The sequence below is a fragment of the Alligator mississippiensis genome, chromosome 1, assembly GCF_030867095.1.
Source record: "Alligator mississippiensis isolate rAllMis1 chromosome 1, rAllMis1, whole genome shotgun sequence".
Classification (NCBI taxonomy): domain Eukaryota; kingdom Metazoa; phylum Chordata; order Crocodylia; family Alligatoridae; genus Alligator; species Alligator mississippiensis.
Genome location: NC_081824.1, coordinates 485,980,881 through 486,051,365, shown reverse-complemented (window position 1 = coordinate 486,051,365; position 70,485 = coordinate 485,980,881). Strand labels below are relative to the sequence as shown.

The 70,485-nt window shown below is 53.0% G+C and overlaps 1 protein-coding gene and 1 long non-coding RNA gene across 3 annotated transcripts; both read right to left on the bottom strand.

Annotated features, from left to right (window-relative positions):
• Positions 1–46,271: 46,271 nt before the first annotated feature.
• Positions 46,272–57,044, bottom strand: LOC102564261 (zinc finger protein 665). The gene is made up of 7 exons (XM_059725451.1): positions 56,956–57,044; positions 55,538–56,242; positions 55,232–55,442; positions 53,867–54,039; positions 52,697–52,823; positions 51,971–52,090; positions 46,272–49,394 (listed from the first exon to the last, which is right to left on the bottom strand). The coding sequence occupies exons 2-7, from the start codon at positions 55,898–55,900 to the stop codon at positions 47,158–47,160; spliced, it is 3,231 nt and encodes a 1,076-aa protein (XP_059581434.1). The 5' UTR covers positions 55,901–56,242; positions 56,956–57,044; the 3' UTR covers positions 46,272–47,157.
• Positions 57,045–64,338: 7,294 nt separating this feature from the next.
• LOC109283484 (uncharacterized) lies at positions 64,339–69,609 on the bottom strand. Of its 2 annotated transcripts, XR_009461433.1 has the most exons (5): positions 69,338–69,609; positions 68,835–68,950; positions 65,381–65,490; positions 65,088–65,163; positions 64,339–64,907 (listed from the first exon to the last, which is right to left on the bottom strand). It is a non-coding gene; the product is annotated as an uncharacterized LOC109283484 (long non-coding RNA). The 2 variants fall into 2 exon arrangements; XR_009461432.1 differs by having other exon boundaries at positions 68,835–69,609.
• Between the last annotated feature and the right edge of the window lie 876 nt (positions 69,610–70,485).

Here is a 70,485-nt window from a genome sequence, read left to right as displayed (position 1 = left end):
TTGAGATCCCCGTACAATCCCATTTTATTGCCTATTTTGTCCCTTGCCAGCTGCATCTCACATTGTGCCTTGGCCTTCCTCATGTTCTCCTTGAACACCTCTGCCATGCTCTTACGCTGTGCTCTGGCACTAGGGCCCAGCTTCCACGTGTAGAAGATTCCTTGCTGAGTGCCGACTCCTTTGCAGAGGTTGCTGCCTGTCCAGGCTGGCCTCCTCTCACAACTCCCTTTTCTTTGCCTCATTGGGATAGCTTGCCCTTGCATCCTTCAGACAGTCTCCTTAAACTACCACCCACTTTCCTGGCCTCCTTTTCTCCTCACACTTACCTCCCAAGGGATCCTGCCTGCCAGTGCATGGGTTTGGTTTGGTCTGGTGAAGTCTGAAGTCCAAAGTCTTTATGCTGCTGGTCCCGGGAGGAATTTCCTTTAGCCCCTGTCAGCTGATGCTGAATCTGATGGTGTTCAACGCCAATAAATGCAAGGTTCTCCACCTTGGGAAAAAAAACCCGCAGCATCCTTATAGGCTCGGCCGTGCTATGTTGGCTAACACTATGCAAGAAAGAGACTTGGGGGTCATCATTGACCACAAGATGAACATGAGCCTGCAATGCGATGCGGTGGCTAGTAAAGCGACCAAAACGCTGCCTTGCATCCATAGATGCTACTCAAGCAAATCCCGGGACATCATTCTCCCCCTGTACTCGGCCTTAGTGAGGCCGCAGCTGGAGTACTGCGTCCAGTTTTGGGCTCCACAATTCAAAAAGGATGTGGAGAAGCTTGAGAGAGTCCAGAGAAGAGCCATACACGTGATCAGAGGTCAGGGAAGCAGACCCTACGATGACAGGCTGAGAGCCCTGGGACTCTTTAGCCTGGCAAAGCGCAGGCTCAGGGGTGATCTGATGGCCACCTACAAGTTTATCAGGGGTGACCACCAGTATCTGGGGGAACGTTTGTTCACCAGAGCGCCCCAAGGGATGACGAGGTCAAATGGTCACAAACTACTTCAAGATCGTTTCAGGCTGGACATAAGGAAGAAATTCTTTACTGTCTGAGCCCCCAAGGTCTGGAACAGCCTGCCACCGGAGGTGGTTCAAGTGCCTTCATTGAACACCTTCAAGATGAAACTGGAGTCTTATGAAGTCCTTCCAGATGTTGCTGGAGTCCTTTGAACAGGGACAGGAACCCCCGTGGGAAAGTCCATCTGGGGTCCTGACACCCAAGAATTCATCCTGAGGCCGTGGGGTTGATCCACCCGCGCAGGTCCCCTCCTCTGTCCCTCCACTGTCAGGTACTTCCCTGAGGGGATGGTCACAGCAAAGTCAGCAGCACTTGAGGGGGACACCTCCCACGTACTTCCCGCGGGGAAGGACATGAGTGGAAGTCCCAGTGGTGTTAAAAGTTCCAGCCCTGAGACAGCTTTAGTCCTCAGCTCTAAGCACCAATTCCTCTCCAGGGGTACTGCTCAGGGCTGATGAGAAGCTGGAGTTCGTTGGGATGATCAAACCCCCAAATGCTATAGTGAAAGTCTTTGAAAAAATTATCAAGGCTCACATTTGCAGGAGCCCAGCAGGAAAAATTATGCTGAGGGGAAACCAGCATGGGTTCGTAGCAGGTAGATCATGCCTGACTAATCCAATCTCTTTTTATGACCAGGTTACAAAACGCCTGGACGCAGGAGTAGGGGTTGACGTTGTATACTTAGACTTCAGGAAGGCCTTCGATACAGAATCCCACCCCATACTGGTGAACAAGTTAAGAGGCTGTGACTTGGATGACTACACAGTCCAGTGGGTGGCGAATTGGCTAGAGGGTCGCACCCAGAGAGTCGTGGTGGATGGGTCGGTATTGACCTGGAAGGATGTGGGCAGTGGGGTCCCGCAGGGCTTGGTCCTTGGACCGATACTCTTCAATGTCTTCATCAGCGACTTGGACGAGGGAGTGAATTGTACTCTGTCCAAGTTTGTGGCTGACACAAAACTGTGGGGAGAAGTGGACACACCGGAGGGCAGGGAACAGCTGCAAGCAGACCTGGACAGGTTGAACAAGTGGGCAGAAAACAACAGAATGCAGTTCAACAAGGAGAAATGCAAAGTGCTGCACCTAGGGAGGAAAAATGTCCAGCACAGCTACAGCCTAGGGAATGACCTGCTTGGTGGCACGGAAGCGGAAAGGGATGTTGGAGTCCTAGTGGACTCCAAGATGAACATGAGTCGGCAGTGTGACAAAGCCATCAGAAAAGCCAATGGCACTTTATCGTGCAGCAGCAGAAGCATGATGAATAGATCCAAGGAGGTGATACTTCCCCTCTATCGGGCACTGGTCAGACCACAGTTGGAATACTGCGTGCAATTTTGGGTGCCGCACTTCAAGAGGGATGTGGATAACCTGGAGAGGGTCCGGAGAAGAGCCACTCGTATGGTTAAGGGCCTGCAGGCCAAGCCCTATGAGGAGAGACTAGGGCACCTGGACCTCTTCAGCCTCCGCAAGAGAAGGTTGAGAGGTGACCTTGTGGCTGCCTATAAGTTCATCACGGGGGCACAGAAGGGAATTGGTGAAGTTTTATTCACCAAGGCGTCCCCGGGGGTTACAAGAAATAATGGCCACAAGCTAGCAGAGAGCAGATTTAGACTAGACATTAGGAAGAACTTCTTCACAGTTCGAGTGGCCAAGGTCTGGAACGGGCTCCCAAGGGAGGTGGTGCTCTCCCCTACCCTGGGGGTCTTCAAGAGGAGGTTGGATAGGCATCTAGCTGGGATCATCTAAACCCAGCACTCTTTCCTGCCTATGCAGGGGGGTCGGACTCGATGATCTGTTGAGGTCCCTTCCGAGCCTAGCATCTATGAATCTATGAAAATGGCTCTTTCCCTTCCTTCACTATTGATGGCAATCTGTGTTTCCAGGGAGTGCAATTCTGCATTTTTGATTCCCATTTTATGATAGCTGATGAAGGTTTTGCTGTATCCTCATCTAGTCTATACACTTGCCCTGCCAATGTCCATGTGGGGGGGAACGGGACACTGGAGCAGGAGCCAAAAATGAGAGAGAAAGAACATGGAAAATTTCAAACCACCTGGGTCCTTTTCTTGTGTCCTCCGCCTTTGCTTCTGATGTAAACTGTGTCTGACCTGGATAGCAAGCAGGGCATCAATTATTCTGGGGTGACGTTGGGGACTTCGGGGGTCCCATGGCAGGAGGTCCGCTTGAGAGCACTGTCAGCACTGCTTGGCTGAGATCTTCAAGGGACCTAAGGAGGGTTTGGAGCCAGTCCAGAGGTAGATGAGGGCTCCGAACCATAACCCCATGAGGTTTCCCTGAGCACCCCACCCCGTTCAGGCAATGCCATTGTTGCCTTTTGCAGAGCAGGCTAATGCAAACCCAGGCTCGCAGTCTGCCAGCATCTGTAAAAGGGACTGTGTGTTTAGCAACTGCACTTAGGGCTACTCCGCCATTTTAGAGCCACATTAGATCTTAGATCAGAGTTTAGAGCCAGATGAGAGTTCAGCATTTAGAGCTACTCCTTGGTCACCTGTCTCATCCCGTCTGGTAATTCAGATCTGGGTGATCTGATGGCCACCTATAAGTTTATCAGGGGTGACCACCAGTATCTGGGGGAACGTTTGTTCACCAGAACACCCCAGGGGATGATGACTAGGTTGAACGGTCATAAACTACTACAAGACCGTTTCAGGCTGGACATAAGGAAGAATTTCTTTACTGTCCGAGCCCCCAAGGTCTGGAACAGCCTGCCACCGGAGGTGGTTCAAGTGCCTACATTGAACACCTTCAAGAGCAAACTGGATGCTTATCTTGCTGGGATCCTATGACCCCAGCTGACTCGCTGCCCTTTGGGCAGGAGGCGGGACTCGATGATCTTCCGAGGTCCCTTCCAGCCCTAATGTCTATGAAATCTATGAAATATATGAAGAAAGGAACCAGAGCTTCCTTTAGCTAACAGCTAACACTCACACATGGGGTCAGATCATCTTTTCACTTCCAGACTGTCCCAGTGATGTTGCATTGTCAGATTCATTCAAACTGATGGGTTCAATTGTACATCTTCTCCAGCTTGTTTCTAGGGAGATGCCACCTCTCCTGACAGGAAAGTACCTGAGCCCCTTCCCTCACCTGAGATGATACATGCTGTCCCCTATCAAAGGTAGGGGCAGGAAATGAAATGAAGACATAAGATGAATGTTTCCCACAAGAAAACAGGAGATCCTTAGATGCTAAAGTGTCTGTGGACAGATGGCCAAGACACATGCAGGCCAGAACTTTTCTGTGAGGCATGGGTTTACAGAAATTCGAGGTGCCGTCTGAAGTCCCTGCACTCTTGGAAGAAGAATTTTGCAGGAAGAAACTGCAACGCTGGCCCACATCAGGCCAGAACCACTAATGCTCCTCTTCCTGCCCTTGGGGCACAGAGGGACTCTCTCTGGTCACTGTAGCCCATAGGAAACATGCAGATAAAGTCTGAGAAGAGCTACGGTAAGAAGCCAAGGGACAGAGGCCACTTTGCTTTCTGCCCTGCTCGAAAATAAGGCAACCTGGTCGAGATAAATTGTGGGGAGGCGGTGGAGGGGGTGTGGAAGAGGAACTGGCGGATGCACGCAAGTCTGGTGGGCCAGGAACTAGAGACAGTTTGGACTGGGACCTCCGTCAAGAAAAGAGGAAGAACTCACCTGTTCATCCCGAACTCTTGACAACCACGGCTCACAAACTGCTTTAAAAAGTATGATGGAGGTTGTTTCTAAGATAGAGATTAAGAACTTCCTGTTTGATGTGCAGGAAACATGTTCACTGCTTCAACCTCCCAATACATAAGTGCCTCCGGGTTTAATTCATCTTTCTAGTCTCCCATTCCCCCTGTAACAGCTCCTTTATGCTGCCCCTTACACTTCACTACATGCCATTTTCTCCCCACATGTGGCCACCCCAGTCATCCCAGGATGAGAGGCAGTTGGACCAGGAAGACAGGGAAAGCCAAGAAAATGCGGGTGCACGGAGGAGCTCCTGGAGATGATTACATAGGACTAGCTCTTCTTCAAGTGATCCAGAGATTTCCATTTTCCAGACCCACGTCAAGGAAGAGATTTCTAGAAAACCTGAAAGCTGGCCAAATGTCAGGCTTGGGCTCTCTGAACCACCAGCCACTTGCACGTCCTCAAATCCCAAACACAATCCAACAGTGACTTGTTTTCTTGAAATGCCACATCAGCCCATAAGGGCAAGAAAATATTCCTGCCACTTCAGAGCCCTTAACATGCAATAACTGTCCTATAGGCATGGACTGCCGTCAAGGTCAGGTGTTGTCTGCTTGTGGAGGAATGAAGGCCCCAAGTGGGGAAGTGCTGTGAGCATGTGCGGACAAGCAAGCTCAAGCTGGCTCTAACCCAGTGATTTCCCAACCCATTCGCCACAGTGGGCCACACTTGCAGCTCTCAGTGTGTTAGGTGGGCTACAGACAGACAACAGACTTCCATTGTGTGACAGCTGAAAAGTGTGCCTGTGCGATAAAGGTGCTTGCTGAAGGCTCTATGAAGATTATATCAAGTGTTTTTCTGTATTTGTTTAGCTATTAAGTTATATGTAGTTGCTAAAAGCCTAATTAAAGTTTAAGACGTAGTGAGGCCTCGTATAAAGTAAGGCCTAGTAAATTTAGCAAAGCCTAGAAGTAGTAAGGCCCTGTGGTGCAGTTAAAATTACCTTATCAAAGGAATGCAAGGCTTGTACTGCTAATTGGTCAGTCTAAGGACAGTTGAAGTAAAAGAAATCTGAGTGGTCGTTCATTATCAGTATCATTCAGAAGCTTTAAATGAGCTGGAATATCTGGAAACCATTCAGAAGGAAGAGACAGCTCTGTAAAAGAATTAGTGAGCTGTTGCCTGGATCAGTGGGCCCATGGACCTCGAAGAGCCCAAGGACTGCATCCCAGGGTCCTTTCCAGTACCCCTTTGGACAGCGTCGTTCAGGGACGCCTGACTTCACTGAACTTTGAGGAAAAGAAGCTTGCTGTGTATCAGGCATCAGAGGGGACTGCCGATAAGTTGCCGATGTGAATTGATTTTGTCTGTCATTGTTTGTCTTGTTACTACGCGTAGTTGTGTTTTTGTTAAGTCAATAAATCTTTCTTACCTTTCTACCCCCAACCATACTCTCAATCCCGAACTCTCCACAGGCAGCTGTGACATAAATTGGTGTCACAAACAGGATTGAGAGGCTCTGGTCCAGAAAGAAAGGTCGGAATGGAGGGAGTTGTGTGGGCCCCGTTCGTAGCTTTTCTTAAGGAGGTGATGGGGATGGAGAATCCCGGGTGGGATAAGGATAGGTTGAGACCTGCCTGGAGTGACCTGGGAACCGTACCCGGTCATTGGGCTAGGTTTGCTGCTACTGCCTGGCATAAGCCCAAGAAGGGGTGCCTGTCATGGCTGCTGGCAACATGCCTGTGGTTAGGGGCCAAAGAGAATGCCCAGCTCTGGGAAGAGGTCACCTGGCTGAGTAAGCAGTTAAAAGAATAGAGAAATTCCAACAGCGTGGTGTGCAAGGTCGTGCAAGCTACACAGAGCTGCTTGGAAACATTAAAACAGAAGAAAGGGAAAATTATGGTCCCGCGCTTGGCTGCTCCTCTCCAGAAGAAAGTGCAGTTAGCGCAGGCTATGAAACGATCCTCCCACAAGTGTCTGTATAGAGATAAACCAAAAGTTAAGCTCTGGGTAGATCAAAGGGAAGAGATTGATGGAGAGGAGGAGATTTATGATGAGCCTGGTGCTGAAACACCCTGGTATGTTCCTGCCTAGAGGGAGGAACCTAGCCAGGCCTTCCCCGCCCTGAGGGAGAAACTCAGCCAACTCATTCAAGGCCACAAAGAGAGAATCCCCGAACAGAGCTGCACTCCTTCACCTGTGCAAAGATTAAAAATATTCAAAAGCAGCATGAATTCAAGCCAGGAGAACAGTAATAGACTGGCTAGTTCAAATGTATAATGAAGGGGCATTTGCAATTTCAGTGAATAGAGCCAAAGCTGCAAAAATGGTTCTGCGCCCTGAGCTCCAGTTAAATCAGTTTGCAAGAAGTGATGAAAATGTTACTTTGTTTTCTGCTGTGCTCCAAACCACTGCAGCCAGTTATAGTAATATAGAAGAAGAGCTTAACCCTGCCTCTTGGGCATGGGGCCAATTTAAAATAGGCTGTCCGCTGCTTGTATCTGTTATCACTAACTGAAATCATTCATACAGTGGTTTGGACTCTCACGCCAGATGCAGAAGTCATGACAGCACTGCTGTGGAGGAAGTTTTGCCGGCAACCACCGACAGAGTGCACCTTGGCCTTGTTGACCTTTAAGCCAGATGTGGTGAATCACCCAGTGAGAGATGCGATCCAGCAATTAGTGCAGCTTCTACCCATTTTGCAGAAGCCAAGGCATAGCAAGCCGATGAAAACTGCCAAGGCCATGGCAGTGGCCTCAGTGAAAGATAAACCCCCTGGCCCCTCCAAATTGTTGAGAAAAGCCGGGAAAGACCAGCCCAAGACTCTGAAGGCAAAAATGTGGAAAAACTTGTTAGCTGCCTGTTTCAATGAAGTGCAGATCAATAGACTGCCCATCAATGTCTTGCAAGGGCTAAGAGCTAAACACCGTACCAAAAGGGCAAGACCAAAAGCAGAGCCTTTTGTGCCACCAACAGTGTCACCGGAGAGATTCTCTGCTCTGAGAGCAAAACTGTCAACATTTTCCCAGGCACATGCAGGGCCACCAGCCTTTACCCTTCCTGAGCACATGGTCCAAGGAGTCCAGCCAGCCCAACCCCCAAAGAAACGAGCCACAATGGGGGTAGTAGCAGGCCGAGGAACAGTATCTAAAGTTAATATTGGCCCCTTAATTCAGATACCTGTACAGATTCAATTAAGTAAAAGTGAAAAGTTAATTGATATGCTATTAAACACAGGTGCCCAGATTTGCATTTTGGATTCCACAGATTGGAAGGGGGAGAAAGAAACCCCTTATCAAGTAATTAGAGTCGGAGGCACCAGACGACCAGGACATCTAGTCCAAGCAACCTTTGCGTTACCTAATGTCTCTAAGGTAACAGCGGCCACAGTAGTACTTAAAGGGGGACCAAGCTTACTGGGACTTAATGTACTAAGAGGACAGCAATTTGCCCTTGAACAAAAGAATTGGCAGTTTGGGTGCGCGGTGCCTCACCAAGAACCAGAAGAAACAGCTGTAACAGCTGTAACTCAATGTAAATGATCCTACTAACCCTGCCGCCCATGAAAGGAGTACACAGACCCCAGTATCGAACTCCCCCCGAGGTCACACAACCTATCGAGTGTATTATCAGCCAGCAGTTAAAAGATGAGACTACTATTCGAACCCACTTTCCATATAACAATCCAGTGTGGCCAGTGCGCAGCCAAATGGAGGGTGGCAGCTGACTATTGACTTTCAAGCTTTGAATGCTAATACTGACCCCTTGACGGCTGCTGTCCCATCACTACCAGCCTTGACAGAAAGCATCTCATGTTATGGACCCATGTGGATGGGATCTATTGATATCAAAGACATGTTTTTTGCTATTCCCATCCAGGAGAGCCACTGGCCAGTATTTGCTTTTACATGGATAGGGCAGCAGTATACCTACACCGTGTTGCCCCAGGGATGGATACACAGCCCCACCCTGGCTCATGAAGTTTTAGCTACAATAGTTCATGAAGTTCAAGAAAAGTACCCTGATGTTCGCATGTGGCAGTACATAGATGACGTCATGGTAGGCAGTCAAGACAGAGAGGCTGCCATCAAGGCCTTTGAATCATTCAAAAAGAAAGTGCTTACCTTTGGATTCACACTGTCTGAACAAAAAATCCATGAGGTTGGGTCCCAGTGTGAATTTCTAGGAATAGAATGGCAGAATGGAGGCCCACAATACCAGCTGAGGAGCTGTGAAATATAGTAGAGACCTCGACTCCCACTAATGTGAAAGAACTGCAAGCCTAATTGGAAGCACTACATTTTTGGTGTATGCATGGTCCTTAGTTTAGTGTATTGGCTCGTCCTTTGTATAATCTATGTAAAAAAAGAACTAAATGGGAATGGGGTCCTGAGCATAAATATGCCTTACAAGCCCTTAAAGAAGCAGTAACTGTTCATGCCTCCCTAGCAGCACAACATCCCAAAGGAGAGCTTTGCCTCCATATAGGTGTCTCAGAAGGAGGACCACACTGGAGCCTGTGGCAGAAGGAGTCCTGGGAAGCAGAAGGAAAACCCCTTGGATTCTGGAGCCGAGGCTGGAGAGGGGGAGAAGCAAGGTATACTCTCTTAGAACAGATGTTGTGTACAGCAACAGCAGCCCTGGAAGCCACAGAAGCACTGAGGGGAATTACCCACAGTTATCACTACTCCGATACCTATCCTTGGAATGGCTCTGTCAGATCGCCAGCTACCACCTGGTGGGAGAGCCCAAGACGCCACAGTCCAAAAGTGGATTTATTACATTTTGAGCCAAGTCCAACAAGTAACCCCACAGGGATGCCCTGCATTAGTTGAAAGAGTTACTGAAAATACAATTAATGTTTATCCTGATCAAACAAGCTGCAGTGAACCTTCACCCACCAAAGAAGCACCTCCTTTCTCGCCTGAAATGGAGACCTCAGCCGATGCCGAAGTCTGGTTCACAGATGAGTCTGCTTGAGGCCGTGCCTGGAGAGCAGCCGCCTTGAGGATTCAAGATGGCAAGCAACTAGTATCACACGGCCTCGGAAAAAGTGTGCAGTATGCTGAGCTCCAAGCAGTGCTCGGTGTGGCTATGTGGGAATTAATAGAAAGTCCGCATCCTAGAAGGCCCATCTATATTTATAGCGACTCCTGGATGGTAGTAGAAGGATGTACTAAATGGCTACCCCTATGGAATAAAGAAGACTTTAAAAGACAAGGACAAGACATTTAGAGCCACGAAGAGTGGAAAGCCTCATGGGAGTTAGCCCAAAATAAACTTCCTCTACACATCCGACATGTGAGTGAAGCATATGGAAATAAGGTAGGAGAAGGCCCAGAGGCAAAGTGGAATCGAGTTGATCATCTAGCAAGAGAGGAGAGCGCTGAAACCTTGCACGTTGAAGAAAAAGATAAAGTGGCTAATCCATCGTTACCCAATTCCTCCTCCCACTGTACACGTGGGGGATGAGCCGCAGAATGGCTACATAGACAACATGGACACCCCGGGCATGATGGAACCACCCACCTGGCTGCATCTTGGGGCATTCATGTAACTAAGAAAGAAGCCCAAGAAATAACTGATGCATGCATCACTTGCCGTGAGGTAAAAATACCATTAAAACCCTGCCCGACTGTCCCTTTGTCATTACATGAAGGAAAGGTAGCGTGGCAGGTATGGCAATGTGATTTCATAGGCCCCCTCCCACAGACTTCCCGAAAGTAACAGTAGGTGTTTGTGGCTGTGGAAGTTGTCACAGGAATGATGTTTGCCTGTGCCTCAGCAAGAGCTACAGCCCAGGACACTTGTGCATCACTGGAAACTTTACTAGCTGTGTATCCACCACCTATAGAACTACAGAGCAATAATGGCCCTCACTTCTGCAATCATCTTGTTTATGACTAGACTGCAAAACATAGCATGTTATGGATGTATCACAGCCCACACCATCTGCAGTCTAACGGATTGGTAAAGTAAGCCAATGGCATCCTCAAATGCAATTTGCAGGTAGCCGCTAGCCCGGCTCTTAAAGACTTGGACTTGCACCTGAATTGAGCTATCAGTTGGGCCACTAACTGACCCCATCCGGGAGGTAGCCCCATGCAACAGGCCTTTGGATTGGGTGGTCCCCACAAGCTGGCAGTAGAGCAACCTAGGGGTCGTGACCCAGGAAAGCTCCAGGCAGGAGATCGAGTAGTAGTGAAGCATCCTCAAGGAAATAGATGGGAGGGGACACTATTAGCAAAAGTTATGCATAATACATAGTGGGTATTTAAGTCAGATTTATCTAACGAGAGCCAAGCTCCTTGTTGTCTTGTTCCTACAGATTGGATCTGTCCACAAGTGCAGCCATAACCATTTCTAATTGAGCCTGCCACTAAAGACGAGTCCTGATCTGTCACCGGTCTGAATCAACTGGCATCATAAAGTGGTGGACTGTTATGAATGTACTCTTTTTGTTAATGCCTTATTGTGTTTCCTGGGTAGGGTGTGTCTACTATCCTTCTTATTACACAGATATTAATGAACTTGCTCCTAAAGACCTCAGGGAGTAGCCTGACCCTGAAGAGCATCCCCCGGAAATGCGTTCAGATGGCCTTCATGTGGTCCAGCTACAGTATCCATACTGGAAGAAACCTGTCACCCCGGAGCAAGTGAAGTCTTGGTCTCTGAGTAGAAGAAACAGGATAGTTGACTGGCAAGGTGGTAACTGTCAGTGCACCTGTGGCACCAGTTATTATCTTGGGTTCTTTCCCTACCTGAAGGCTGGAATGGCTTAGTGTGGAATAGTTATTACATACTTCCTGAGGGGAAACCCGCTGAGCAAAATGGCTCTGAGTTTGTGTCCCCAGTAGTGCATTCTGCAGTCTCTCGAGCTACTGCGTTCATGGGAGGATCTGCCCCCTCCCATTCCTATGGCTGACAACACTCCAGCGACAGTGTAAAGCCCACCAGGTGGGAGAGCGCATTACAGGTTGGAACAAAGTTATTACATAGTTTATAAATCATACCTATACAGAGGTGTGGTAGAATGGTACCCACTTTAATACAACCAGAAAGAAGGTGTATCCACAAGTCTCCACCACTTATCCTCATCCTCTTATACCAGTGAGGTTCCTAAAGCAAATTAGTGCTATGATTCTGCCAGAGCAGTGCCGTTTCATTAACCCGATACAGCATCGTCCCCACAAGAGACAGTGGGAGCTATTTCACTCTCTGGGAAGTGAAGCATGGTTACAGGCTCCCAAAGAAGGAAGGATAAAAGTGATCTGTGAGAAAATGGGGTGTTCACTACTATCTCTGGCTGTTCCCCCACGGGAGGCCCCGACATCACTTGTGTATCACTCCACACCCTGGTGGAGCTCACAAGTTAAAATCCCAGCCCACCTAACATGACCTGTGTATATGAGTTACCTAATATGTCTGTCACGGTGGGGTCCTACAGGAGGGCCGTGATCTCCTTAAGGCCCCCTTTCTCCGTGCCAAGATGGCCCCTTCTCTGGGGCCTTCTCAATTACACTGACCGTCTCTGGGGTCCAATGCAATGCTACCCCCTTCTCTGGGGCTCACCATACTGCTGCCCCACCCCTCTGGGGCTCGCCACGCCTGCACTGGGGCTTCTCAGTAGTGCCCCCTCTTTGGGGCTCACCACACCCGCACTGGGGCTTCTCAATTGCCCCTCTTTGGGGCTGGGGTCTACACCATGCCCTTACTTGCACTGAGGCCCCCCATGCTGCTGTGGGTCCCCTATGAGGCCTCCTCCAACCCTTAATAGCATCACCCAAACCACCGGTGTAATAAATAGCAACACAAACACAAGCCTCTTGGCTACAACTTAAACATAAGCCGCCTGCTTATAACAACGTTGCTCGGACATCTTAGAGCTGCTACCCTTTACTCAGCTTAAGCTGTAACTGCAGTCAGGCTGCTTCTCGCATCTTTGCTTTGGGAGCTCCTCCCTCTTTGGCTGCTTGTAGGGAACTCCCTCTGGCCTCAGCTCCTGGGCTTTATAAGAGCCAGGCCCTGCCCCTTATAGTCAGCTGACCTCCTGGTTGCCCTGGCAACCCACAGGTGGGCTCCTTATCCCCTGCTAGGGCTCTTTCCCTGGCAGTTTCCCCTCTCTAGGAGCAGGGCACCTCAGTGCTCTGTGACAGTGTCATATGTAACAATAGGGCAACTTGTTTGTTGGGAAGGACCAAGTCGTTTGCTGCATGAAAATAGTACCACCTGACCTTCATGCCATTTGTGTTGCTTAAGAGCTAAAACTGGAGCCATTTCTCTACTGCAATTAAGTAACCATACTATTGCCCTAAAATAACCAGAACTTTCCTCTGAGACTATACCTCTCAACTTTACGATACCCACTTCATGGGTATCAGATGTAAACATGCCACGGTTAAAAATCTGGAATAAAGTAAAAAAATAAGCTGCAAAGTCTTGAGACAAAAGCTTTGCAAGGTACTCATTTGACTCCTCTTCCTTGAGAGGGTGGGCAAATTATCAGTCCAACTGTCAACGTGCCCAAGCCTTGTAAATGGTATGATGTAATCTGTACTATTTGTGTGTCACCAAGTGTCACCTCAACTACATGGCTAACCATCTTGAGCATCATAGTATTCTGCATTGCCCTAGTGGCAACAGCTAAATAGTGTTTTAATCGTTGCTGTAAATCTGTTAATGTTATGCAAGTTAAATTTATAGATCCCTCCCCATTTCCTGATATAGCACATGTGGCTTTAGCATTTTAATTGTAGCTTTTATAAAGCTTCAGCAAGCAAGGGGTGGAGTGTGACAGCTGAAAAGTGTGCCTGTGCGATAAAGGTTCTTGCTGAAGGCTCTATGAAGATTATATCAAGTGTTTTTCTGTATTTGTTTAGATATTAAGTTATATATAGTTGCTAAAAGCCTAATTAAAGTTTAAGATGTAGTGAGGCCTTGTATAAAGTAAGGCCTAGTAAATTCAGCAAAGCCTAGAAGTAGTAAGGCCCTGTAGCACATTTAAAATTACCTTATCAAAGGAATGCAAGGCTTGTACTGCTAATTGGTCAGTCTAAGGACAGTTGAAGTAAAAGGAATCTGAGTGGTCATTCATTATCAGTATCATTCACAAGCTCTAAATGAGCTGGAATATCTGGAAACCATTCAGAAGGAAGAGACAGCTCTGTAAAAGAATTAGTGAGCTGTTGCCTGAATCAGTGGGCCCGTGGACCTTGAAGAGCCCAAGAACTGCATCTCATGGTCCTTTCTGGTACCCCTTTGGACAGCGTCATTCGGGGATGCCTGACTTCACTGAACTTTGAGGAAAAGAAGCTTGCTGTGTATCAGGCATCAGAGGGGACTGCCGATAAGTTGCCGACGTGAATTGCTTTTGTTTGTCATTGTTTGTCTTGTTACTACGCGTAGTTGTGTTTTTGTTAAGTCAATAAATCTTTCTTACCTTTCTACCCCTGACCATACTCTCAATCCCGAACCCTCTGCAGGCAGCTGGGACACAGTATATCCATGTAACTGGGTGTCACTGGGCCGGAGCAGTGTGCTGGCTGGGCTACGTGCAGCTGTGGGGTGAGAACCACGGTTCTGACCCAGTACTTGTGGTACACTGCAAAAACATTAAAACAGGGTGACTGAGAGGAAAGGGAGTGACAGGCAGATAAGAGAGAACTGGAAGCAAGTTCTTTAAAAACAGGCACCTACAACATCTCATGGAAAGGAGGTTCCTTTTTTCTCCTTCTCCTTTTCTAAGATATGACATGCCCTCAAAGGACACCCACTGGGATGAGAGGGCATGGGAAAGGATAGCAAACATGCAAAAACCAGGCACATCCAGGTGTTGTGTTTCACTTCTGCCCCAAGACCAATGGACATTCCCATCATTTAAGGAACATGGTTCAACTTTTGCTTGCTTCGAGAGGGGGAAAACCAGTACTGCATGAAAATAAAAATATAGACTGACTCGCTCAATTCTACCAGTAACAGAACTGCAGCAGGATGCAATAAAATTTCATGAGAGCGTCTATTAATGTCAGCCATCCAGAGTTTAGAAACCCACTCCTAAAGTGAAGCCTAACAGCATACAGTTTAATAACTTCTCCAGAATGATTCAGGACTGGGACTGCCATGGCAGAAAATGCTTTTCTCTTCATTTTTAAGTGACCGCAGGTATTACCCAGGATGTTTGAGTACACCATAACTTGAATGTCCTGTGCCTATGAGAATGCTGCTGTGGCTGCGTGGTTCCCGTGCTTTACCTGTGGCAGGTGAGGTGTTAGGTCTGTGTTGTGTCAGGGTTGATGGTAGGCTTATGTAGAGTTGAGATCAGAGGTGGGCAATTGTTTTGGCTGCAGGGCTGCTTACTGAGTTTTGGCAAGCTGTCAAAGTGTTGAGGTGGATAGGAGTGGGGGGTGTGGGGTGAGAGAGCATGTGGGTGTGTATATGTGGGGTGTGGATGGGTCTTGGCTTTTTGGGGGTTTGTGTGTGGGGGAACAGTGGCTGGAGTGTGCGAAGAGGTGGAGGTGTGGGGAGCTGCATGTATGGCAGTGCGAGGGGGTGTGGGTGCATGTGTATGGTAGGGTGCGCATGTGGGACTCACCCTACACACACACAAACACACATTCTGCCCCTCCCTACACACATCCCCCCCTCCTCCGCTTATGGCCCTGGGGTACCAGCACAGCCCTGTTCTCCCTGGTCCCGCGATGCAGCTGGGAGCCATGTGGTGCTGGAGCGGTGCAAGGGCAGGAAGGCAGGGAAATGGCTGGGGGTGGGGCAGGGCTGGGCTACTCAGCCCTGCCAGCTCCCCATGGCTCCTACTGCCCCTGGCTCCTGTTGTCTTTGTCAGGCAGTCAGGAGCAAATAAGTATTAATTTACTAAATGTTTTAGGGGCCCTGTGGGCTGGGTAGAGTGGCCTGGAGGGCCAGATCCAGCCCCATAGGCTGTATTTTGCCTGCCCTTGGTTTAATTTGTGGTTTGTATAGGCTGGTTTGTATAGGGATGGTCTTCCCTCAGGCTGGGAGTTAAACTAGATGACTTATGGAGGTCCCTACCACCCCTTCTGCTCGGTTTTCCTGATTCGATGACTTTGACCCCAGAATTATTAAAACATGCTACATAAATAATTGTAGTGGAAACTTCATTCAATTCTTCCCATTCATCCCCATACATTTTCCTGCATACATTCTAGCAGTGCAAGGGGTCTGAAGCGTATCTCAGCTGAGACTGCAGCTTCCCTGCTTTATCTATAAAGTCTCCCCAAAATGAGTAGCTTCTCTGCAAGAAAAGAAGGGGAACAGCAATAATGCATGTTGTTTTGGACATTCAAAGTTCATGTGAAAATATGACTGGCTAAAGCAATAAATGTACTCTGTTTCTGTTAATTAAGCCACCAACACAGTTTTCTAACAATTTATCTGGCACCTTGTTTCAAGAAAACCAAACACATCATCCTAAAATCAAGACCAAAACTTTTGATTTGTCCTCAGTTTATGCAGTCCATCTGTCGAGAACAAGCAGCAAAATGTACAACAACACAGGAGCTAAGAGACCAAAAGTCCAAAGACTTTTATGAGCCTAAGAAAGTTCATTAGAACCTGATCCGTAATATTGAGGTATCTAAATAACAGCTAAAAATCTAGCCCTTCATCTCTCTGAGCCTCAGTTCTCCATCTGGTCAATGAGACTAGTGCTATGTTACCCTGTTTCACCAGGGTATTGCAGAACTGACCCACACAAAGACGCACTGAGCTGGGACACCGTGTTAATGGGGCTGTGTAAATACTGAAGAGAGAAGACAGACTCCCAGTGTCCAGCGCTGCACCTCCTCCCTGTTACAGCTATCGGTTCCCAGGTCCCCTTTTGAGAGCTTCTCGTGCCATTGTGCCTAGTTCCCAGAGGGGACCTCAAAACCATTGTCTCCCAGGGTAAGAGGAGAAAGCTCAAACCAGAGAAGAAGTCCTGGAGGACTGCAGACGACGGGGCTCTTTCAACAACTGTTTCCATCTGCACAAGTTGTTTCTGGAATAGGTCACATTGACCTTGGTCTTGGACTTCAGAGCTGGGACTGGGAATGAGAAGGCCAGTTATCTTTGGGCAGACAAGGTTCCTATGGTGATATCTTTCATTAGACCAACCCAAATATTTGGAAAATACTTATTAAGAAAGCTTTTGGGTTTAGGGGCATTTCTGAAGTGTCTCATCTTTCTTCTCTAACAATTCCTGGGAACTTTTTATGGCTTCTCAATGAGAAATCTTTGAACTTTTTTTCTCTTTTGATGGGGGCCAGGAAGGGAATTATGGAAAAAGCAAAGCATATTTGTGATGGGCTAGCTGGCAGTGACCTACCCCAGGGGTTTTGAATGGGCAAAAGATGATTGGAGGACTTGGGATTCCCTTTCCTCACCAATCTGGTAATGATTTGACCCAGGGGTTTTGAAGGGGTAAAAGATGATTGGAGGACTTGGGATTCCCTTTCCTCACAAATCAGGCCCCAGAGACTCATTCCTCATGTCTCCTGATTGGCCCCTTGGGTGATCTGGACGGGGATAAAAGGGGTGGCATGGCTGACTTGCAGCAGAAAGCCCCCTTTTCCTCTTGCCTGCATTTGCTCTCCCCTCTTTGGATATGTTTCTCTTTTTCTACCTTTTCTTCCTTCCTCTCTCTTTCACTTTAAGATAAGGAATTGTGTTTTAAATTTTGTATGTACGCATTTTGAATCTCCCCTTGTATTTTGGTATTTTTATCTATTTGTGTGCCATGGCATTTGTAGCTTATATTTTATGCTCCTCACCTTTCAACTTTCAACTGAATGTGTTTAGTTTCATAAGTAAGTTATACATTGTAACAATGTTAACAAGGGCAGGAATTAAACTGCCCTTCCCTGTATCAGGCTGGCCCCTGAAAGAGCGAGTGAATCAGTGATTGAATGTGTGACATGGAAGCAGGCAGCTATTGACACCTGGGAAGCTGCAGATCAGCCAACGGAAGAACTCAATAGAAGACAATGTAACAACTGGGAAATGGCTAAATGTCACTGATCAAAGGCTAGAAGCCCTGGCCTGAGTTAATCAACGCAGGGGACCAACTTTTGGGCTGAATATCTCCAGATCGACCACTCCCAGAACCCTAATCTAAATTCATCAATGGGCTCCCAAACCTGCATGTACATGTGGACGACCCCTGGGGCTGACAGATGCCGTCCAGTAGCCACCGGGGGGGGGGGGGGGGAGTCCCACGAGGGTCAATGACCCCTGGATTGGGCAAACCTGAAAACTGGGGAGTCACCAAAGTCTGCCAAGGACAGATAAAAGGCAGTGAAAAGTGACCTTCAGTCGCGCCCTCTTGATCTCCAACTTGACCAGCACCCGACCTGTCCAGCCAGAAGGACCAGCTGGTGACCCCCTTCTGGAGGATAACACCACGCTGAAAGAAGCCTCAATGACAGACTCCAGCGCTTGTAGGATAGGTATACCTGACTCTGTAGCCTGCTACTGTATGTATGCATGTGTGCATGTGCGTGTGTGTAGGGACCAGCCCCGATGTTTATGTTTACAGTGTTTCAATCCACCTAATAAACTATTATTTTAAGGATCCCTAGTTGGACATTTGTAGCCAACAGACTCATGGAGGAAGCCAGCGAAGGACCACGAGGAAGGAGTTTCAAAGTGCTGGCAAGAGCTGAGCCAGCAGGGCGGAAGCATTTGCCCCAGAAGAGCCTGAAGGAGCAGCACCTGCGGGCAGCAGTTGGACCCTCAGCAGCACGGCATGTGGCCGGCAGGAGAGGCTCCCCACTGGGCTCCGGAATCCCCTACGAGAGGCTGCGGCCAGCAGGAGAGGCTCTCAGCTCCAGCAAGGATTTGAGCAGCAACCTGAGAGGTTCCTAGCTCTGCTTCCAGCTTCTCCAGCAAGAGGCCAGGCAGCTCAACATGAGGCCAGGGCACCAGGAAGGCCAAGACCCCTAGCAGCTTGGTACAGTGCCAGCATTGGTAGCTTCATGGTAAAGCCTCTGCCTTCATGTGGGAGGTCTGAGTTCAGAACCCAGCTTTGGTGACTTGGGGTGACTGAGCTAACAAAGAGAAGTTCCTCTTGCAGTGGGAAGGGGCCATTGTGTTTTCTCCTCTTCCAGGTACCTGGGCCCTGTATTTCTTTGTCCTTTGACATTTTCTATTTTATGCCTTTTTGTATTTCCCCAAACAGTATTGTTTGCTCTGCTATCTGGTTTTAAACTTTGTTAACCCTTTCTTTTGTCAATGATTGTTAGTGTCTAACCTTTTTTGAATCCTTCCCCCTTGGGGCATTGTAGTGTCCCCTATACCCCTAATTATGCCTGTTAAGTTCCCAGTATTATTCCTTCATTCAAAGGTATATGGTTAAGTCCCGAGTGGTGGTCTGGCTCTGCTCTGTAGGGGGAGAAGAGTCCCTACACCCCCCACAGTGCTTGGGCACCTGCTTTGATCCCTTGAATTGGAGAGGGGGTACATTTTGGAGTACTGCCTGGGTTACATCTTGGGGGCTCATCTGGGATCCCTGCGTAGCAGGTGCCAGGATATTATTCAAGTGCTGTGTACCCCTGGAGAAAGAGAGAGAGAGAGAGCCACCAGGATACATGTCCAATGCCGACCAGTCTGCCGTACCCTCTGAGAGTGATGGGACGGTGCAGGGGGGAGGGGAACAACCTGCTGGTACTGAAGCTACCCTGGAATGGGTGAGGGTTTTCTAGTTTTTTGGGCGAGGTGACCAGTTCCTCCAGTGACCAGGCAGCCTATAAGAGACTCCGAAGTTTCTCAAGGACCCTTCCGGTCTCTGCAGGGGAGGAAGGATTTGATTTTTGGCTCTCCCATATTCAAGAGACTTTACTGACTTGGCAAATACCTGATGAGGATAAGCGACTCCATCTGCTGGAGGTCCTGAGGGAGCCTGCCTTTGGGGTTGTGAGGACTGCCAAACTCCAGAACCCTGCTATCACCACCCAGCAATGCGTGCAGGTCCTTCAGGATGCTTTTGGCCAACCCACAGGGAGTTGGGGTGTGTACTATGAATTGCTGGGAACTTTCCAGCACAATGGCGAGACTCTATCAGCGTATCTTCTGCTCTTAGAGCTGGTTTTACAGTGCCTGGTGACCCAGGGAGAACTTAGTGTCACCGACGCCAATCAGATATGGCTCTGGCAAATTTGTATTGGGGCATGGTATAGCTTGGACTTACTCCAGAACCTCAACTTAGTGGAGAGCAGAAGCAGCCCACCTGACTTCAGTCACCTCCTCCAAGAGATTCATGAAGAGGAAGAGATATCCAGACTCAGAGAGACTATGTGGGTCCCAGAGGATGTTTCACCCCAGGGAGGACCGCTGAGTCAGGTGCCAACAGTGGCTTCCCATGAGAACACCTTGTTGGGAGTAGAAGTGGAGCCTGTGGCTCCAGCACTAGCAGCTGCTGTGGCCAGAACCCCCCCAGGGGTCAGTCCTTGCTCTATCCTCATGCCTTGGGAGGACCTCGGCCCCATACCCGCTCTAGGGCCCCAGGGTTCTGCTATAGATGTGGGGAGCCAGGGTACATGGCTCAGGAGTGCACCCAGCCTGAGAACCCTGAATTGGTATTTGAAAAGTTAAAAAGGCTGTGGGCAGCAGGAAATGGGGAAGGGGCAGAGCAATGGAATCGGCTCTGTTCTGGACCCAGACAGACTCCTGCACATTACCCTCAGTAAATTCACTGCCAAAGGGGCTAGTGGGACCCTGTGCAGAGGTCCCCGTGACTGTGAATGGTCGCCCGGGCTGGGCCGTTCTAGACAGCGGGTCCCAGGTTACATTCAATTTGAATCCTTCTATGAGGAACATCTGGGACGCTTGCCTTTGCTTCCCCTTATGGGGCTGGGACTTTGTGGCTTAATCCAGGAACAGTATCCTTACAGGGGTTATGTGAATGTGAAGCTAAAATTCCCTGCTGAAATAGCTGAAGTGGAGGAAGAAGTGTCAACCATTGCTCTAGTAAGCCCTGTTCCAGGGTGGATGAAAGGGGCCACTCTCATTGCAGGGACAAACTCCAGCCTTTTCCAGGTTTTTGCTTGCTACTGTAAATGACAAGCTGGCCCAGGTTACCAACAATGGTTAACAGTGCATGCCTTGTGCTCAGCGGTGCATGACCAATGGGAGCATACAGAGATGTGGGGTCACCCTGAGGTTGTGGGGACCATGCACTTCTCTGGAGCAAAGCCCCAGCAAGTCCCTGGACAGGGCCAATGGGCTTTGCCTACTGTGTGTAATTGGATTGAGAGGGATAAAAAGAATAAGCTGCTGGTGGTGGAGATCCCCACTGGGAGAGAGAGACTCGGTGCGCTGAGGGTCCCTGAAGGCATGATCAAGACAAAAGGGCTCAACCAAGACCCGGTTACAGTGCTAGTGGTTAACCCAACCTTGAAAGATATTGTGGTCCACTCGGGACAGAAGGTGGCCTTGATAAAGGAAGCTGAAGTGGTGAGCCCTGAGCAGGAGGGAAACCCCACCCTAATTGACCCTTCAAGGTTTTTGGGGGGGAACTACCCAGTGCTCAAAGCATGTAAAGCGGGAAGACGACAAAGAGATGCTAAAGAGGCGGTAGTCATGGGGGACCTAAACTACCCGGACATCTGCTGGGAGACGCAGACAGCAAGGTCCCATTGCTCACGCAGTTTTCTAACCTGTGTACAGGACCTCCACCTGACACAGGAGGTGCATGGTCCCACTAGGGGGAATGCCATACTGGATCTGGTATTGGCAACAGGGGATGACATGATAGGGGACCTCCAGATCGGTAGCCATTTGGGAGATAGTGATCACCTAATAATAGAATTCAACATAAGATGACGAGTGGGTAAGGTAACTAGTAGGGTGAAAGTGCTAGACTTTAGGAAAGCTGATCTCAATGCACTCAGGCAATTAGTCAAAGAAGCACTGCAGAGTAGGAGTTTTGAAGGGATGGGAGCCCAAGAAGGGTGGCTGTGCCTTAAGGAAACGATCCTTCGGGCACAAAGCAAGACAATCCCTGAGCGAGGCAAAAAAGGGAAAGGGGCCAGGAGGCTTCCATGGCTGACCAGAGAAATCCAGGGCAGCCTAAGGGCCAAAAGGGGAGCACATAAAAAGTGGAAACAGGGTGAGATCACTAAAGATGAATATACCTCCACTGCTCGTGCTTGTAGGGAGGCAGTTAGGCGGGCCAAAGCTACCATGGAGCTGAGGATGGCAACCCAAGTAAAAGACAACAAGAAATTGTTTTTTAGATATATAGGGAGAAAAAGGAAGGCCCAGGGAGGAATAGGACCCCTGCTAAATGGGCAGAAACAATTGGTGACAGACAGGGTGACAAGGCTGAACTCCTCAACGAGTTCTTTGCCTCAGTGTTCCTAAGTGAGGGACACGACAAGTCTCTCACTGGGGTTGTAGAGAGGCAGCAGCAAGGCGCCAGACTGCCATGCGTAGATCCTGAGGTGGTGCAGAGTCATTTGGATGAACTGGATGCCATTAAATCAGCAGGCCTGGATGGGCTCCATCCGAGGGTGCTGAAGGCACTGGCCGACATCATTGCAGAGCCACTGGCGGGAATATTCGAACGCTCGTGGCACACGGGTCAAGTCCCAGAGGACTGGAAAAGTGCTAACGTGGTCCCCATTTTCAAAAAGGGGAGGAAGGAGGACCCGGGCAACTATAGGCCAGTTAGTCTCACCTCCATCCTAGGCAAAGTCTTTGAAAAAATTATCAAGGCTCACATTTGTGAGAGCCCGGCAGGATAAATTATGGTGAGGGGAAACCAACACTGGTTCGTGGCAGGCAGATCGTGCCTGACCAATCTAGTCTCTTTCTATGACCAGGTTACGAAACGCCTGGACACAGGAGGAGGGGTGGATGTCGTATACTTAGACTTCAGGAAGGCCTTCGATATGGTATCCCACCCCATACTGGTGAACAAGCTAAGAGGCTGTGATGTGGATGACTGCACAGTCCGGTGGGTGGCAAATTGGCTAGAGGGTCGCACCCAAAGAGTCGTGGTAGATGGGTCAGTCTTGACCTGGAGGGGTGTGGGCAGTGGGGTCCCACAGGGCTCGGTCCTTGGACCGATACTCTTTAATGTCTTCATCAGCAACTTGGACGAGGGAGTCAAATGTACTCTGTCCAAGTTTGCAGATGACACAAAGCTATGGGGAGAAGTGGACATGCCGGAGGGCAGGGAACAGCTGCAGGGAGACCTGGATAGGTTGGACAAGTGGGTGGAAAACAACAGGATGCAGTTCAACAAGGAGAAATGCAAAGTGCTGCACTTAGGGAGGAAAAATGTCCAGCTCACCCACAGCCTAGGGAATGACCTACTGGGTGGCACAGAGGTGGAAAGGGATCTTGGAGTCCTAGTGGACTCCAAGATGAACATGAGTCAGCAGTGTGATGAAGCCATCAGACAAGCCAATGGCACTTTATCGTGCATCAGCAGATGCATAACGAATAGGTCCAGGGAGGTGATACTTCCCCTCTATAGGGCGCTGGTCAGACCGCAGTTGGAGTACTGCGTGCAATTCTGGGCGCCACACTTCAAGAAGGATGCGGATAACCTGGAGAGGGTCCAGAGAAGGGCCACTTGTATGGTTAAGGGCCTCCAGACCAAGCCCTACGAGGAGAGACTAGAGAACCTGGATCTTTTCAGCCTCCGCAAGAGAAGGTTGAGAGGCGACCTTGTGGCTGCCTTTAAGTTCATCACGGGGGCACAGAAGGGAATTGGTGAGGATTTATTCACCAAGGCGCCCCCGGGGGTTACAAGAAATAATGGCCACAAGCTAGCAGAGAGCAGATTTAGACTGGACATTAGGAAGAACTTCTTCACAGTTCGAGTGGCCAAGGTGTGGAACGGGCTCCCAAGGGAGGTGGTGCTCTCCCCTACCCTGGCGGTCTTCAAGAGGAGGTTAGATGAGCATCTAGCTGGGGTCATCTAGACCCAGCACTCTTTCCTGCTTATGCAGGGGGTCGGACTCGATGATCTATTGAGGTCCCTTCCGACCCTAACATCTATGAATCTATGAGAAGACTGCATTTATTTGCCCCTTGGGATTCTATCAGTTTGAGCGAATGCCCCAAGGGATATCTGGGGCTCCCGCCACCTTCCAGCAATTAATGGAGAAAGTGGTTGGGGATATGCATATGACCCAAGTACTGATTTATTTAGATGATATTATTGTTTTTGGAAAGATCCTGCAGGAACACAAAGAACAGCTGCTCTGGGTACTCGATCAGCTGGAGACCACTGGACTTAAGTTGGCCATTGATAAATATAAGTTCTACCAGGCCTCTGTGAAGTACAAAGGACATATTGTATCACAGGAAGGGGTTAGCACTGATTGGGAGAAAGTAAGTGCTGTGACCACCTGGCCTTGGCCCAAGAACTTTAGGGAATTGAAAAGATTCCTGGGATTTGCAGGTTTCTATCAGCAATTCATTAAAGACTGTGCTATAATAACTGGACCTTTAAATGCCAAGATCAAACAGGAAGAACGGTTGCCAAAGTACTGTGGGAAAAGTAGTTCTCCATGTTTGGGCTGCCTGCAAGAATCCACTCCAAACAGGGGTGAGGTTTTGAGAGCCGTATTGTTGCATGAAGTACTGACAGTGGCTGGCATAAAGAAACTGAGGACTACAACCTACCACCCCCAAGGGAATCCCCAACCTGAGCTATTTGCACTCTCTCGAACATGCTGGGTCCCCTCCAGGAGAAACAGAAGGCTGCATGGAGCCAGCACATCGCATACCTGGTGCGTGCCTATGACTCCACTAGGAATGAGGCAACGGGGGTCAGTCCGTATTTACTCATTTTTGGGAGGGAGCCCTAGTTACCCACAGATTTGTACTTTGGGGTAGAATGAGTGTACCAACAGCATTTGACTTATGGTCAATATGTACAACAGCTTTGGGACCGTCTGCGTTATGTGTACGAAGACCTGACCCCCAACGAGCGTCGGCTTGAGAGCAGTTCAACTGCTGTGAGAGTCTCCAAGAGCCACACAGCGACGAGCCAGTTCTGGAAGTGGCCATTGTGTTGTGTGTCATGTTCTCCGGGTCTCCCCATGTGCACGTCTCGGCTGTGTCCAGCCACACCACTGCCTCAGCCACCGAGTGTGAGACCAGGGGTTGGCTTGCACGCGACCTGATGGTACTCACAAGGAGGGACTTCAACCAGGAATGGAACCTGCCAGGGTTTCCCTCCAGGACACTGTGACAGTGGATGAGGAAAGGGACTCCAACAACAGCTCCTATCTAACACCATTTATTGTCTGTGCACAGAGAACATATGGCCCAGGTCTGTCTCACACGTGCTCCCTGTGGTGACTGTTACCTCCGTGTCTGTAGGCCGGGGGGGGGGGGGGGGGGGTCCCATGGGCTCCCACCTCGGAGCTGGCAGAAATACACAGTACTACTTCCCGCCAACTGTCAGTCCTTTGACAGTAGCAACTTCCCTCAGTTCCCCTTAAAGCCCTTTCCCTTTCTGGAGGGTGAACTGTTTAACCAGAGCTGTGTCCTTGACCTCCCTCTTCTGCCTTTGGTCAAACAGCCCTTTCACCAGAGCGGAGGCTAACGAGGCTCTTCCATGGATATCATGTGCTTACTGTGCCTTGAGGGAACACTCTTTCTCTACCATCCTGATTTTACCTTTCCTGCCTGGGTCCTCAACGATAACAGTGGTATCTCTTTCATTTTAGATGAACTGACTGGAAGATGGATGTATCTTGGTTGAACGACTGTGTTGTAAGATTAGTCCTTGAGAGCTCGATGTGTTCAAATCCCTGAGAGGTGGCCACGGAGAGGATGGAGACGTGTCCTGTTTTCTTCAGTCACAGAAACAGACTCAGAGCCAATCAAGAATTGGAGCAGGGGATATTTAGGTTTGATATAAGACCTTTTGCACCGTATGAGGGTGATTTTTCATTGGAGCACGGAAATGGGCTACCCAGAGAGTTGTGCAATCTCCATGCGTGCCAATGCGTAAGAGCAAGGTCGATGCTTGGCTGGAAGGGTTTGTAGGGGGTGATCCTGCCTTGAGCAGGGGGTGACTACACGGCCCCCACGTCTCTTCCAGTCCCGTGTTTTACTGTTCGATGAACTCTCAATGTGCTACTAAAGGGACAGAAGCAGCGGCATAAGAAGCTTAGATAAAATCCCTTTTGTCACATAAGAGTGAAGCACAGGACACATTTTTTATACAGGCTCCATGGCCTTGTTTGGAAAAGGGAGGTGAAGTAGAAGAATAAAAAGTCATTTTGTGAGCTTGGGGAGATCAGTTCATCTCAAACATTTAAAAATATAACTATAAAGCAGTGCCCATGTGCTAAACACCTTGGATATTGGTAGTGTGCTGTCATGAGAAAATGTGAAGTCTCCTAGGTCTGAAGGCTGATAAAATGGTATACTTTAAGCACTAATTCACAGATTCATAGATGCTCAGGTGGAAAGGACCTCAACAAATCATTCAGTCTGACCCCTGCCTGGGCAGCAAAGAGCGCTGGGCCAGATGCCCCCGGCCAGGTGCCTATCCAGCCTTGTCTTAAAGGCCCCCGAGGTGGGAGAGAGCACCACCTCCCTTGGGAGCCCAGTCCAAATTTTGGCCACCCTTGCTGTGAAAGAGTTTTTCCTGATATCCAGCCCAAATCTGTTCTCTGTTAGTTTGTGACTGTTGTTCCTTGTGTGACTCTATTCACCACAGGGCTAATGTGTAGGAGATGAATGTAGGTGCACATGCATCCCCTGAGTGTGGCAGTGCATCCCTACAAAAAGGCAGCGCTGACATTGCCGGCAAGGTGTGTGAGTGATTGGTGACCCCTGGTCAGCACTCACCACCTCCCCCCCCTCGACTGCCAACAGCGCCAATGCCATCTGTAGGAGCTCCCACTTAGCATTGCTGGTCTCCTGCCATCACCGCCACGCTCCCTTTGCTGCCGTGGGCATGTGTCCTTCATGACTCACCATCTCTCTGCACCTGGGCATGCAGACACTAACGTATTCTCCCTGCCATAAACAAAGACACATACATGCACACACACGCATGCAGAGATAAGTGTGCGCTCTGCTCACTCACTCTGTACGTGGAGACATTAACACGGTCTCCATGCCATGAACACAGATGCATGCACGCAAGCACACATGCAGACGAGCGCTCACTCTACACACTCACTCTCTGTACATGGACACACAGACACAAATACACTCTTCCTGTCATGAACACAGACACACATGCAGACAGGCATGTGCACATTCAGATAAGAGCGCATGCACAAACACGTGAGTGCACGCAGACACACATGCACACAGACATGTGTGCACACACATGAATGTCTGCATGCAGATGTGCACACACACACGCAGACATGCATGCACACACAGGCACACACATGCAGGAACACGCACACATGCACACAGACACATGCACTCATGCAGACTCATTCACACAGACACATGCATGTATGAATACACACAACCATGCCTACATACGTGCACAGACACATGCACACATGCACAGACACATGCAAGCACACATGTCCATGCACAAACACATGTACAAAGATGCGCACGGGCACGTGCACACCAAGTAGACACAAACATGTGTTCACGCACTTGCATGCACACAGACATGTACACACATGAACACAGACATGCACGCACCCACATGCAGACACATGAATGCATGCAGACTTGTGCACAAATGCACAAACACTTGCATGGACACATGGTCACATGCAAGCACACACTCAGGCATGTGCACACAAACACACACGAGTGCAAGACCGGGTCGCTGTCTGGTGCGGGCGGCCCCCGCAATCCCGCCCTGCCCTGGGTCAGCCTGGGCTGCACGGCTGGGAGAGGGGCTGGAGCCCCCAGGGGTCCTGGGAAGATCCTGGCAGTTCTCAGGAGCTACGGGTGGGACAGGGCCAGGGGCGAGTGGGGCAGCTGTGGCCGGGCTCCCCCTCTCCTCCAGCCGTCTCCTGCCCTTCCAACCCAAGCATCTATGAATCTGTGAATTAGTGCTTAAAGTTTCCCCTGGCACTGCCCTGCGCTTCGAGCCTGCAGCCCATGGGCAATGGAAGGGGGGGGGGGATCCCTACCCCAGCCCAGTCCCATGGTGGGGGGCAGTGCACGGGACTCCCCAGAGGAGTGCCGGGACTGACTGGCTGCAAATGCCCCTCTCCAGAGTGCCTGGGGCGGCTGTGGGTGCTGGTGGGGGGTTTGTTGCCCCCAGGCTGGGCACTCCCGTGGGAGTGGGGGGGGGGGGTGTTGCAAAGTTTTCCCCACCCCTGGCTGCAACCCCCGGCTCCAGCCCTGTGGGAAACACCTCCTGCCCCCTGCCCCGCAGCTCCAGGACGTGGGCACAGACAGGAACAGCCACGGTGTTGTTAAACTGGAGTAGACAGAGGTGCCTCTGTAATCAAGGTACTGAGATCAAGATCTACATCTATCCCCCTCTGCCCATGTCCCGCCCGGGTCCCCGTCCAGGTGCCCCCGGGTTGGGCTGGTCCAGGCCAGGCATGACAAGGTAGGCGCGGGCAGGCAGCCATGGTGGAGCTGCACAGCCCGCACTAGGCAGGTCCCCGCTGTGGTGGGCCAGTAGGGGGAACTCCTGCTTTGAGCCGCCCACCTTCCTGCGCCCGACCACCTTCCAGGCTCCAAGTGCCTCCCTTGGGGTGCCTCACATCCAGCCGACCCCTTCCTTGGAGCACACCCGCTAGCCTGGGTTTCCCGCTGCCACCATCCAAGGCTCTGGACTCAATTCTGGCTCTGCGCACCTTGGAGAACACAGGCCTGATCGGCCAATGGGTACTAGACCCAATACCAGCACTTGGGGCACTTCCCCAAGTCAGGGGCTGATTAGGGAAGCCTCCCTTAGTCCACAGACCTAAGGGGCCTCCTTGGCATAATTTAGACCCACCCCTCGATAAGTCTTCTACACCGGTCAGAAAGGAGAACATTATTGATTACAGGAGGTAGGGCGGAAACAGGGTAAAAGGTAGAGCAGTATCATAGAAATATCACAGGAATATCAAGGAATCCCATAGAGCAAACCAGGGTGGCTGAGGTAGCCGTTTAAACACGCATCTGAGTTACTGAAGCTAAATATCTAATTGGATCTCGAGTAGCTTACTCACTCGCATTGTCCAGAGGTGGTTGGAGTTTCCTCTGGAGGCAGGGCACTCTTGGAGCATGCGGTGATGAGGAGAGAGCCAGGTTCAGATTCACCTGGATGACCGCATGGCTAATGGCTGCCTTCTTCCTGGCCCGGGCCCTTAAATAACCTCTCTGATCTCAGCAGCCTGGTCCAATCGAAGCTGCCAATACTGGCCACAAGCCAACCAATCTCCCAAGCATCCCTGGCTACCTGGGCCCGCGCGCAGGGCCGGGCCTTTTCCCCCTGCCCAGGTGACCAGAGCACCGCCTCCCAGGCCCCAGGCTTTTGTCATGCAGACAAGGAGGGAGATCCCCGCCCTGAGGGATTCAACACCAGCCTCTCAGGCTGGCAGAGACAGTTCTCTGGAGAGGGGCACCCACGGTGGCATTTCTGCCACACTTCCCCCCACTCCTTTAGAAGCTCAGACACGGGGCCTCTCAGGGCCGTGGGTCCGGGTGTGTCAGGTCAGGGAGTTCCCACGGGAAGCAAGAAGAAGAAAAAGGAAAAAACCTGGAACATGGAACAAGTTATGACAATAACAGACAGAAACCATAAACCTGATGGCAGTCTTACACTAGTGATCTCCTCACTAGTCCTGAGTCCCGAGGACCCACTACCCAGAGTCCTTTTGTGACAAGGCATCCGCTATCACATTCTGGTTTCCTTTTATGTGTTCAACAGTAAAATTAAATTCCTGCAGCTGCCAAGACCAACGTTGCAGCTTGGCATTGGTGTTTTGCATGGTCTGCAAGCACTGCAGTGGGGCATGGTCCGACAGGACGGTGAACTGTTATCCCCACAAATAGGGCTTCAGCTTGTTCAAGGCCCAGATGATGGACAAGCACTCCTTCTCGATGGAGGACGGGCTCCGCTCCCGAGGGATCAGCTTCTGGCTGAGGTACGCCATGGGGTGCCGTGTCTCCTGGTGCTCCTGTAAGAGCACAGCTCCCAGTCCTACATCGGAGGCATCCGTTGCCATGTAGAAGGGTTTATCCTGGAGCAGTGCCTTCAGGAACGGTTGTTTGACCAGGGCAGCCTTGAGGGCGTCAAATGCTTCCTGGCACCCCTGCTTCCAGACCACCGGGTCCGGGCTGCCCTTCTTGGTCAGCTCGTGCAGCGGGGCTGCGGTTGCTCCAAACCCCGGGACAAATCTTTGGTAGTAACCCGCCAGGCCGAGGAAGGCTCTGACTTGCTTCTTGGTCTGTGGAGCCGGCCAGTCTTTGATGGCCTCGATCTTGTCCCACAAGGGAGCAATATGACCTCCACCCACACGATGACCCAAGTAGACTACCTCCGATAGTGCCCACTGGCACTTTTTGGCTTTCACCGTAAGACCAACTTGCTTGATCTTACCAAACACAGTGGTCAGGTGAGTCAGGTGCGACTCAAAATCCTGACTGAAGATGGCGATGTCATCGATGTAAGCTATGGCAAACTGCTCACATCGTTGCAGCAGATTATTGATCTGTCTCTGGAAAGAGGCGGGCAAGTTGCGCAAAACGAAAGGTAAAGCTGTGAACTCATATAGCCCCATAGGTGTGGTAAAGGCAGACTTGGCTATGGCATCCGGGTCCAGGGCCATCTGCCAAAATCCTTTAGACAGATCGAGAGTAGAGATCACCTTGGCTGGGCCCAGGCGATCCAGCAACGTGTCCATCCTGGGCATAGGGTACGCATCAGGGGTGGTAATGGCATTCAGCTTCCGGTAGTCCACACAGAACCAGATGGCCCCATCCTGCTTCCAGACGAGTACCACTGGACTGGCCCAGAGACTCGTGGAAGGCCGGATTACCCCCAACTCTTCCATCTCTGCTATCTCCCGTTTTATTTCTTGCCTCACCTTCTCATTGACTGGCTAATGTCGGGAGTATATAGGGAGATGGCTGCCCGTCTCTATAGAGTGTACTGACAGGTCTGTTTTACTTGGTTTATTAGAGAACACTGTCTCAAAGTCCTTGAGTGCTGTGAGCATCTGATCCTTGTCCTGGGAGGGCAGATGGTCCAGCAGGCGGAGTTCCTCGATCCCTGCCTCGCCATCCCAGTCTCCATACATGACCAGCTCCTCAGGGTCCTCCGGAGTTCCCTCAACGGAGGGAACCCAGAATACCATCTCCTTTCTGTCACAGTAGGGTTTAAGCATGTTCACGTGAACTGTCTTAGGTTTCCTACCCTTAATACCCAATACGTAGGTCACATCATCCAGTCTGTCCAGGACAGCGTAAGGACCTTCCCAAGTGGCTTGCAGCTTGTCTGTTTTTAGTGGCAGGAAAACCATCACATTATCACCCCGCTCAAAGTTACGTAAGCGGGCCTTCTCATCATACCAGGACCTTTGCTTCTCCTAGGCCTGTCCCAGGGAGTCCTGTGACACCTTCATCATGTCAGTCAGTTTCTGATGGAAGTCAAGCACATACTCCACCATGGAGGTCTTTGTGGAAGCGATCTTCCCTTCCCACTCCTCTCTCACCAAATCGAGAGGACCTCGCACCCGCCTCCCGAACATCAGCTCGAAGGGCGAGAACCCAGTGGACTCCTGGGGCACCTCCTGGTAGGCAAAGAGCAGATGCGGCAGTTTCTCATCCCAGTCATTGGGGTTGGAGTCCACATAGGCCTTTAGCATCCCTTTCAAGGTCCCATTGAACCTTTCCACCAGCCCATTTGTCTGAGGGTGGTAGGCTGTGGTCTTAAGATGTTGCATCCCCTGGTGTGACGGAGCTGGGAGATGGAGGCTGTGATGGAGACAGAGCATCCTGTGCTTGGGGCGCTCCTCCAGCCCATCACCAGGCACGCGAAGGTAAGAGACTGCGGGGGGGAGGGGTCAGGTGCTAAGGCTCCTTCTTGTAGTCCTGCCTGGACTTTACAGCCACGACACGATCACACCATAAAACCCAGCTGCACTGAAGGGTCGCTGCATCCCCTACTCCCGACACCCGAAGCTCCCCTGGGCTGGGCTGGAGAGCAGATCCCTGCCTGCCTTCCTGGATGTGCATCTGGGGAACGACGCCTGTAATTCACCATGTACTTATTCACTGTTCACCTGACGGCTCGTGGTTCCTGATTGGTTTGCAGGACAGCACCTCCTTTCTCCTCATCCCCTTTCAGTGGATGTCCAAATGCCCCTGCCCTTCTCTTCCGCAAGTGGGTTTCTCTAAACCTGGTGTTTTCTTCTCCCCCCACCTCCTTTTGGACACTGAAGCCTGTCAGGTTCCCACCAGAATAAATGTGCCGAGGCAGATGGAGTGGAGGAGACCCACAATAGTGTACAGGGAGCCCAGGGGTGGGCTGCGAGGATGCGTGCCCTTCATGTGCCAGGCTGACGGGTGCAGGTAAAGACTCTGGGTCTGCAGATAAAAAGTGGATCAGTTTTCTAGGATGAACCTGCGCCGTACTCTGGTTGGCCCTTTGCAGATATGTTAGGCTGGTGTAAATGGCAATTGCCTCTTCCTGGATCCATACTGAAGTGCAGAGTGTCCCTTCCAGATCCTTCCTGGCAGAGATCCTTCAGGTGAGGAGTTGCTCAGTTGATCCCTGACAGCCAAGAGTTTTTCCTTTCTTTTCTTTTCTTTTCCCAGGATGGGAGGTGTTTGGTTGCCTGGCTTGGTAAAACTCAACCAGAAGCTGTGCACTATTTTTGCAGTGGTGACTTGAAACCATGGGGGGAGGAAGGGGAAGCTGATACACCTCAGAGCTAGTCCCAGGACAGCCCTGCCTGAGCCTCAGCTCCCTCCAGCATAGAAAGGATGGTCCCCAGGCACCCAGCCTCAGCCGCAGCAAAGCAGCATGCACAGGGAGCAGGGCCTGCTTCCCCATGTCTGCTCCCACCCAAATAACACTCGTGCTTTCCCCCACACACGGGCAATGCTTGAGCCCACCCTCACGCTGGTGGAGCCTGGGTTGGGGGCAGCAGGGAGCTCAGAGCCCTAGCAAGTGCAAACAAGGGGGTCCAGCCCCACAGGCCAGTACATGGCCCCTGCTCCTGCCCCACGGATCCAGTCCCAGGAGCCGCTCCTGTTTCCACATGGCCTTGGATGTAGCCTGGACCGAAGCCATGTCCCAGGCTATAGACAGGGACCATCTAGGCAGCATCCATGTGTTGGGGGGGGGGCCGTGGCACTCGGCAGCAGCAACAGGGCCCAAAGCACACCTCTCCCTCCCAGGCCCGGGCTGCCCTGCCCCTTGCACACACAGAGCACACACCTTCTCTTCTCCAGGCCTGGGTTACCCTACTCCTTGCACACGTAGAGCACACAACTTGTTTCCCCCAGGCCAAAACTACGTTGCCCCTTGCACACTCAGAGTGCAGTCCGCCGCACGAACATGGAGCCCACCTCCTTCTGTCCAGCCTCAGTTTCTGCAGCAGCAGACGGTGGTGCCAGCCTGGTGGGGCTTGCACTGGGACAGCAGGAGCAGGCGGAGGTGGCGGCCTGGCGCCCTCCCCCTGCCCCGTCCCCCATCTCCCCCTTCTCTCCCTTGGTTCTGCCATCTAGTCACAACCACCCATTGGCAACCTACGATTGAGGGGGTGGGTGTGCACCTGTCTGCTGTCCTGCACAGGGTGTGCACATGTGTGTATTCCTCCATGCGGTGTGTGTTCATGAATACATGCATCCCTTTCTGCACAGGATGTCCATGTGTTTATATACCCACCCTCCTACATGGGGGGAGAATGTGTGTGTGTGCATGCTGTCTTGCATCATGGGGTGGATGTATGTGCACACCCTTCCTGGACTGCTGGAAGTGGTGAGCAAGGGTGGAGAGGGAGTGCAGGGCCAGTCTTCCCCTGTAGTGGGGGCAAGCTTTCTGCCCAGCATCTCCTGAGCTCATTGAACCCCCCTGCAGCTCCAGCAGGGCACTGCCAGCCCATTCCTCCTCCTCTCCAGCCTCAGTTTCCCCTGCTGCAGATGCAGACCACTGCTCCTAGTCCTGTCCCTGACAGCCATGGAGAAATGCCCATCTCCATCTTCTCTGTCATTGCTCCAAAACTGGGGTCAAACCCCACTCAGTCTTCTCTTCTCCAGACTCAAGCACCGGAGCTCTTCCAGCCTGTCTCCCCCACCCCCCTCATCCTTTGGGTCCCTCTTTGCTGGCCTCTTGCCAACCTGTCTACCTCCTTCTGGCAGAGCAGGGTCCTGAACTGGACCCAGGACTCCAGGGGAGGTCTCCCCAGTGCTGCAGGATCCCTGCCTATGGTTTGCAAGGGGCGCTCCTGCTCATGCCGCTCAGGAGGATGCTGATTTCTTTTGCCACCAAAGCACACGGCTGACTCAGATCAGGCTCCTGGCCCCTGGCTCCCCCCACATCATCACTGCAGGGCTACAACCCGGCTATACATTCCTCAGGCTGGATTGGTGAGTGCAATTATTCCCTCTGATTGGACTGGGCTGCTGAGGTCAGAAAGGTTATTTAAAGGCCCGGTCCAGGAAGAAGGCAGCCATTAGCCAGGCGGTCATCGAGATGAATCTGAAACTGGGAGAGCAGCTTCACCATCTGAAACTGGCTCTCTCCTCATAACCGCATGCTCCAAGAGTGCCCTGCCTCCAGAGGAAAACTCCAACCACCTCTGGATGATGCGAGTGAGTAAGCTACTCGAGATCCGACTAGATATTTAGCTTGCAGTAACTCAGATGCATGATCAAAAGGCTACCTCAGCCACACTGGTTTGCTCTATGGGATTCCTCTGATATTCCTCTGATACTGCTCTACCTTTTGCCCTGATTCCGCCCTACCCGCTATAATCAATAAAGTTCTCCTTTGTGACCGGTATGGGAGACTTATTGAGGGGTGGGTCTAAATTATGCCAAGGAGGCCCATTAGGTCTGTGGACTAAGGGAGACTTTCCTATTAAGCCCCTGACTTGGGGAAGTGCCCAAGTGCCTGTATTGGGTCTAGGACCCGTTGGATGATCAAGCCTGTGTTTTCCAAGGTGAGCAGAACCAGAATTGAGTCCAGAGCCTTGGATGGTGGCAGCGGGAACCCCAGGCTAGCGGGTGTGCTCCAGGGAAGGGGTCGGCTGGACGGGAGGCACCCCAGGGAGCCACTCTGAGCCTGGAAGGTGGTTGACGCAGGGAGTTGGGCGGCTCAATGCAGGAGTGCCCCCTACTGCCCCGCAACATGTGGTGAGAGTGGTGGGGTACGAATACCCTGCTGTATTTGAGGCATAATTTGGGGAAAGGAATAGAGTCACTGAAATCCCTCGAGCAAACAATTTCTAATTTGGCATCAGGTTGACTGGATAGCATAGATAGTCAGGATGGTGGACGAGTATGTCCGGATGACCGTGCTTGAAATGAAAGAACTGGCAAAAGAGAAAGGCCTTCACATGAAGAAAGGGCTAAAGAAGGAAGAGCAGGTTAAACTGTTGTACACCAGCGAGTCAGAACAAGTGTCAGCTACACGCTTGACAACTCCTGAATCTGACCTAGAAACACACTCCTGGTCATCAAGTCCAGAGGCCGCAGATACATCACCCTCAGAGGGGGAGCGGCAGAGACTCCATGAGCTAGAGCTGAAAAGGATGGAATTAAAAAGGCTGGAGGTGGAGGCCCAGCCGGAGGCAAAAAAACTGGAGGCTCAGTGTGAGCGGGAACAACGAAAGCTAGAAGTGAAAAGGATGGAGATGGGAGCACAGCTGGAGGAGAAAAAGCTGGAGGCAAAAAAGCTGGAGCTGGAGGAGAAGAAGCTGGAGGCTGAGGTCCATCTGCAGACCAATGGGGGAAATGTGAGCATTCCACAAGCGTGCTGGAAACACCACAAGCTGGACAGCTCAGCCTTAGCTCGCTACCGAAACGGAGACGATCCTACAGTGTTTCTAAGCAATTTCGGAAGACAGGTCCAGTGGTGTAAGGTGCTGAAGGAAAAGCTCATGATGCACTTGTCTGCTCTGGTAGAAGGCGACATGGCGGTGGTCCTGAACAGCCTGGCCTCAAATGGAACTGATGACTATAGATGCATAGATTCACAGATTCATAGATGCTAGGGTCGGAAGGGACCTCAATAGATCATCGAGTCCGACCCCCTGCATAGGCAGTAAAGAGTGCTGGGTCTAGATGACCCCAGCTAGATGTCTATCCAACCTCCTCTTGAAGACTCCCAGGGTAGGGGAGAGCACCACCTCCCTTGGGAGACCGTTCCAGACCTTGGCCACTTGAACTGTGAAGAAGTTCTTCCTAATGTCCAGTCCAAATTTGCTCTCTGCTAGTTTCTGGCCATTATTTCTTGTAACCCCCGGGGATGCCTTGGTGAATAAAACCTCACCAATTCCATTCTGTGCCCCCGTGATGAACTTATAGGCAGCCACAAGGTCGCCTCTCAACCTTCTCTTGCGGAGGCTGAAGAGGTCCAGGTGCCCCAGTCTCTCCTCGTAGGGCTTGGCCTGCAAGCCCTTAAACATACGAGTGGCCCTTCTCTGGACCCTCTCCAGGTTATCCGCATCCCTCTTGAAGTGCGGCACCCAGAATTGCATGCAGTACTCCATCTGCGGTCTGACCAGTGCCTGATAGAGGGGAAGTATCACCTCCTTGGATCTGTTCATCATGCATCTGCTGATGCACGATAAAGTGCCATTGGCTTTTCTGATGGCTTCGTCACACTGCTGACTCACGTTCATCTTGGAGTCCACTAGGACTTGAAGATCCCTTTCTGCTTCTGTGCCACCCAGCAGGTCATTCCCTCGGCAGTAGGTGTGCTGGACATTTTTCCTCCCTAGGTGCAGCACTTTGCATTTCTCTTTGTTGAATTGCATTCTGTTGTTTTCTGCCCACTTTTCCAACCTGTCCAAGTCTGCTTGCAGCTGTTCCCTGCCCTCTGGCGTGTCCTCTTCTCCCCATAGCTTTGTGTCATCTGCAAACTTGGACAGAGTACACTTCACTCCCTCGTCCAAGTCTCTGATGAAGACATTGAAGAGTATCGGTCCAAGGACCGAGCCCTGCGGGACCCCACTGCCCACACCCTTCCAGGTCAAGACCGACCCATCTACCACGACTCTTTGGGTGCGACCCTCCAGCCAATTCGCCACCCAACGGACTGTGTAGTCATCCAAGTCACAGCCTCTTGACTTGTTCACCAGTATGGGGTGGGACACCGTATCAAAGGCCTTCCTGAAGTCTAAGTATACGACATCGACCCCTCCTCCTCCATCCAGGCGTTTCGTAACCTGGTCATAGAAAGAGACTAGATTGGTCAGGCATGATCTGCCTGCTACGAACCCGTGCTGGTTTCCCCTCATCATAATTTGTCCTGCTGGGCTCTCGCAAATGTGAACCTTGATAATTTTTTCAAAGACTTTGCCTAGGATGGAGGTGAGACTGACTGGCCTATAGTTGCCCGGGTCCTCCTTCCTCCCCTTCTTGAAAATGGGGGCCACATTGGCCCTTTTCCAGTCCTCCGGGACTTGGCCCATGCACCACAAGCGTTCAAATATTCCTGCCAGTGGCTGTGCAATGACGTCGGCCAGTGCCTTCAGTACCCTTGGATGGAGCTCATCCTGGCCTGCTGACTTAAAGGCATCCAGTTCCTCCAAGTGACTCTGCACCATCTCAGGGTCTATGCATGGTAGTCTGGCGCCTTGCTGCTGCCTCTCTACAACCCCAGTGAGAGACTTGTCCTGCCTCTTGCTTAGGAACACTGAGGCAAAGAACTCGTTGAGGAGTTCAGCCTTGTCCCCCCTGCCCGTCACCAATTGTTTCTGCCCATTTAGTAGGGGTCCTATTCCTTCCTGGACCTTCCTTTTACTCCCTATATATCTAAAAAACAATTTCTTGTTGTCCTTTACTTGGGATGCCATCCTCAGCTCCATGGTAGCTTTGGCCCATCTGACTGCCTCCCTACAAGCGCGAGAAGAGGAGGTATATTCATCTTTGGTAATCTGTCCTTGTTTCCACTTTTTATGTGCTCCCCTTTTGGCCTGTAGTCTGCCCTGGATTTCTCTGGTCAGCCAGGGAAGCCTCCTGGCCCCTTTCCCTCTTTTGCCTCGCTCGGGGATCGTCTTGCTTTGTGCCCGAAGGATCATTTCCTTAAGGCACAGCCACCCTTCCTGGGCTCCCATCCCTTCAAAACTCCTACTCTGCAGTGCGTCCTTGACTAATCGCCTGAGTGCATTGAGATCAGCTTTCCTAAAGTCTAGCACTTTCACCCTACTAGTTACTTACCCGCTCGACATCTTATGTTGAATTCTATTATTAGGTGATCACTGACCCCCAGATGGCCACCGATTTGTAGGTCCCCTACCATATCATCCCCCGTTGCCAATACCAGGTCCAGTAAGGCATTCCCCCTGGTGGGACCATGTACCTCCTGCGTCAGGTGGAGGTCCTGTACACAGGATAGGAACCTGCGTGAATGGTGGAACTTTGCTGTCTGCGTCTCCCAGCAGATGTCTGGGTAGTTTAGGTCCCCCGTGACTACCACTTCTTTAGCTTTTATGGTCTCTGAGAGCTGTCTCAGGAACCCCGAATCTAGTTCTTCCCCTTGGTGTGGGGGTCTGTAGCAGACCCCTACCACCAAATCCCTTTCTCCTTGCCCACCATGTAGCCTAGCCCACAATCCTTCTACTTCCTCATCCTTCGATTCCGTCTTAATGAGGGTTGATGTATATTGCTCATTGACATAGAGAGCAAGCCCTCCCCCTTTCTTCCCAACCCTGTCCTTCCTGTACAGCCTATAACCCTCAATATGTACCGCCCGGTCGTGGGACAAATCCCACCTGTTTCTGTTAGCCCTACTAAGTCGTAGGTGTTTTCTGCAAGCAGGAGCGCTAGTTCATCCTGCTTGTTCCCCATGCTCCTAGCATTAGTATATAGGCACTTGAGCCCTGTGACTGGTGCCTTTGCTGCCCCCCCCCCCCGCTCCGAATCCCAAGGGGTCTCTTATTTCTTACCTTCTCATTGCTTACCTGTGGTGTACTGCTGGCCTCCCCATGGCTTTCAGGTTCCCAATGCTCTCTTTCTTCAGGCTGGGCTGTCCTTGTGGGTGCCACATGGTTTGGTGGTCCACAGCTTCCCCCGCCCTCATCTTCCCCTCCCCCTGATGAGCCTAGTTTAAAGCCTGCTGTAGGAGATCCGCCAACCTAGAAGAAAACACACGCTTACCTTTGGGGGACAGGTGAAGCCCATCCCAACTGAGCATGTCCCTCGTCATGATGTGCGGGTTGTTGTCCAGGAAGCCGAAACCTGCCTCGAGACACCATTGCCGAAGCTGCCAGTTGGTCTCTCTAATGCAGTTCTCATGCCATCTTCTGCGTCTGTTCACTGGTAGGATGGAAGAGAATACCACCTGTGCACCAATCTCCCTCAGCACGCCGCCCTGAGCATGGTAGTCCGTCATCAGGTGATCAGAGGTTCTCCTGGCCGCATCATTAGTACCCACATGGACTGGGACCATGGGGTAGTAATTGGTGGGCTTGATCCTGGCCTGGATTACTTCCATCACATTGCGAATCTTTTCTCTGGGCAGGCAGTAGACCTCTTGTGGTGAGGGGTCCTGGCGACTGATGGGTCCTTCCGTACCGCTCAGGATGGAGTCACCTATGACGAGCACTCTAATGCCTTTAAAGCTGCAGTGTCTAAGAGGTTCAAGTCAGGACCAGACTATTTTCGGAAAAAAATTCCAGAATACGCACCCACAACCTGGGAAGTCATTGACTGATTTTGTGGCCCTGTTGGAGGACACATGCATTAAATGGTTAGCTGAAGGCAAGGTTGACACTTTAGAAAAGTCACGCCATCTCCTGGTCCTGGAACAGTTCTATTTTTGGTGTCCAAGGGAGGTTAAGACCCTGTTCATGGACAGGGACCCCGAAAAATGCTCAAGAGACCGCTGAAATTGCAGACCAACTGTTACTAAACTGTGAGCAGCCTCCCTCCTCTGGGAAGGAACAAAGGGGGTTCCAAAGAGGGGGGAAGGGAGGTCCAGGTCAAAAAGGGGAAAGAGAGCCACCTCCTGCAGAGTGCAAGGCGGCCCCAGATTTGGACAGACCACCCAATTTGGAAAAGAGGGGTGATATAACTGCTGGGAGCCGGGCCACATCAATCCCAACTGCCCAAAGATAAGCAATAGACCCAGGCCTGTCAGGCGCACAACAGCCATGAGCAGTGAGGGGGAAGGCCAGAGCCACTCTGAGGGGAGTGTCTGTTGCTACAGGATCAGAAACTCGGAGGAGGTGATGGCCCCCCCACCGGACCATGATCACGGTAAAGGAGAGGACCCGCATGGGGGAACTGTACACGGGGTCCAGTGTGACATTAATTAATTCCAACCTTGTCTCGCCTGCGGACAATCCCGGGGAAGACCCTCACTATTCAAGGAGTGGGGCCCACACCTGTGACAGTACCGGTAGTCCGTGCACCCGTCGTGTGAAACGACTGTGCAACGTACCTGGAAATGGGGGTACTGGAAGTGGCTCCGGTCCCCATCCTGGTGGGATGGGATCTTATGGGGCAGGAATCCCAGCTCCGGAGGTGGGAACAGACCCAAGAGCCAAAGCCCTGCACCGCTCGTGCAGTGACTCATCTACGGACCAGAAAGGCTAAAGAGGGGGGTTACAAAATCCCCAAGAGACAGCCACAACATTGGCCACAGGGGAAGGGACCCCTGCAGACAGCAATTGCACACCAGTCCCGGAAGGAACTAGTGACCCCGAGAGTGGGTTAAGTGACAGTCCCGGGGAGGTGTGTATTCCGTCAGTGGCAGAGGGAGGTGAGACTAGCAGGGAGGAGACCCAGGAAGTTCCTGAGGGTGAGTGTGCACTCCCTGCAGGAGCACCTGAACTCCCTGCTGATTGCCTAGCTGGGCAGGAGGAGTTCAAGCGGGAGGTTCGGGAGGACCCCAGCTTGGAGGGACTCCGGCAGGTGGCTCAGGAGCAAGAGACTGAGATCACACCAGACAAGAGGGAACAGGTGGTCTGGGATAAGGGGCTTCTCTATCGGTTGTGGGTGCCGAAGAACCATGCCGAGACCTGGGAGCCCCAGCGCCAGCTCATAGTACCCTGGAAATACAGACAGCAATTGCTTGCCATTGGCTCACGATTTACCGTGTGCTGGTCACATGGGCAGGGAACGGACATGCCAGCGGTTGCAGGCGAACTTTTTTTGGCCCAGAATTGCCCAGAATGTGACGGACTATTGCAAATCTTGTGAGACATGCCAGTAGATGGGCAAAAGTGGGGACAAGAGAAGGGCTCCCCTGCAGCCCCTCCCTATCATCGATCAACCCTTCCACAGGGTGGCAGTGGATATTGTGGGACCGCTGAAGCATAGGACTCATAGGGGAAAGAAATACATACTGACCCTAGTGGATTACGCAACACGGTACCCAGAGGCAGTTGCCTTGGCCTCCATCGAGGCACCCGTGGTTGCTGATGCCCTAATCAAGGTCTTCTGTCAGCTGGGTTTTCCCTCCGAGATCCTGACGGATTGTGGTGGGAACTTCATGGCGGAGGTGATGAAGTGCCTGTGGGACTGCTGTGGGGTGGAACACCTTAAGACCACAGCCTACCACCCTCAGACAAATGGGCTGGTGGAAAAGTTCAACGGGACCTTGAAAGGGATGCTAAAGGCCTACGTGGACTCCAACCCCAATGACTGGGATGAGAAACTGCTGCATCTGCTCTTTGCCTACCGGGAGGTGCCCCAGGAGTCCATTGGGTTCCAGCCCTTCGAGTTGATGTTCGGGAGGTGAGTGCGAGTTCCTCTGGATTTGGTGAGAGAGGAGTGGGAAGGGAAGATCCCTCCCACAAAGACCTCCGTGGTGGAGTATGTGCTTGACTTTCGTCAGAAACTGACATGATGAAGGTGGCACGAGACTCCCTGGGACAGGCCCAGGAGAAGCAAAGGTCCTGGTATGATGAGAAGGCCCACTTACGTACCTTTGAGGGGGTGAGAATCTGATGGTTTTCCTGCCACTAAAAACAGACAAGCTGCAAGCCACTTGGGAAGGTCCTCATGCTATCCTGGACAGACTGGATGAGGTGACCTACATAGTGGCTATTAGTGATAGAAAGCCTAAGACAGTTCATGTGAACATGCTTAAACCATACTATGACAGAAAGGAGATAGTATTCTGGGTTCCCTCCATTGAGGGAACACCAGAGGACCCAGAGGAGCTGGTCATGTATGGAGACTGGGATGGCGAGGCAGGGATCGAGGAACTCCGCCTGCCGGACCATCTGCCCTCCCAGGACAAGGATCAGATGCTCGCAGCACTCAAGGACTTTGAGACAGTGTTCTCTAATAAACCAAGTAAAACAGACCTGGCAGTACACTCTATAGAGACAGGCAGCCATCGCCCTATATACTCCTGACATTACCCAGTCAATGAGAAGGTGAGGCAAGAAATAAAATGGGAGATAGCAGAGATGGAAGAGTTGGGGGTAATCCAGCCTTCAACGAGTCCCTGGGCCAGTCCGGGGGTACTCGTCCAGAAGCAGGATGGGGCCATCTGGTTCTGTGTGGACTACCGGAAGCTGAATGCCATTACCACCCCTGATGCGTACCCTATGCCCAGGATGGACACGCTGCTGGATCGCCTGGGCCCAGCCAAGGTGATCTCTACTCTCGATCGGTCTAAAGGATTTTGGCAGATGGCCCTGGACCCGGATGCCATAGCCAAGTCTGCCTTTACCACACCTATGGGGCTCTATGAGTTCACAGTTTTACCTTTCGGTATGCGCAACTCTCCCGCCTCTTTCCAGAGACTGATCAATAATCTGCTGCAAGGATGTGAGCAGTTAGCCATGGCTTACATCAATGACGTTGCCATCTTCAGTCAGGATTTCAAGTTGCACCTAATTCACCTGACCACCGTGTTAGGCAAACGCAAGCAAGCTGGTCTTACTGTTAAAGCCAGAAAGTGCCAGTGGGCACTATCTGAGGTAGTCTACTTGGGTCATCGTGTGGGTGGAGGTCATATTGCTCCCTTGTGGGACAAGATCAAGGCCATCAAAAACTGGCCATCTCCACAAACCAAGAAGCTAATCAGAGCCTTCCTTGGCCTGGCTGGATATTACAGACGGTTTTTCCCTGGGTTTGGAGCAACCGCAGCCCCACTGCACGAGCTGACCAAGAAGGGCAGCCCAGACCCGGTGGTCTGGAAGCAGGGGTGCCAGGAAGCATTTGACACCCTCAAGGCTGCCCTGGTCAAACAACCAATCCTGAAGGCACCGCTCCATGATAAACCCTTCTACATGGCAATGGATGCCTCCAATGTAGGACTGGGAGCTGTACTCTTACAGGAGCACCAGGAGACACGGCACCCTGTAGCGTACCTCAGCTGGAAGCTAATCCCTCGGGAGCGGAACCTGTCCTCCATCGAGAAGGAGTGCTTGGCCATTGTCTGGGTCCTGAACAAGCTGAAGCCCCATTTTTGGGGACAACGGTTCACCGTCCTGTCGGACCATGCCCCACTGCAGTGGTTGCAGACCATGCAAAACACTAATGCCAAGCTGCAGCGATGGACCTGGCAGCTTCAAGAGTTCAACTTCACTGTTGAGCACATCAAGGGAAGCCAGAATGTGATAGCAGCTGCCTTGTCATGAAAGAACTCTGGGTAGTGGGTCCTCTGGACTCAGGACTAGTGAGGAGATCACCAGTGTAAGACTGCCCATCAGGTTTTATGGTTTCTGTGTGTTATTGTGATAACTCATTTCAAGTTTTCTTTTTTTTTCCTCTTCTTCTGGCATCCCATGGAAACTCCCTGACCTGACATGCCCGGACACAGGGCCCTGAGAGGCCCTGTGTCCGAGCTTTTAAAGGAGGGGGAGGGGGTGCCCCTCTCCAGAGCTCTGTCTATGCCAGTGTGAGAGGCTGGTGTTGAATTCCTCAGGGCAGGGATCTCCCTCCCTGTCTACATGACAAAAGCCTAGTGCCTGAGAGGAGGATGCTCTGGTCACCTGGGGGGAGGGGGGCACAGGGAAAAGCCCCGCTCACCTGCCCAGGTAGCCAGTGTTGCTTTTTAAATTGATTGGCTTGTGGCCAGCACTGGCAGCTTCGATTGGACCAGGCTGCTGAGGTCAGAAAGGTTATTTAAAGGCCCGGTCCAGGAAGAAGGCAGCCATTAGCCAGGCGGTCATCCAGGTGAATCTGAAACTGGGAGAGGAGCTTCACCATCTGAAACTGGCTGTCTCCTCATAACCGCATGCTCAAAGAGTGACCTGCCTCCAGAGGGAAACTCCACCCATCTCTGGGTGATGCGTGTGAGTAAGCTACTCGAGATCTGACTAGATATTTAACTTACAGTAACTCAGATGCGAGATCAAAAGGGTACCTCAGCCATTCTAGTTTGCTCTATGGGATTCCTCTGATACTGCTCTACCTTTTACCCTGTTTCATAGATTCATAGATGTTAGGGTCAGAAGGGACCTCAATAGATCATCGAGTCTGACCTCCTGCATAAGCAGGAAAGAGTGCTGGGTCTAGGTGAGCCCAGCTAGATACTCATCTAACCTCCTCTTGAAGACCCCCAGGGTAGGGGAGAGCACCACCTCCCTTGGGAGCCCATTCCAGACCCTGGCCACTCGAACTGTGAAGAAGTTCTTCCTAATGTCCTATCTAAATCTGCTCTCTGCTAGCTTGTGGCCATTATTTCTTGTAACCCCTGGGGGCGCCTTGGTGAATAAAACCTCACCAATTCCCTTCTGTGCCCCCGTGATGAACTTATAGGGAGCCACAAGATCGCCTCTCAACCTTCTCTTGCGGAGGCTGAAAAGATCCAGTTTCTCTAGTCTCTCCACACAGGGCTTGGTCTGTAGGCCCTTAACCATACGAGTGGCCCTTCTCTGGACCCTTTCCAGGTTATCCGCATCCTTCTTGAAGTGCGGCGCCCAGAATTGCACGCAGTACTCCAACTGCGGTCTGACCAGCGCCCAATAGAGGGGAAGTATCACCTCCTTGGACCTATTCATCATGCATCTGCTGATGCACTACCCTATCCCCTGAAATCAATAAAATTCTTGTGACCGGTGTGGGAGACTTATTGAGTTGTGGGTCTAAATTATGCCGAGGAGGCCCATTAGGTCTGTGGACTAAGGGAGACTTTCCTAATAAGCCCCTGACTTGGGGAAGTGCCCCAAGTGCCTGTATTGGGTCTAGTACCCACTGGACGATCAGGCCTGTGTTCTCCAAGGTGCGCAGAGCCAGAATTGAGTCCAGAGCCTTGGATGGTGGCAGCGGGAACCCCAGGCTGGCGGGTGTGCTCCAAGGAAGGAGTCAGCTGGACGGGAGGCACCCCAGGGAGGCACTCGGAGCCTGGATGGTGGGTGGGCACAGGGGGGTGGTGGGCTCAACGCAGGAGTGCCCCCTACGGGCCCGCCACAGTTCTCATCATGGAAATCCTGGGAGAGAGGGGCTGAGGGGGCCTGCAGAGCTCACCTCCAGTCCAGCCACTGCCTGAGTCAGCATCAGCTCTGTCCAGACCAGCCCAGACAAACCCTCATCGCACTTCTTAGACAAACTGCCACAAGCCTGACAGGAGCAGACATCACACCTGGTCCTGCCCCAGGAAAAGCAGTGGGGCCACGGTGCTCATCCTCCTGCTGCTGCGACAGGTTGGTAATCCACACCCCAGGGATCCCAGGCAGAGGCTGGAATCACACTACAAAGGCAGGCAAAGCTCCCCAGTCTGTACTGGCCTGACCAGGGGATCAGATCCATCCTGGTGCTCATGAGGAACCTCTGGGAAGGAGCCAAGCTCCCCTGGAGATCCCCTAGGGTTTCAGGGAGTGGGGTCACCAGTTGGTCTTGGGCTTTTTTGGGCACAGGGCTGGGGATTGCAAGTAGGAGAGAGGGGAAGAGATGGGGGTCCACCCATCTGCCTACCCATGACAGCCCAGCCCACATCTGCCCCAGGTGACCACAGGCACCCTATGTTGCACAATGGCAGTATAGCACCCTCTGACCCATTACAGCCCCAAGTGTGGACCCCCCTGTAGATGTACCTCATACATACCCCAGGTGGAGTTGTGTCCCCCCAGTGATGATGCCCCCTGCAGGGCAATGAGGTATCACCTCTACCTACCCTGCCTCCCTTCACACCTGCCCCAGGTGAACACAGATCCCACATGGGACACACACCAGCATCTGCATTAGGTCAGTGCAGACCCCCCACCCCATCTGGCACTCCCCAGCTGCAGGGCATGGGCAGAGCTTCAGTGGAGAAGCTACATCTCCCACATGAAGCCCCAAGCTCCAGCCCTGCCCCTGACATAACAGGAGCTGCTGCTGCAACCCACCAACCCCCAGAGGGGACAAACTCAGCCCGATTCCCTCATGCTTGGCTGGACACCCTGTGCCCAATGCCCCACCCCAGGCCCAGCACACACCACCTGTCCTGACCCTAATACCTGCCCAAGCTGGAAAGGGTTGTGGGCCCTGGTCTGTTCCCATTGCATGGCTTGGAAGAGGACACAGAGATCAAACGCAGGGGTAGCATGTCCAGTTCTGGGGCTTTAGTAGCAGGGAATGCATGAAAGAGAATGCAATGAAGAGGAGGAGGGCAGGGGAGTAGCATGCACCCCGTGATGCATGTTTCTGCTAAGGCCGAAAAGCAAAACAGGCTAAAAAGGCTCGAGAGGTGGCAGAAGCAGCTCGTTGCAGACCCCACTGGGCATGGGCAGGTCTGGAAGAGGGGTGATGTGGTGGTGAGGAAAGGCGAGGTCAGGAAGGAGGGTAGGGAATGCTTCCCCAGCCATAAATGCACTCCTCCCTGCAACTCAGGGGCTCATATACCAGAACCCCTCGACCAGGAGGAAGGAGAAAGCTGGGAGGCAGCCAAGGAAAGTGCCTGGGTGTCATCTGAAGTCAGACGTCTGGGAGAGGGCACCCTGGCGTGAAGGCACGTCTTCCCCTGAGAGTACTGTTAGAGAATGATGGGGAATGCACAGGCTCCAAGGCTGATGCAAAGATCATCTCCTCCTCATCTCCTCCCCCCACACTGGGGCTGACCGCTGCCTGAGGTGTTTCCTCTTAGCCCCCACACACAACCATACCTTGGGGCCAGCGTCTGGGATCTGGACTCCCACTGTACCCTACAAGGGACAAAGCCTGGGGGAACTCTTTCTGCAGGCCACCAGCAAGAGGATGCTTGTCTGAATGCACCACTGGTGGGTGCTGAGCAGGCAGACATCTCCAAGGCCTTCCTGCACTGCTGGCAGAATTAGGGATGCTTCTGGGTGTGGATGTGCTGATTCCAGTAGGGGTGGGAGAAATGGGTGAAGCTTTTCCAATACTCAGAGCACCCATGTAGCTTCTCCCCCGTGTAGATGCACCGGTGTTCAGCACAGGCTGCAGGAGTAGCTGAAGCTCTGCCTACACTAAGAGCAATGATGTGGCTTCTCCCCTTTGTGCATGCGCTGGTGCCGGGCCAGGCTGGAGAGGACGCTGAAACTCTTCCCACACTCATTGCACTGATATGGCTTCTCCCCTGTGTGGACGCGTTGGTGCTGGGCCAGGCTGGAGAGGATGCTGAAATTCTTCCCACACTCAGAGCACTGATATGGCTTCTCCCCTGTGTGGATGCACTGGTGCTTGGCCAGGGAGAAGGCTTGGGTGAAGCTCTTCCCACACACAGAGCACTGATATGGCTTCTCCCCGGTGTGGATGCGCTGGTGCCGGGCCAGGCTGGAGAGGAGGCTGAAACTCTTCCCACACTCAGAGCATTGATATGGCTTCTCCCCTGTGTGGACACGCTGGTGTTGGGCCAGGTGGGAGGAGTGGGTGAAGCTCTTCCCACACACAGAGCACTGATGCGTCTTCAACCCTGTGTGGATGCGTCGGTGCTGAGCCAGGCCAGAGGAGCAAGTAAAGCTTTTCCCACACTCAGAGCACTGATATGTTTTCTCTCCCGTGTGAATGAGCTTGTGCTTGGCCAGGGAAGAAGAATAACTGAAGCTCTTCCCACACTCAGAGCACTGATATGGCTTCTCCCCCGTGTGCATGCGCTGGTGCTGGGCCAAGTGGGAGGAATAACTGAAGCTCTTCCCACACTCAAAGCACTGATATGGCTTCTCTCCTGTGTGAGTACGCTGGTGGCAGGCCAGGGAGGAGGAATAACTGAAGCTCTTCCCACACTCAGAGCACTGATATGGCTTCTCCCCTGTGTGGACACGCAGGTGCTTGGTCAGGTGGGAGGAATAAATGAAACTCTTCCCACACTCGGAGCACTGATATGGCTTCTCTCCCATGTGAATGTGCTTGTGCTTGGCCAGGGAGGTGGAATAAGTGAAGCTCTTCCCACACTCAGAGCACTGATATGGCTTCTCTCCCATGTGAATACACTTGTGCTTGGCCAGGGAGGAGGAATAAGTGAAGCTCTTCCCACACTCAGAGCACTGATATGGCTTCTCTCCCATGTGAATGCGCTTGTGCTTGGACAGGGAGGAGGAATAAGTGAAGCTCTTCCCACACTCGGAGCACTTATATGGCTTCTCCCCTGTGTGGACGCGCCGGTGCCGGGCTAGCTCAGAAGCATAACTGAAGCTCTTCCCACACTCAGAGCACTGATGTGGCTTCTCCCCTGTGTGGATGTGCTGGTGCAACGTCAGGGTGGAGGAGTGGGTGAAGCTCTTCCCACATGCAGAGCACTGATGTAGCTTCTGCCCTGTGTGGACAACCTGGTGTTGGGCCAGCTTGGAAGAGGAGATGAAGCTCTTCCCACACACAGAGCAATGATGAGGCTTCTCCTGTGTCTGCATGCACCTGTGCCTGGCCAGGCTGGAGGGCTGCCTGAAGCTCTTCCCACACTTCGTGCAGCAGTGTGGCTGCTGCCTCCTCCACACACACCGGTGCTGGGACAGGCCTTGCCAGCTGATGAAGTTCTTCCTGCACTCGTTGCAGCGGTGTGTCTTCCTCCCCAAGTGCATGCGCCGGTGCTGAACCAGGGAGAAAAAATGGGTGAAGGTCTTACCACATGTGACACAGCGGTACTGATGCTTCTTCCTGTGCACAACCTGGTTTTTGAGCAGCACAATGCTCTTCCCCCTTTTGGTGAAGCGGTGGGGGAGCTGTCCAGAATGGATCTGGTGGTGAGCAGCCAGGGTCGAGAGGCAGGTGAAGGTCTTCCCACACGTGGCGTGTACATGGGGCTTCTCCCCAGCGTGCCTTATCTTGTGCAGAGCCAGAAGCAAGGGGCAGCTAAAGCTTTTCCTGCACTGAGGGCAGGGGTAGGCTCTCCACCTGGGCTTGGCAGTGAGCTCCTGCTTCCCTCTGAGGCCCCCCACACTGCCTTGGTTTGCATGCAGTGTCTCTCTCCAGTGCACCTTTGCTTTTTTCCTCTTCAGGTGTCTCAGCATGACATACTCATCCCTGCACTTTGGCCTTTTACTGGCTTCTTTCCCCTCTTCACTCCAATGTCCAACTAGAGATGGGACCACATTCACTGCTACATTCTCCTGCTTTGGGGTCATCCCCTGACCCTTGTGGCCTTGGTCCTTCTCTGTGCTCAGGGAATACAACTCGCCCATACTCAACAGGGAAGCCCATGGTGGCTCCAGCTTTCCAGGCCCTTCCTCAGCAGCCTGCTCCTCAGTTCTGCTCAGCAACCAGGCATGTCCTGCATGGGAGGAAGAAACACCAGATTAGTCCCTGCCTTCCTGCCAAGGGGCAAGCACTGCTATTCCTTCTCCTGGGATGGGTCTCAGAGCAGGGCAGGACTTGGCACTTGTGTTTCCTCAAGAAAACTAGGTTTTTCGGCCACAGGCCCAAATGCCCAGGGTGAGTCAGTGCCAGGTCCCCGTGCCAGTCTCATCTTCCCTACTCGGTGGAGTTAGGAGTCAGACTCTCAAGGTTTCGGGCCCAGATCTCAGCCCCATCACCTCAGGCCCTGATCCAAAAAACATGTGGGACATGTGCGTTTGGACGGTACCTGAATAGGTTCATGTATGTTTTAAGAGGTTGAGGATGAGACCAGAGGGATCTGCTAAAAGGAAAAATGAGGCTCTCAAAGGGCTGCTGTATCCCACAGCACTGGTGGGTCCAGGGGGAGATGGTGCTGAGCCCTCCACCTGACTGGGCTGGCACGCTCCACAAGCGCCAGTGTTTTGGTGAGACCCATCTGCAATGCTTGCTCCAAGAAATGATCTGGGAGTGGAGGATTGAGAGCAGTGATCTGCTTCCTACCTGTTTCTGGGGCAATGTCTGGTGCAGGGAATGAGCCCATGGAGCTTTCCTCTGCTAATGAATCCCAGGCAGCCTCCACATCACAGACAGCTGCACTGGGACAAAGGCCTTGGCACGAACCCGCACACGGACTCTGGGCTGAGCCTCAGGCTTTGTGACACTCGGGGCCCCAGAGAGGAAATGGGACAGGACAGATTTGGGTGCAAACAGTGGGGGATTCATTTCCCCCCACAGCATGAAATCTTCTGAATCCCACCCACTCCACCCACCCACTTCATGCAGCCTGAGACCAGGATTACACACATCCGGTGTTCCAGGTCAACCGGACCAGGAGACACCAGGGACAGCCCCAGCCTCTCTCTTGTCCAACAAGAACAGCCTCGGGGGTGAAAAAGCCCAGAAGTGAGAGACTGCCCATGAGGGGTGAAGATAACCAGGGCAGAAGAGCCTAAAGATTAGTCCGGGGTAAGGCCCGAATACTATACCTTCCTGGGACTGGTTAGTGTGGTGGAGGTACTTGTGGCAAGGCAGTCTCTACAAAATGCCACGTTGCTTCTCCTGAGAAAGGCAAGTGCAGGGCTCCTGAAAACCTTGGCTCCCACTGCCTTGTGGGTTACTCTTGGCTGGGAAAAGGATAGGAGGAGTCTAACCCAACAGAAAACCCCTTGTGAAAGGCAAGGAGGGAAAGTGTGTGGCAGGGTACACCTTGCAGCAGCTGTCACTTGAAATAGAAAAGATTGCAAAAAAAACCCAGCCTCTGCAGCTGCAAAGAGTGGAATCTGTGAAGGCGCTCCAGCAGGGCCAGGGCAAGGGTTCAAACCAGCCACAGTGTCAAAAGTGATCCCATGACACGAACAAACTTAAAGTGGGTTTATCCCTTCCCTTTTTTTGTCTTTGTTTTTTCCAGGATGTGGACCAGCAGTGAACCATCAAGAAGTTCCCTTGGTACAAAGAGGATTCGAGCTTCACTGCGTTCTGCATAGTCATTGTCTTGCTTGCGCAGCTGTGTTTGTGTACCGTTATTGCTGTAAGTGGCTGTGATGTTAACTATGCTAGACATGAAATGTAAGCACAAGTTCTGGATGGGTTCTGGAATATCTGTGAAGTGGCTACAGAAAATGGTACATGCCTGGAGCATGGCCTCCTGGGCCTCAAACATATCAGTCATGTTTGTTTGTATTCTCATCCTTTTGTTCCTTCCCTTTTGACCCTTAGCATCTCTCCAGCATCTTGCAGGGCAGAGGGGCACTGGGAGTGCTCCCGTGACAACAAGCAATCCATTTGAAACAACAAGGAAAGCATTGCCCATTATATAGAAAGGGCACGATTCCCGAGAACATGTGTGATCCCCAAAAACCCTGATCATGGGATGTTTGTCTGATCCAGAAAGCCATCTTAAATATTAAAGAAAACCATCATTTGAGTACTGGTAGAGATTAAAAGACTTAGCTATAATTATTGCTGGTGAAAAACTGTTCGGCTGGTAAGGAACTTGAGGATTAGGCAATTTGGCATGAGAAAGTTGTTAAAGTAATGGACAAACAAAGGAAGAGGGTGTTGTGTGCATGCTCTTACTCTGGGGAGTTCGGGAGCTGTTGTGCAATTTCTACTTGAACAGCAGGAAAGCCAGAAACAAACATCTCCCACACTCAGCCAGCACCACCAAAGGTCCCTGCTGTAATGTCTAATGAAGCCACTTGTCGGGTTGTATTATAGGGACAAAACTTGTAATAATTTCTATTAAGGTTTACTTGATATTAAAATCAGCAAGCGGCCATGTCAAACATTGGGGGTCTTTGGCGAAAACAATCCTGTTGGTAACAGTTTCTACAGTTTGAATTTTAGGGGGTGGGACAACACTCGTCTATACACATGACAGCACAAGCTATTTGAGGTCAGCGCCCTGAAATGGCAGCACAGGGCAGGTCTGCAGTTTCCAGGCTCGCTTTCACCCTGGGCATGGAGCATTTGTGAGAGGGGAGTCGGGTGGAGGGGACAGCCACAACTCACCTGGCTGCAGGTCCTCCGAGCTCAAGATCGCCCCACGGTCCTCATCATCACAGACCCAGAGCTCCACCTTTCCTCGCTGGATGCGGCTGATCAAGTCAGGGGAAGGGCCTCCATATCCTGCTTGGGCAGTGGTTAAAGAGAATTTATCAATTGGTACTGGATGCAGAATAAGCAACTGAAATTTGGGGAATGGAGCCAATGAACTCACGGATTATATTAAGGACTTGAAGGACAAGAGAGGACGGACATTTAGGCTGAAAGGGAAGGCATAGCAGGGGGAAGAGGATGGTCCTTTTCAATCAGGTAGTGGATATATGGTCATAGGAAGCAAACACCAATGCAATTCCAGGCAAATGAGTGAAAATGAGTTTGGACAGGACACACTAGGTGAGAGAGGGGGGAAAATCAGAATAACTGCCCAAGGAACAGCTGTTAATGCATTTTTAGGCACAATGAATGGCAAATGATATGATCATGGAGAGAAGGCAAAGGTAAATCATGTTATCAACTGGGAAGACTCCAGGGAAGGCATCTGGATCAAATGAAGCAGGAATATATACAAGTATGAGATGTGAGAGGTCTGATCATAGACAGAGCAGGGGGAAGCAAAGCGATTTAAGCCACCGGCCAAATGTCCATTAGGATGACACTGTTAAAAGCCGGGAGAAGACAACGCCACTTCAGAGCTCACATGGCTCCAGGGCAAAGCAAGAACCAGAGCTTTACCCAGGGAAAGGAGGGCTTGGTGGTTCCTCAGCATCTGGTCCCGGTAAAGCCCCTTTTCCTCCTCTTCCAGCAGCTCCCACTCCTCCCGTGTGAAATACACTGCCACATCCTTGAACACCTCCAGGAGCTGCCGGCACAAGTGTTACAGCATCAGTGTCTCCTGTCCCCACTGCCCCCATGGTCCTGTCTGCACTCACTCTGCACTACAGCCCTTTGCACGCTTAGCCAGGACAGACGGGTAAGCTACTCAGCTGAAACATGATATGAAGGGAACCTGGCTTTCTCGGTTGAAGAAGTGCAAATTCTCTCATAAAACAAAAAATTGCTCCAAATCCATAGCCCCCCGCCCCCACCCCTGCTGGTGCCCACCCTGCACCCCACCCCACCCCCTGGCCTTGCTGGTGACATCTGGTCCAGGAAGAGAGAAAGGCTTGTGGCAGGACACTTTCACCTCCCTGGACTTCCCAGTGCTGACCTCAGAGCAGCTGTCCTTAGACCAAACACTTCAACACAAACCTGAACATGGAGTTGTGCAACCAGAAAACATCTGCAGGCTGGGTTGTGTTATGCACGGTCCACACAGGGACTGCGGAGTCTTCTCCGATTAACTGGATTAGCTGCTGTGTCCCCTTTGTGTGGGGGGGTTTCTACTTACACCCCCTCTCCCAGCACTGTCCCCCTTTCCACCATGCTGCCCCCCTACACTTGGTATTCAAAAGACTCTCTCTATTTAATAGTCTGGTCTCTGCATATCCTTCAATTCCAACTTTTCAAATGAGTTTGGAACTGAAACAACCTGTGCTGTGCCTCTGTTTCAGGTAGGTTGTAAGCTGCAAATCCATCCTGGCTTCTGCCTCCCCTCACACTAACACAGATAATCAGCAGCCAGGTGTGCTGCTCACTCCTGCCAAACTGATGGGCTGGGGGGACCCTATGTGCTCCCCAGTCCTAGCCAGGCTGGAGAGGAGTTGCTGGGCTCAGCTGTAGAGACCACTGCCCCAGGCTCCCTGGTGCTGGCTGGCTGGACTCTGACCAGGCCTACCCGTGCCAGCACCCTTGCTCACTCTTCAGGTCTCTCTGCTCCCCAAACTCTTGACAACACCCCTGGCTCCTCCTGGGCTCTGCCCCAGCTGCACTCCCACCCCCACCTCCAGCTTGTGCCCGGCTCACCTCCATGCTCTCCCCCTGGTTCGCCGGCCTGCCCTGCCCCTCCTGCAACTGGCCCGGCCCAGGCGTCAGGGAGCCGCTCTGTCCCCGTCTCCCTGGGGAGGGTCTCTGCAGCTCCAGGTTTACAGGCCCTTCCTCGGGAGGCTGCTGATCCACTCTGCTCAGGGTCCCGGCACCTGTGGGTGGGAAGAGAGTGCACAGGTGAGCCCTGCGGTGGTGGCAGGGGAAAGCCCTGCTCGTCTCCTGGACTGGCCTGGGGTGAAGGGAGCTGGAGGCTGCAGTGTGTGGAAGAGGGGGGAGAAGGGAGACTTATCGTCCCACTGGCAAGAGTCTGGAGACGATCCCCTAGAACTGCCCTTGCGCCAGTGGTGATCACAGCACCGAAACATTGCTCGCTGCGAAAGGATCTGGAGGGATGCTGGTGCTGGGTCAAACCACGTGTTGGGGTTAGGAGGAAATTGCAAGGTCAGTCTACTCCAGGACATGTGAAATGCTCCCAGGAGCACCGGGAGAACAAGAGCTGCCAACCTGCTGGAGCACGGACCCATCAAACTGTTCTGGCAGAGAGATTTCTGCACGGGGGATGGAGCCTCCTGCCACTGGAAAGGGGAGACCCACCACTCCTCACCTTGCCTGGGGAAGGGCCTGGTCCGGGGTACCCGCCTGGGGACCCTCCACGTGCCGACAGCTCCCAGGTCTCCCCTGTCCCGGGGATCTGCAGCAGGAAGGAGGCCTGGGTGGACTGCACCTGGCCCAGCCAGAGGCCACTGGGGACTCATTTCCTCATCACCTGCACCAGCCTCTTATTGACTGATATTATTACAACACTGTTCATTAGAACAGCAATTACATCACTGGTTGTGACCATGGCAGCACGGCAAGAGCCAGTCACCTAAAGCATCTTTCTGAGAGAAGCGGCGCATGCAGTGAGAAAGATCCTGGGCCTTGGACCACCCACAGGGACCAGAGCCCTGTCCCACCCCAGCCACACAGGTACAAACCTTGCAGCCCTATCTTGGGCAGGGGCAGGCATTGGAGCCGCTCACCCCAACCGCAGGACAGCCGCTCAGGCTCCTAACTGCACACCAGGACTTCATCCCGCACCTCACCTGCCCCTGGCTCCTTGGACTCATTCAAGAGCCACCGGCTACTGCCCGCTCTGCTCCGCTCGCTGTCCCCCCGTGCAGCGCTTGTTTGGAGCCTGCGACCCCACTCCCAGCCCTGTTTTCTACTTAGTTGTCCCCCAAACTCAACTGACATAAACCCCGTCGCCAACACTAATAATTGTGGGGGGTGTGGGGAGGTAACTGTTACTCTTTGGGTGTTAAGCCCATGTTAAGCTTGTACATCAAAAAAGCTGGTAAGGACCTGGGTCCAGGTTGGGCGAGGGCTCCTCTTTGGGGACATGAGGCAGGTCATCCTTGGGCCCTGAGGTTTCCCAATTTCCTGCCTCCTCCAGAGGCCTGTCCTTACGATGAGCCTTTGGCTGCTGCACCCAGGAATCACCAGGCTCTGGCAGGGCCCCCGGGGGCTGCAGCTGGTCTGAGGACCCTTCCTCGAGCTTCACACGCATGGTGACCTGGGGACGAGATACGTGTCGCTGGGGAGCCGGGATCTGGGGGGAACATCCCCCGACACGTGGAGGTGCAGATGGCACCAAACAAACACTCTCACCTGGAGCTTCTCATCCTCCGCCTGCCCCAGCTGAAACCCCTCGGCCAGGGCCACGGCCTGGGCACACGTCTCCACGCGGCACCCGCACACCCAGCTCCGCATCTCCAGGGGCAGGATGGCCAGGAACTGCTCCAGCACCACCAGCTCCAGCATCTGCTCCTTGCTGCAGTGCTGGGGCTCCAGCCAGCGCCGGCACAGCTCCCGCAGGCGGCTGCAAATCTTCCCGGGGCCCTCGGCTTCCCGGTAGCGCAGGCCACGGAAGAGCTGGCGCCAGGGCTCTGGGGTGGGGAGCTCATCCCGCGGTGACAGCTGTGAGGTCGCGGAGGGCAGCTCGGCCTCACAAAGGGGCTGCATGGCCTGCATCGCGTCCTGCCCCCAAAGCTCTTGGTGCTGGACGGGCTCTGGTCTGGATGACACAAGTCACTGGACTGTCTCCTCCTGCAGCTGTTGCTTTACTAGCTGTGGTGCCGACCACCTTGGATACTCCAGACTGCAGTACCGGTTTGGACGACACGAGGATCTTCTGCATCCTCGGGCCCTGCCTGCACACCTCCTGGGTCCTGCTCCTCTAGCTCCCGGCTGCCACGCTCTCCAGTGCAGCAGCCACGTCTCCCCAGCAGGAATCTCACTGGCCGGGGCCTGGGCTCTCGCTCTCTGTACACTCATGCACGGTGCCTGTCGGCAGTGTCCGGTCTTCAGGAACACCTGTGGGAAAGGAGACAGCAGAAATCTGGCCATGGATCAGACACCCGGGACCGTAATCCTGCCCCAGCCCAAGGTCTGCCAGGCCCTGATGCTCCCGACTGCTGCACTCAGAGCAGTCTAGGAGCTGTGCTTCTTTCCCTCCAGCCCCAGCGCAGGATGCGGGCACCGGGCTGGCTGGAGAAATGGGGCAGCCGCAGCTCTCCATCCTTCCCAGCCCATCAGCTGCTCCCTCCTGCCCCTGCCCTACAGTTAGGGTCACCCCTGCTCCCTGATTGGGTGGGAGAGCACCCAAATAGGAAACGCAAATCCCGATCCTGGGCTGCATGACCCCGGGATAGTGTTTGTTCCAAATTCACAGTGTCTAGAGGGACGGGAACCCGTGCTTTCCCTTTGCAGGCAGGCAGCGTGCAGTTGTGCAAGGGGCTGGTGGGAGCAGGACACAGGGGCACCAGGGTACTTTCACGCCCGCACACAAGCAGCGGAAAGGCTGGAAAGCAGCTCTCTGCAGGGACGTGTATGGGGGGGCGGGGGATGTGTTGTGGGGCGGAGTGGATGGAAGCCCCAGGGGGAGGGGAGCAGTGGGGCAGGGGCGAGGGAGCGCCGGGCAGGTCTCGGGGGAAGACACGTGCCAGCCCAGATCTCTGCAGAGGGAGTGGGGGATGCACAGCGACCCTAACCCCACCCTGCAGCCGCACGGGCCCGCACCCCATTACCCCGTCAGCGCTGCCGCCGAGGGCCGGGCGTAGCGGGACTCGGCGATTAGAAGAAAGAACAAGGCAAGGCGAACCCACTTCCCTGCAGCAGCATATTCTGCCACTACCCCCGCCCCGGCCTGCCCCTGCCGTGACGTGTCCGGGACAGGACGAGCTGAGCTGGAACAGCCCCGCCCCCACGGCACTGCTGGGGAAGCCCGCGGCGTGAAGAGGTCTTTGCCACCTGCCCGCAGCGGACTCCGCTTCCCGGAGGGGTGTTCCTGGCCTTCCCCGCCTGCTTTGCAAGCCCTCCGCGGCGGAAATGGAGGAGGCAGCAACCCCGGTAGAGAGCCGCTTCAGCGCCGCCCTCATCTGCATATGCAAATCGCATGTAAATGAGACCCGCCGACGGCGTTACCCCCTGCCCAGCGCAGCCCCCCACGAGCTGTCAGGGCTCGGGCGCAGACACGTGACAGCCCGGTGTGAACGCGGCCACAGCCCGCACCGAGCACACGTGCGGGCTGCAAATGGCTGCAGCCCCTCCCCACGCGGAGCCCATCGCCGGCTGACCGCTCCGGGAAGAAGGGAGGGAGCAGCCCCCCGCGCCCACACCAAGCCCCTTGCAGGGCCCACGGCACATAGGAACAGGCTCCTCTTGCCTGGGGGTGCTGCCCAGGAGCCCGGGGTGACCTGCCTGAGCCTCAGCGCCTCTGGGTCCAAGTCCTGTACTGCCCTGAGACTCGCACATTCATCACTCTGGTGGGGAGAAAACCAAAAAACCCCAGGCAATTAGTCCACACCAGTGGAGGGGTCCAGCTTTCCACCACGCCGGGGGGGGCAGGTAATGTGCACCAGAGCAGAGCAACCCCACCCAGGATTGGACAGGAGGGCCGGAGTCAGAGCCCAACAACTCTCCTAACCATGTCCATGGAGGGGTAACACAGGAGTGAGAGTGCAGGCTGTCAGGCCCTGGCCCTGGGAGAGTGGCCGTCCTGCCAAGTTGTTCTAGCAAAGTCAGGCGTCTCCGATGAACTGCCCAAGGGGTCACTGGGAAGATCCCTTGGTCAGGATCTGGTCCTCGCTCACATTGGGAGGCCGGGGTCCAGGCTTGGTACAGCGATGGTCCTTCTGTCCCGTCCTTCTAACTGGTTGCTTGACATGCGCATTCCTTTATGCCTTATTTTATGCTAATCTGTTGGCTTTAGAGCCTCTCACAATCTTGCCCTATAGCTGTTATGCTATGGGATCAAAAGGTGTTAGAAATTATCATGTAAGGTTACTGCCCAAACTCAGGTTCACCCAATAAGCAAATTACACCACATTACTTTGAGGTCTGAAATTAGCATTACTCTGCCCTTAGTTTCTTATTCCTGGATTCCTTGAACTGTGCTAATTATATTAGGTGGTCAGACCTTGTTATGGCTTGACCTTTAAAAAACCTGTTAGATCAGCTAATCTTGTAGCTCTGCTTATTTTCGGCGCTCACTGGTCCCATGATCAGTGCAAACAGTTAGATTCCACACTTTGGTTACATTGTGACAGACAAATTCCACTTGCGGGTTGCAAAGTTGCAAGCTTTGCATTAGCTAATTGTAACTGCTGAGACTATTGCCTGAATGTCTCCAAGAGCATATCTTTATTGCTCATGATAGTAACCCCTCTGGTTCTGGCCACCACAATCACCTGCATACAGGGCTGTGCTTTGTGCCCCTCCAATCCTTACCTGAGGGGAAGGGCAACAGCCAGCTGTGGTCCCCCCGCCCCCAGCTCTGAGACAGTTTTCCCTTGGGCCCTAGGGGACTTTTGGAAAATCATCCATGTGCACAGGTGCCTTGAATCTTCCAGGCTGGAAAGGAGCCCGTCATCTGCAGCCCTGGTTGGGGATGAGGGTTTGGTGGATCTGTTTGTCCTGTCACCACTGGGGCAGACCCCAGAGGCCCGGGAGGAGGTGAGAGTGAGGGGGAAAAGCCTCCTGCCCCTCGGGCACCAGAGACCTGCCCTCAGAGCTCACTACAGCCCCCACCCAGCCACAGCCCTCTGCCCCTCTGGGAGGGGGCCATAAAGGGCCCAGTTTTCTCCCCATAGGTTGTATCTACATAAAGTGTTTGCTGCAGAGCTGCTTGACTACTTCTGCAGGAAACGTCTTTGCATCTACATATGTGCCCCTATTAGGGCACACAAAATGAATCAACTCTGGAGCAGGGAAGTGCCAGTCTGCTCCAGAGTTTTTTCATGTGCAACAACACACTGCTGTGGCCAGCTGCCAGCTAGCCTGTGCCCGAGCCACCCCTCTGCAGCGCACTGCAACCCTGTCAGAGCAACTGGATGTGCTGTGTATGCAGAAAGTGTTACCAGATTTGCCCATCACTTTGAGATGTGCTCATTTATTAGGGATATGTTTCTAGGATCCTAGTAATTCTATCAATGTGCTGCTTGTGTTACTTGTGTTTCTATACGGAGCTGTATATCTCCCTTCTGCAAGTCCTCACCCACAATGGAGCTATCTTGCAGGACTCAGTTTCAATGGGGCTGGGTTCCTCCAGGCACCAGATCAGTCATACACACAAACACACACAGATTAACGTGACACACCTGACCCGGTGGGATTGATCAACATGGACAGGCTGACACCCTCATATGCCAAGAATCAGTTCATCAGAACAACAATACACCGCAGGCAGACACAAGCACACAGGTGAACAGAATCCCTCTGAATCCAGCTGGGTGTCCAGCTGACACCCTCATGGACCAGCATTCAGTTCATTAGGGCACATCTGAGGCAAACTGGGTCAATCAATGTGTACAAGCTAATCCCCTTATGTGTTTCAAACTCAGCACGTTCCAGTCTTTGGCCTCTTGATGAGCAGACCCCACAGTAGTTTTGGGATTCACAGGAATCTTTGGCTTATGTAAAAGAAGCATTGCTGCAGAGCACATGAGGAAGGAGAAGCAGAGAAGGAAAAATATACCCAGTTATTACCAGTTTGACTATAAAAGTTATTTATTGCTAAGCATATGAAATATGTAATGGTACTAGTAGTAATAGACATGCACAAGAAAAACAAACACAAACAATTACAGTATTACCCTAGTTTCGCTGAGTTTTTTCGGGAAACAGCTCAAGCTTAACTAATACAGTTGAGGTTCAGAAATTTATGCCTAGAGAGAAAAGAGAGAGAGAGCGCACGCTGAGATCTCACCAGTCCAAGGCACTTAGGTCTCAAAGCTGACAGGTAAAGTTCCTAGCACAATTCTTGAAGGGAGACAATATGTTCTTCCAATGTCCCGAGAACAACAGCGGGTGGTGTCAACATGATTTTTCTTCATAAAGCACACACACTTCTGCTTTTTTACAGATTTTTATACCCTCAGTTCAGCTGCTTTGAAGCATTCTCAATAGTGTAAATCATTGTCTTTTCTATTGACAAGGGGTTACCTGGTTTGGAACATCTCAAGAAACTGACTGATAATCAGGAAACATGTAAGGTTAGGGAGTACCCAGAAACTTGGGAGCCAGCTTGAAATTCCTATGGATAGCAGATATACTGATGGGATATCTCGTGGTTTCTTCAGAAACAACAGATAGCTTGCAGCATCAGGATTTTGGATTTTTACTTGTTGTGAACAAGCCTCAATTTAGCATGACTTTTCCAGATCTTACTATAGTCTTTTAACAGACTTAAGGCAATTATTGGAGTGTTATCACCTTTGGGCAGGAGGACTTCCACCAGTCTTCCTGGGAAAAGTATGACAACATGTGTGGTCAGGGTTCCAAAGGGCTGGATGCTGTGATGAACCCCTTTACCATTGTTCAAATGTTGCCCATACCCGCTCTGATTTGGTCTTTTGCCTCAGCATTCCCTAACCTGGCAACTGAGTTTTAGTCAATCAAGTTTAAATAGGCCTCCCATAGTGGGACAGCGTGTTTCTGGGGGGGAAAAGTCCTTTGTAAATCCAGATTAGAACTAGTCTGAGAAATGCTGAGCTGGGTGTGTGTAAATGTGGGTTAATTAGCATTTGGAGCACAGATTCCCCATCATGCAGTACTCCCCTGATTCTCTGATCCCAGAATTCACTGCAATCTCTGCTTCAGGCTTTCTGTTCTCCATCTCTCATGTAAACGAATGGTCATCTGGTTCCATCTTGGATGCAAATAAGACCTAGGGCAGTTGTTTCATTCTCGTTACCCTTATCTGGAGGGTTTTAGGTGTGTCTCCTACTGCATCTTAATCAGTTTCATTCAGGTAGAGGAGGGGAGGGAGGGGGAATTCTTTGCGAGTCAGACAGCCTGTGTCCTGTGCCCCAAGAACACAGCTGAAACGTAACAAAAGTCAGGAGCAATAATCCTTGGAGTTTTTTGCTCCAGGGTGCATGTTCAAATGGCATGCCCACGAGCAAAAGACTTTGGAGCTATGTGATGGCCAGAACCAAAGGGGTTAATGAGCAAATTATAGCAAATAATATCTGCTTCTTGGAGACATCTGACAGCAGTCTGACAGTTGATATTAACTAAGGGAAAGCTTGTAAGATTGTAACCTGCAAATTGGATCTCGTCTGTCCCAAGTATAACCGCAATGTTAAAATTAACTGTCTGTATGGATCATAAGACTAACTGGGCCCCAAAAAGCAGAACTAAAAAACAGAACTGCAAACTTTAGCTAACCTAACAGTTCTTGCTTAAAGGTCAGTCGAAATAACAAACCTGACCACAAGTTATGATTGACACATCCCAAAAAGGAAGTAGCCAGGTGAATTGACGTTAGGCAGAGTAAATGCTAATCTCAGACCCCAAAGTGATGTGGTGTGATTTGCTTATTGGGTGAGTCCAAGTTTAGGCAGTAGTCTTTTATGATAATTTCTGACACCTAATCCCATAGGGTAAGAGCTGTCAGGAAGCTTATAAGTGGCTGTAACAGATTAGCATAAAAAGAGGTATAAAGGAGCGCATATGTCAAGTGACCAGCATGATGGACAGGACAGAAGGACCATCGCTGGACCAAGCCTGGACCCTGGACTCCCAGTGTGAGCGAGGATTGGATCCTGACCTAGGGATCTTCCCGGTGACCCCTCAGACAGCGTTGATCGGGGACGCCTGACTTTGCTGGAACACCTTGACACGCACCTGGCATAGAGGGACTGCTGATAAACTGCCAACCCCATGTGGGCACTTTTTGTCATTCAGGCTACCTGTTGTTATCATTCACTATTAGCTCTTTATTACTGTACTACCTGTTTGTCACATTAGCCTTTCTATTAACTGTTGCATGCATGAGCTATCAGTAAATTTGCCTTTACTTCACTCCCGACTCACCTCCTCAATCCTGAACCCAGCAGCCAAACGGCTGATACACTCACAGCGCCTAGCCGGCCTGTGACAGATCAATAAGCCTGAGTTTATTCTTGTGCATTAATTACACGCGTAGACACACACATGCAGATGTTAGCTGATTTCACCAGCACCATCCACATACCTTTGGAGAAGGGGAAGGTTCCTCTTGGGCTGGGGAAAAAAGCTCAGCACCACTCTCAACCTGACCCAAAGCTGAGGAGAGGTTGGGGAAGAGCTCTTTTATTATTAAGTTTTGAAATGTCCTGGTCTCAGGCCAAAAGAGCCAAACCTTGTGTCACTACCCCCCCGACTACCCCCCACTATACACCAGACACGAGACAGCGCGACACCCTCTGGGCTCCCCACCCTGATCTGCTGATGGACAGATGCCCTCCCCCCGCAATGCCCTTGTGAATCCTCCTGAGTCCCAGGGTCCCCTGCAGCCTCCTGTTCACACCCGCCTGCTCACACTCACCCACTGTCTGGTTGTAGCGATACCACAGTGTGACCAGGTTTGATTGAAACCCCGCCCCCGCCCGCCAGCCCTGCAAGCTCCTGGTTTCCCCATCCCAGAAGTGTGGTCCGACGGTGCCCTGCACCCAGTCCCCGCACGGCTCCTGTCTCCGCGTCTCGCTGTCGTAGCGGAAAATTTGCTGGTCATACACGTAGCCCACGGCAGTGAAGTGGGGCACATCTGGGTGGGGGTCCGACACCCGTCTGTAGAGATGCCGGTAGCGGTGGGAGCCTGCAGGAGTGACAGTCAGCACCAGCGGGCAGACGCCAGGGCCCTCGGGTGCTCGGGGTGTCGGGGCAGCAGGTCTTCACCAGCCGGTCCTGTGGACCCTCCCTCCTAGTGCAGGGCAGTGCGATCCCGCACAGTGTCATGGTCGGGCTGCGAGCTCTGCCCCTCCCGTGTCAGGTCCTGTGGGAGTTTCCATCGGTCCGAGACCCCCCGCCCCGTGTCCCGTGTGCCTGGCCCGGGGGAGACCCTGCGGCCGCTCCGCTCCAGGCTCCCCGTGCAGCCCAGTTCGGGGATCCCCCGGCCGCCCGCCCCGCACTTGGCACTGCGGAAAGAAGAGTGATGGGGTGGGGTGGAAGGCGGTGTCCCAGGGCACTGGGTTGGGCCCGCACAGCCAGCGACCACGCCCCTCGCGCCGGCAGCAGCCAATCGCGTCCTGCCATTTCCCGGGGGGGGGGGGCACACGTAGCGGGCGGCCAATGGCATCCAGGCGCCCAGCTCCCCGTCGACAGCGCCCGGCTTTCAGCCAAACCGCCGCTGACACGGGGGGCGCGGCATGTGTGTGGCCGTGAGATCTTGTCCGGTCTCCCGCAGCGCCGGTGCCACGCATCCCCGCGCGTGTGAGCCTGGCAGTGTACACGTGCAGTCGTGTCACCCTGGGGGGCAGCGAGACCATTGCTGTGTTATGTGAGAAGTGTGTGTGTGTGCGTGCACGTGCGTGCGTGAGTGTGTGCTGTTTGTCCTGCCTGGGGGAAGACGCCCGCATCCAGCGGGGGAGGAGAAAGAAAAGACGTGGGAGAGAAAAAGGGAAGGAGACAAGAGAAAAGGAGAAAGAAGCAAAAGGCGAAAAATGGGAAAGGGAAGAGTACAAAGGGGGTGGCGGCTCGGTTGCCTGATCTTGACACTCTCTCTCTCTCTCTCTCTCCCCTTTGGGTAAATCCAATCTCTTATTCGACCAACTCAAGGAGCTGGAAAAATCCTTCTTTGCGAGCTGTTCGGTATAAACACTGATGATTCCTATGCTGGACTGCAGAGCTGGAGGGGTGCCCCACCGCGTTCCCCACCACCCCCAACTGAGGACCCCTGTTCTCATGCCCCAGTCTCCTGTCTGCACCGCTGTGAGGGACTCCGCAGGCATAAATCTTCAGTTTGTGTGTAAAAATCATGTAATTTCAACCATTAATTTTTATTTCACTTGCATTGAAACAAATACCATTTCAAAATCAACCCAAACCTCAGTTCAAGTGGTATTGATGAAAGAAAAGTGTTTATCTTAAAACAGAATATAAAAATGGAAGAATAAATTATCAGGACTATTATGCCATCACAAAAAATCTGTGCATGTCATAGCATTTTTATTTAAAATGTAATTTTACATGTATAATTCCCAATTTTGCAGGACAAAATCTTCCATAAAGCTGTGTATCAGTGCATGAAACCTGTCACTGTAACACTGAATGCTGGCACTAAAGGTGTGGATCCTTGTGCATCCCCGTGCCCAGCAAATCACGCTGTGCCATCAAGCAAACCCCCAAGTGGGCCGGGCTAAGCGCACGGTGCTAGAACACGCATTGGTAGAAAACCTGGTGTTCGGGTTGTTTTCCATTTGTTCCCAGACAGGGGAAGCAGCAGCACCCGCTTTGGCCTGGTCCCTTCGACCTCCCGGAAGAAGAGGGGCGGTGTTGTGGTGTTCACATAAATTGCAGAGCCCCTCCACCCTCCATCACACTACCGCAGTGTGCCGAGCTCCCCGCAGACCCCAGCGAGCCGAGGCACAGGGGGCAAGGCCTCCGCCCTGCTGGGAGGTGGGAGCCAGGGGGGGCATTAGCACTCACGTGAAGAGCAGAGCTTCTTTCCTGTGCAGTCATTGTTTTCTTGGCCTTGATCTCCAAGAAGGAGCAGGTCCTACATGGGAGGAAACCGGCTGTGTGTCACCCACTCGCCCACACAGACCCCACTGGCCCCAGCTACCGCTGCGCGGGCCTCTCCCTGCCACTGTCTCCAGTGTGTGCTGGGGGCTGCCCAGGGAGGCACAGGCAGGGCCCAGGGGGTTGTGTGAGCCCCCCAGCTTGGCAGGCCGCTCACGGACGCTTCTCGTTCTGCTGAACCATCTTCCCGGGCTCCTTGGATTCAGTCTACGTGGACTCCTCTCATGCTGCTGCTGAGGGTACAAACACGAGCCCGTGATGCTCTTTCCTGCCCTCGCCCTTGCTCTATGGCAGCCCACCACCTTCCCCAGAGCCAGCTGGGTCTCCACATGGGGCAGCGCTGCCCTGTACAACCAGCCCCAGGGCTGCACCTAGGGGCAGTGGCATTTCCCCCTGTACACCTGGCTGCCATGTTCCACCCCAGAAGCAGCTGCTCACTTGGATATTCACCTCTGCCACTGACCCACTCATCACCTTTGACCTGTGCTTTCTACAGGACTTGAGACAGGCTGAATGTGTCGGGTTGATGGCATGCAAGGACAGGCTGGAGATGCTGGCTGCTGTGTGAGAAATGAGAGTAGTCACTCCCCTGCTCACCCCCAAGTCGCCATCCCTCCCACACAGCCAGGCATCCAGGCTCCCAGCTGCTCCCCGCCCCCACTGCTGTGGGAGACCGGGGGAAGGGCTGAATAGCATTGCGCTCTGTGCTGCTGACACACACGGCCCAAGTATCCCTCTTTTCAGCAGCTCCAGCAAGCAGCCTGGTGCAGGGGAAAGTGGGTGTTGGGAGCATTGGCCCAGCCCAGGCCCCTCCCCAGCCTGGGCTGCAGCAGCACCCAGCGTCTCTGGGGGAGTGGAGACCCCCCTCGGCCCCCCGACTCATGAAGCAGCAAGGAGGGACAGCCAGAGCCTGGGAGAGTCCCAGGCAGAGCCTGGCACCACTGCGCCCACACCATCTCCTCTGTGGGCCGGTGAAGAGATGGCGAGCGGGCCCTGCAGCTTTCTGCAAAAGCGTTTGCCGTGGAGGGCTGCCAGGCTTCAACATGCAGGACCCTCCATTGCCCCAGCTGTGGGGTAGGGCAGGGCAGGGCAGGGAAGGGGGGCAGGTTTCTCCTCCAGGGGCCCTGATCTGGGCCTGATCACAGGGATCCTCTGGGCATCTCCCTCTGTGTCCAGGGAGATCCCAGCAACAAGCACAGGGGGATCACTGTGCGCGAGGACCACCCCAGCCCGGCACAGCCCCCTCCTGCAATGGGACCAGCCACTGCCTCTCGTTTATGACTCCTGGACCAAGATCCTTTGCTCCTGCCCTGCCCCTGCCCAATCTTCCCACCAGCTGAGGGGGCTCCGGGTGACAGGGACCCCTCACTGGGAGCAGAATCAGCTCCTGGGGCTGCCAGAAAGGGGGTTACTTGTTATTAAAGGGGGTCTAGTAGTGGTACCACCTTATGAGGGGGTGTCTCACAGCCAGGAACGCTGCCCCAGGGTGTTGCCCCCCCCCCACGTGTCTGTCCCCCCACCCTGGAGGTTTTGTCTTGTGCAAGAAATGGAGGTGGATCCTGCGGCTGCCCTGGAGCCTGGGGTGTCTTTTGGCACAGGGGGGGCTGGATTGGCTCTGCATGGGGGGGAAGGGCAGAGGGGTTCCCAAAGGCTCTGTGGGGGCCAGGGGGAGGGGGGGAAAGGGGGAGCTTGCCTTTCTCTGTTTTGGACGAGAACCTGGGGTTTTCCCAAGGAGAGAATTTGTCTGAAAATGTAGGAAGTGGAAAGTGCCTGCTGCTCCACAGCCCCTCCTTCCAGCCCTGCGGGTGCCCTCACTCCTGCCCCACAGCCCCTGCCCCCCAGCCCTGCTGATGCCCCTCACTCCTGACCCACAGCCCCTGCCCTCCCCAGCCCACAATGCCCCCCCCCATGCACAAGCCCCACCCCGAGGTTCAACAAGGACAAATGCCAAGTCCTGTACTGAGGAAGGGACGGTCCCATGCACCAGGACAGTCTGGGGGTGATGGGCTGGGCAGCAGCTCTGTAGAAAAGGACCTGGGGAGACAGGACAAGGAGATGGCTGGGAGCCAGCAGGGAAGGTGCCCTTGTTGCCAAGAAGGCGAACAGCATCCTGCATCTTTCTCCCACACAGCCGGCAGCCCACGGCAGCCCCAGGACCGTACTGCTGAACATCTGTTCCTGCCTGTGTTCAAAAGCACGTTGCGAGGGCACTGGTACGGGGTGACAAGGGAGTCATAGGGCCAGGCTCTGCCTGGGGCTCCCCCAGCTCCTCCATGGGTCAGTGGGGGTCAAGCCTCCCCCAGAGGCACTGGGTGCTGCTGCAGCCCAGGCTGGGGATGGGACCCGGTTGGGCCAGTGCTCCTGCTGGGCCAGCCCCGCACAGTCCTGGTTTTAGGGTCTTGCTCCCCACCCAGGAGTGGGTTGGGAGCTGTTTCTGCTGCACTCGCTGCCTGCACTTGCACGTGCTTCCCCTCCCAGTCTGCATCGCAGTGCTGGGGATACTGGTGCCATCTCTGGTAGTGGGGGTGCGTGTGACACTACGGCCACGTGGGACACAGCATCTGAACAGCACTGTGGCACCTTCTTCCAGTCCCCATAAGCAATGAGGGGAGCTGGGACCCCCCAGCTCTGTGAAAGGAGCAGGGACTGGGGGAGACAGGGGACAAGAAGCTGAACAGGAGCCAGCAGCGTGCCCTTGGTGCCAAGAAGGTGAATGGCATCCTGGGCTGCATTGGGAGGAGCGGTGCCAGCAGATCGAGGCAATGACTCTTCCCCTTTCTTCAGCACTGGGAAGGTCACAACTGGAGTCCTGTGTCCAGTTGTGGGACCCCCACTACAGACAGGATGTGGTCACATTGGAGAAAGTCCAGCGGGAGGCAAGGAAAAGGTTTGCGGGGCTGGCACACAGGATGAATGAGTACAGGCTGAGGGAACTGGGCTGATTTAGTCTGGAGAAGACAAGATAGAGAGGGATTGAATAGCAGCCTTCACATCCCTGCAGGAGGGTTCAAAAGAGGATGGAGCTGGACTGGTCTCAGTAGTGGCAGATGACAGAAGGAGCAATGGGCTCCAGTTTCAGAAAAGGAAGTTGTGTTTGGGTATTTGGAAACACTTTCTCACAAGGACAGTGCTGAAGCACTGGAACAGGCTCCCCAGAGCGGTGCTGGAGTCTCCATCTTGGAGGTGTTTAAGACCTGGGTAGACAAAGCCTTGGCCGGGATGATGTAGTTGGGGCTGGTCCTGCTCCAAGCAGTGGGTTGGATGACATGTAACCTCCTGAGCTCCCTCCAACCCTCATGTTCTGGGCTCTGCGCGTGCATAGACTTGTGGGTGTCCAAGATGCACACTCAGTGTCCAGGCCGTGCCCCCTGGCTCTGTTGGGGCTGGTCACGGAGAAGCAGATGTCTGCCCAGCAGCCAGTCTCCCCGCACCCCCCACCCCCCACTCACCCCAGCCGGCGCTCCCCGCCAGCTCCGCATCCCAGTAGCTGTGCTGGCCTCTCCCTGGCCATCCCCAGCACCAGCCCAGAGCCGCACCGAGCAGGGTAGTAGCAGGGGCCAGGCCCATGGGGGCTTGTGCCTCCCCCAGACTGGGCACACTGGGGTCTGTGGTGGGGTGGGGGGCGAAAAGCATAGAGAGGCAAACCCAAGTCCCCCTCCCCACTTCCCAGCCCAGCAGGACACTCCCCCAGCTTGTGTCTTATCAGGGGGGTTGGACCCATGTGTCCTTGTAACACTGCTCGTGCAGGAAGAAGTTGAGAGACAGTTGCACCGGGATCCTGTTACACCCGGCCCCTATGCCCACCCCAGAAGCTGCAGGGTCTCAGTCCCTGGTTATACCTGGCCCTGACAGCCCACCCCAGAGCTAGTCGCACCACCCGCTGGCTTCTCTCTTCCATATGTACCTGTGCTGCCTTAATGGTGACCAGCTGCCTCCTTTCTTCTCTACAGCACTTGACACAGGCTCAATAGTTGAGGTTGGTGCTGGGGAGGTCCAAGATGGTCTCTGCATGGCTGGCTGCTGAGAAAGGAACTGGAGAAGTAGCTGAACCCTTGGAGGTGCTGGAAGCTGCAGGAGACTGAGGGGACATTCATGCAGACATGGACCCCCTCAACACCCCCCAGACAGCACATGGGGCGAGACCCACCCCAGCCAGAAAGGGAGCACTGGGATTGCATACAGCAGGGGCCTGAGCTGCAACTAGCTCTGGGGTGGGCACTGGGGGCTGGGTATAACCAGGCTTCCCAATACAGCTGGTGCTGGGATGGTGCTGGGCTGGGCATAATGGGATCTCCAGCTCCCCCTGCTCCAAGCCACCAGTCCCTGTTCCTGTTCCTGTTCCTGTCCCTGAGCTGGGCGAGTACCCAGGGGTCTGGGCTGTTGGCTCCCCCCTTCCCCATTGCTTACAGGGACTGGAAGAAAGCACCAGGGCGTGGATCTTCTGTACAGCTGTCCCATGTGTTCCTGATGTGTTGGACAGCCCCAGTGTCACCAGTATCTCCAGCACCGGGAGAGAAGGAGGTGTCAGAGCAAGCAGTGAGTGCAGCACAAGCCGCTCCCTTCCCCGTCTCGCACACCTGGGTTCCTCATCCCAAATCCCAGAGCCAGAGGCACGTCCAGCTCAACCCCCGCCTGAGGCAGCAGGATCAGCCCCATGCAGCCCAGACATCCCCAGCCTCCAGGCCCTTCCTACGGCTGCCAGCACCCCCAGGCCTTGCCCGTCCCTGCCCCCCCCCCCCCCCACTGCTCTGGGGGCAATAGTAGGGCCACGGCTGCCAAAATGTTTTGGGGCCTGGGACACAGGACTGGTGAGGAGAGGCCGAGTGGACTGGTCTGGTTCAGTCTGCAGAAGAGAAGATGGAGGGGGAATGAATAACAGGCTTCACCTACCTCCAGGCTGGCTCCAAAGATGAAGGAGCTGGACTGTTCTTAGTGGGGCAGGTGAGAGGACAAGGGGCAATTGGAAGGGTCTGGGGGTGAGAGCAGGGGGGTGATGACAACATGTCCCTGGTGACCCCCGCAGAGCCAGCTGCATCTCAAGCCTGTTAGCCTGAGCCCAGCACCACCCCAGAGCTGGCTGCAGCCCAGTGCTGGGTGAGGGGCCCCTCTATGCTCTACATGAGATGGAGGAAGAGATGAAAAGGGAATGCAGCGGGGTGGGGGTGGAGGGGTGGGCAGGAGGGGCAGAAGCCGGGACCCCTGGGCTCTGCCTGCTCTGGGGTGTGGTTGCAGCATCCCTGATCTCCCTCGCGCTGGCAGGAGGGACCTAGGCAGCGCAGGATGGAGCTGCCTAGGCAGCACGAGGCCATAGAGATGTTGCTGTGGGGCCCCCAGCACCCGAAGGACACCAACTCCCCTGGGCAGCCAGGGGCACTAGGGAAGAAGTGGGGTGCGGGTCTGGTGGCTCAGATGCCTTGGTTCGCTCTTGGCTCAGGGCGGGGAGGGGGGAGGGCTGGGGGTAAGAGCAGGCAGGGGCTGGGAGAGGGAACAGCCAACCCTGAGAATGAGGCTCTTGACACTTCATTGCAGGAGGGACGCAGGTCATGGGTCTAACA

What these genes read in the sequence shown, in the direction of transcription:
- LOC102564261 (XM_059725451.1), bottom strand. Translation starts at nt 55,900, where the DNA reads ATGCAGGCCATGCAGCCCCTTTGTGAGGCCGAGCTGCCCTCCGCGACC. An exon ending in CCAAGCCCTCCTTTCCCTGG is followed by an intron (nt 52,091 to 52,696) that starts GTAAAGCTCTGG and finishes CCACTGCCCAAG; the next exon opens with CAGGATATGGAGGCCCTTCC. An exon ending in CTCGGAGGACCTGCAGCCAG is followed by an intron (nt 49,395 to 51,970) that starts GTGAGTTGTGGC and finishes CCTCCCATGCAG; the next exon opens with GACATGCCTGGTTGCTGAGC.